Here is a 72,089-nt window from a genome sequence, read left to right on the forward strand (position 1 = left end):
GAAGCAAACACATATTCTTCACATGGTGGCAACAAGGAAAAGTGCAGAGCAAAGCAGAGGGGGAAAAGCACCTTATAAAACCAGCGGATCTCGTGAGAACTCACTCACTATTATGAGAACAGCGTGAGGGTAACCGCCCCCATGAATCAATTATCTCCACCTGGTCCCTCCCACCCATGTGGCAATTATGGGAACTACAATTCAAGATGAGATTTGTGTGGGGACACAGCTGAACCATCTCATGTACTTTCACATTTATTTGTGTGATGATTTGGTTGTCTGTTTTTCCAACTATCTGGTTAATCTCATGATTGATCTTTTATGTCTAACATAGAACTTGGCGACCACAATATTTTATGAGTAAAAACGATGGATGGATAGTTACCCATTTCATACCCAGGAAAGCCTTCATTCAAGACTGACAGTCAAATGAAGATGATTTCAATGAAACAAAAACTGAAACAATTCTCACCAACTCACTAAAGGAACTCTTAAAGGTTGTACTTCAGGTACTAAGGAAAATGAATCCAGATCATGGAAGTTCTAAGAGACAAGATGTTGGCAAATATCTTGGAAAAACTTTTATATTATTTTATATTGAATATATAAAATAATAATTACAAGTGCTATTTTAGGGGTTAAATAGCTAACACATGGGTCAAAACAGAGCATATGTATTCGAAAGAGGGTAACAAAATGATCTAAGAATCTCACACTGTTTAAAAAAAGGATCAAAATACTGATTAGACTTTATTAAGTATAAATGCATGTCTAAAGTAGCCATATAAAAACTAAATATAGAAAATATAGACCAGGCATGGTGGCTCACGCCTGTAATCCCAGCACTTTAGGAGTCTGAGGCAGGCTGATCACTTGAGGCCAGGAGCTCAAAACCAGCCTGGCCAACATGGCGAAACCCTGTCTCTACTAAAAATATAAAAATTAGCCACATGTGTTGGTGAGCACCTGTAATCCCAGCTACTTGGAAGGCTGAGGCGGGAGAATCGCTTGCACCCAGGAGGTGGAGGTTACAATGAGCCGAGTTCAAGCCACTGCATGCCAGCCTGAGTGACAGAGCAAAACTCCATCTTAAAAAAAAAAAAAAAAGAAAAAGAAAAATAGAAAAGAAAAAAGAAAATGTAACTTTTCAAACAAAAAGAGGGAAATGGAGTAAGAAAAAACCAAAAAAGAAAGAGGGAAATGGAGTAAACAAAAACCAATGCAAAAGGTCAAAAAAGGAAAATAAAAATTAAAGGTAAGATAAATAGAAAGCTCAAGATATGACAGTGATTATAATCAATATACTGAACCAAACTCTTGAGTTAAATGACTAAGATTATCAGACTAAACTCCTGGATGTTTAAAAGAAAAACTCAAAACCTAAAGACACAGAGGAGCAGTTGAATAAAAGGGTTGAAAGAAACAAATACAAACCAAAATAAGACTACAGAGGCCATATTAATGCCAAACCCAGATTTTGAGGTGTAAAACATTATCAGGTATAAAGAAGGACGCTATATGATAATAAAAGTTTCCATTCACCCAGAAGATATCAAATGAACAAAATGAGTAAATTGCCATGAATTAACTTGCATCTTCCAGTGACTGGGAAAACACATCCACAGACAGGAAGTAGGTGTGTCCAAACCAGGGAACAAACTTACGTGTTGGTGGAGGATGCGTCAACATGCTAAGAGCATGTGATCATCCTTTACCACCTTCCTCAAGTGGAAAGACCTTCCCAAGCTCAACACGGCTTCGTTTCCCCCAGCTGCTGGCCAGGTAGCCTGACGTCTGGGCTACTGTTTTGCACAGTTTCTCAAGTGCCATCACTTAAGTTTCCAATTGCTTAACAAATACCAGTGGTCTTTTGCTCTTCCAGCCCCAGGTCAGAAATCTAAAGGAACCCAAATGCTCTATGTCCTTCATCCCCAAGCTTTACTATAAGAAGTCATGAATCAGATTCTCAGATTCTTTCTTCATGCTTTCACTCTATCAACACTTTAGCGCACTGCCTAGGTGCTGGGCACTGTCCTAGCTACACAGGAAAAACTTCTTGATAGTTCCCAGTCTGACTGTCAGGAGCTAGCCTGAGACTGCTCCTATTACATCCTGAGAGGTGAGGTGCTGTGATACCAAACTGCCAAACTGCTGAGCAATCCTAAAATAGTGGAAGCTAAAACTTCTCCCAGCTTCAAGCATGAAAGTAGCCCTTAATGAACAAAGATCCTTTCCCAAAGTTTTCAAGAGGGTAATTATAAACATGTCAATCATTATTTTATTTATCCATTCTGATGTTTAAAAACCTTTAATTATTGCAACAAGAAATCATGTTCATCCCAGAAAAATTAGAACAAAAGATTAATAAAATTAAAAACTAATTCTGCAACTTATGGATAATTACTGGGAACACTTTGGTGCACTGCTTTTTTCATACACACATGAATAATTGTACCCATTCATTCCCATTATGAAATAGGCATTCAGTCTGAATCCAAAAAAAGAATAAAGATCCTTGGACACCATCAAAGTCAGGCATTAAGCAGCTCCCATTTTGCAATCTCTGCTGTTCATGAGATTAACTATGTTTTTCTTTAAAATGTTCCATAATCAACAACACACTAAATAGTAAGAGAAATACTTTCAAATGATTCCACCCAAAAGAAACTCTAGCTACTAGTTATCTATTATTGCACAACAAATTGCCTCACCACCCCCAGACATCACAAACCAAATCACTGAAAATGGTATTACCCTCCAAAAGGAGACGTGTTTGCACGCCGGAACACCTCATTAAAATTCTCCTCTCTCTCTCTCTCTGTCTTTCTAGTAATAAGAACACTTAACATGAGATCTATCCCCTTAACAAATTTTTCAGGGTACAATGCAGTATTGTTAACTATGGGCACAGTGTTGTACAGCTGATCTCTAGAACGTACTCGTTTTGCATGACTGAAACTTTACACCCTCTAACAGCTCCCAGGTTTCCTCTCTCACTAGCCCCTGGTAACCACCATTCTGTTTCTATGAGTTTTACTATTTTAGATACCTTATATAAATGGAATCCCATATCACATGTATTTTGTCCTTTTGTGACTGTTTTACTTCGCTTAGCATAATGTCCTGTAGGTTCAGCCCTGTTGTCTCATATGGCAGGATTTCCTTCTTTTTTAAGGCTGAATAATATGCCATTGTATGTAGATACCACTTCTTTAACCATGCATCCAGGGATGGACATTTAGGTTGCCTCTATGCCTGGCTATTATGAATAATACTGTAATGAAACTGAGAGTTCATGTATCTCTTAGAAGTCCTGATTTCAATTCTTGTGGATATAGATCCAGTAGTGGGGTTGCTGGATCATATGGTAATTTTAGGAAGCTAGCCCGCAAAAGTCAAGACTGAGCCACTAGACTCACCTCCCTTCTCTACCCCTGCATTGTGCTGTTTGGACAATGGGCAGACAGCTGGACCAATGAGATCCTCTGGGTCGGGAACACAGTGCTCAATCTGAGAGCTAAGGAGCCACCATGAGGAGCGCAGACCACAGCACAGAATTTTGAATGGCTGCTTCGGTCTACCCGAGGAACCTAGAAAAATACAGATACCCAGGACCCACTCCAAGCATAATGAATTTGAATATCCAAGGGACGGGACTAGAATCTGTACTTCACCAACATCCTCGTCAATTCTGAAGTTCTGTCAAATTTGGAAACCTCAGCAAAGGCGAATTTCTGAGTTCCTGACCAGTGGCACCCTCAGAGCTGCCCTGATTCTCCTTGGATTCCAGGAGACATCTCAACATTCTTCCAGTGACTTTGCGTCTTGTTTACTTGAGTTGGAATGGATTCTGTAATTGCAGTTAAAAGAACCTTAGCTAATATGGTCCAGAACGTTAGGACCCCGAGCACCCGCAGTGTCACAGCCCTCCCTTTGCAATCTGTGCTGTTCTCATGGCTCATTTGTCATGCTGGGGAGCATTTTCCCATGTTTGGACATTATATATGCAAGAAGAGGGGTCCACAAGAACAAGACAACTGGTGTGAGAGTTTCAAATTTTAAATACTGGGGGACACTGCTGTCTGTAAAATGTGTTTCTGACAATTCCATCCACTGTTGACTGCAGGTGCTTGTACTAGGGACAGACAGTGAAAATCATAGTTCCTCTTTTAGGTTCTTAATGAGCATCTAGTGAGTGCAGGTGTGGTTCTAGACCAGTGCTGTCCAGTAGAACTTTCCACAATGATGAAAAATCCTATAGCCATACTATCATTTTGGGTTTGTGGCTATTGAGCCCTTGAAATCTGGCTAGTTCAACTGAGGAACTGAATATTTTATTTTATTTATCATTTTTATTTATTATTTTATTTATTATATTTAATTTATTATTAATTTTATTTATTTATTTAATTTAAATTTAAATAGCCATACACAGCTAATGGCTTCTGTGTTGGACAGTGCAGTTCTAGATACTGTAATTAATTCAGCAAGGCATGAAGCACCAGCCATTTTACAGATGAGGAAACGGGTACCCAGAGAGGGAAAATGACATATCTAAGGTCATCAAGTGAGAGGACGAGGATTCAAACCCAAATCCAATCTATGACGCAATAACCACTATACACAATGTGTGCAATACTTTGATAGGGGACAAAATAAAACCGAACATCCCATCAGCTCTCAGGCATCAACTCTGTTTTAGTTACAAAGCCAAAACAAAAAGGAAAGCCATGGAGCAGGACACACACTATCAATTCTGCCTAACCATGAAGACGGTCCGGCCAGTGGGCTTGGCTTTCTCCTCCAGCCGTCCTGGCTCGACACAGGCCTTGTGGCTGAGCATATTTTATTGCATGCCGAAAACTCCAAGATAGCTCAGCCTCCAAGAACAAAAGTGATTTCAGGGTGAAGAGGGAAGGGGGCCAGGAAGCTGTCCCTCCCATCTCCTCGGGTGGACACCACGTGTGACAAGCTGCATTCAGGCCCTTAAAATACCGCACCATTGAGGAGAGGGCCTCACTGCCCTGGGAAGCGTCCCCAGCTGCCTTCTCTGCTCACTGCGCCCAGGGAAAACTCCATTTCTAACAGTTACGGTCAGCCATTTAAATCATATTACACTGTAAGTGGATATACAAATTGTCAGCCCTAATGAAATTTAGGAGGAAGCAGTGGGAGAGGTGAAAACACTTAGAACTGGTTTTTTGGTTTTCGAGACTTGAATTCAAGTGGTTTAAACTGCTCGTTGAAAACGTGCTTGGAGTGTGGTTTTTCTGCCAGCACATGGAGGCCGCCCTGGGAATTCACAGTCGAGTCTTCACTCCTGGTTCCCCCTGGAATTGCAGCACATATAGACCTTGATCTAGACATTGAGCTCCTCAAGGAGGGAGAAGGTCTTACTTGTTTCTGCACCCAGCAAGAGACCTGGCACACAGAGGCCCTTGGGAAATGTGGAATGAAAGAATAAACCCAGACAGCCCTCGTGCACGGCCTGAATCGTGAAAGTCAAAAGAGGCCCTGGGAAGGGAAATCCACCTCCATGCCAGAATCCCTCCATTAAAGACTGCGAGGGTGAATGGGAAGATGGGGGTGGTGAGAACTGCCCCCTTTCCATCTATTCTCTTAGCAAACACAGGCTCACGAGCCAATGAGCTGAACAGCATATTGTACTAATGAATTACCTTCCACTAGATAATTTATCAGGTTTTTCTCTCCAGGGCAGAAGGGGTCCCAGCAAAAGTGAGAGATTATGGATGAAGATAATAATATAATAGCTACCATTTATTGAGTGGTTACATGTGCCTGTCACTGTACAAACCCATTCCTCTGTAATCCTCACAAAACCCTCACATTGTGAAGAGGCTTTGCCCCTTTTCCAGATGAGGAGATGAGAGCTCAGAAAGGTCAAGAAACTTGCCCAGGATTGTGCAGGTGTTTCTGATTCCAAAGCTCTTAGTTTTCCTGTTCCCCCACCCCGTGCTGGATAGGGCACCTGATAAAGATATGGTGAGTGTGTGAGCGTGTATAGAAGGACATGCCAGAGAGAAGCTGTCCCTACATCATTTGGTATTGCTGGGTCAAAGCAGTGTAGGCCAGATTCCATTTGCATCCATTGTATTCCCATATGGCAGGATTTGACGTCCTATTCTCCACCTCGATAGAACATCAACTTCTTGAGGCATGATGTTGTTTAAGCAGACTCACTCATGTGACCCCATGTAAACCATCGTGCACATGTCCAGGAAAGAGGTCCAGGGAGGAGAAAGGATTTGCCCAAAGCTCCACAGCAAAATGGTGACCAGAGTGGAACCAGAATCCCGATAGTGAAAGTCCCTTTGGGCCAGTCATGGAGTCTGGGTCCAGGATTCTCCCAGGCGTGGTCACATATAGGAGGAAACATCCTTACCTGACACCCACCGGGGCCCTCCAATGACACAAGAGTGAGAAAGTAGAGGAGGAACTCTGAGGTGGCCTCAACTGGAAAAATAGGCCAACTGCCTTGGTTTCGGGAATTCAGTGTTAGGTTTCCAGCATTTCTAACCCTCCATTTTCCTGTTCCCATTACTCCTGAGGCACCATCACCTCGTGGATGAAACCAAGACCTATAAAATCAGAGAGACTTGACTTTGCTTCTTACTAGCTATGTAGTTTGGGGAAAGATACTTAGTCTTCCAGGGCTTCTATTTGCTCATCTGTGGAATAAGGAGACTAACACTTCCTTTTGAGATGCCACGAGATCAAACAAAATAACGTGAATGAAAAAACTTAACAACAAGCCCAGTCAATGTGCCTGGTAAATGAGAGCAGTTGCTAGTAACCCTGTGTTGCAGGTACGTGGGTCTTATTTTTCCGTTTTATAGATGGTGAAAGTGAGGCCCAGGGGAAGCTTAGTGGCTTACCCGAGGGAGCACAGCTTGCCGCCCACAGGAGTGATGTGGGGTGCAAAGGTGGGTCCACCTAAAATTCAGGAGCCCAGGCTGCAGTACTGGCTTTCACCTTCTCAGCGAAAACATCATTTCCCTCTTCTCAGCCTCAGAATCTCACTCTGGAAAGAGAAGGTAAGTCTCCACCCTGCTCGTGTCTCTCCTGAGACATGGGAAAACATGCTGCAGCGTTTCCCATGGATGGGGGAGGGATTGGATTGTCTGATCTGAGGCTAAGCCCATCCTCTGCCTCCCTACCCCCTGTTTCTCCAGCCTGAACCTCATCGAGAACCTTCAGGAGCCCCCTCCCAGTGCCTTGAAGGGAGCACCCTGCAATTTGCTGAGTCAGGGAGGCTCATGAGTCATTGAAGTCGGTGATGGAAATGTGGCTGGCTCTTCCCCAATGCCAGTAATGGCCACCATCCTCATCCCTACTACTGCTGGAATGCGTACTCTGTGTCAGGGCCCTTGACTTTCATGATGAGCAATCCTCACAATCAGCTGGTAGCATTCTCACAGCCTTGTGTTATGCATGAGAATACTGAAGAGAGGTTCAATAACTGGCCACAGGATGTGCAGCTAATACAAGCAAAGCTTGGAGCCAGGTTTTCTTGACTGTAAATTCTTTTTCGTCCATGTGCACCATGCTTATGGTGGGTTTGTAGTGAGAGAAAGATATTCTACTGAAGGTGCTTTTTTTTTTTTTTTTTTTTTTTTTTTTTTTAACATAGAATCTTGCTGTCACCCAGGCTGGAGTGCAGTGTCACAGTCATGGCTCACTGCAGCCTTGACCTCCTGGGCATAAGCAATTCTCCTACCTCAGCCACCCGAGTAGCTGGGACTACAGGCACATGCCACAACACCCAGCTAATTTAAAAAAAAAAATTGTTTTATAGAGACAGGGTCTCACTGTGTTGCCCAGGTTAGTCCTAAACTCCTGAGCTCAAGCAATCCTTCTGCCTTAGCCTCCCAAAGTGCTCGGATTACAGGTGTAAGCCACAGCGCCTGGCCTGAAGTTGCTATTATATAGGAAAGAATAGGTAAAGCACCCTGTATACACAGTGCAATCTCAGCCCAGTGGGGGAGACTTTGCAAAAATGGCTGCAACAAGGTCTCCCATCCTATATAGATGCCCCTCTGCAACATGACTCTGCCAATCCTCTCATTGAGAGATGGAGTCTACTTCTCCACCTCTGTGAATGTGGGCTATCCTTGGGCTTGCCTTGACCAATGGAATGAGGTGGAAGTTATATAGTGTAACTTCCAAGTCCAGGCCTCACCTTCATGAAATGTGGAACCAAAGAGTGAAAGAGCCCAGGCTGGCCACCCAAGAGATGAATATTCACATGAAGAGAAAGACCCAGCCAACAGCCAGAATCAACTCTTGGCTTGTGGGTGAAGCCATCTAGGATCATCCAGCCCCTAGCCTATCTGCCAGGCCCCGAGTGAGGGCAGCAGAAGAAATCCCCTCCCTGCTACCCCTCTCCAGACTGCTGACCCACAGAATCATAAGCAAATACAGTGGCTATGGTTTTAAGCCATTAAATTTTGGTATGGGTATGGTGTGTGATTAGGCGATAGATAACAAATAAAGCAAGTGACTTAAATTCTCCCAGCTTTGGTTTCCTCATCTGTAATATGGGAATCATGTGTGAAGAATAAATGAGATGAAGCCTGCAAATCATGGAGCGCTGAGCCTGGCACAGTGTGAGCATCATCAGTGTTGAGGAGGTCAGTGCTGGTGCAGGCAGCTCTGGTTAGGGACACTGAGACAAAGGTCAGGAGGTGAGCCCTTTGGTGGGTGGGTGGTGGGGGCGTGTTTGTAGAGGGCAGCCCTGGGACAAGACTGTGAGGTAGAACTTCTAGCCAGTCATCCTGGTGGTGCAGGGGTGGGCAAGCATCTGGCTAGAGTTGTCTCAGTTACAGGCACATTAGGCCACTCCAAGTGTGGCAGGAAACTCAGGATGGGTTGGGGGACAGTGGTTGAGCCATGCCAGTGCAACAACAAAATATCCCCAAGATCATGGAGACCTTGAGGTCCCATGGCCAAAATGAGGCTCCAGGAACTAAGGAATTGTGGAGGCAGCATTGTCTCCCCAGGGTCTTTTGTTTGCTCATGTGTTTTTGTTTGTTTGTTTGTTTGTTTTGAGACTGTCTCACTCTGTCTCCCAGGCTGGTGTGCAGTGTCAGTTATGGTTCACTGCAGCCTTGACCTCCCAAGCTCAAGCAATCCTCCCACCTCAGCCTCCTGAGTAGCTGGGACTACAGGCACGTACCACTGCACCCAGCTATTTTTTTTTTTCTTTTTTAGAGACGGTGTCTCACTTTGTAGCCCAGGCGGGTCTCAAACTTCTGTCTTCAAGCAATCCTCCTACCTTAGCCTCCCAAAGTGCTGGGATTATAGGCGTGAGCCACTGCACCTGGCATCCACTGTCTGCTTTAAAGGTTAGTCCTGAACCTGCCCCATGTCTGCTGAATATCTTTCACCCACAGGAGGAAGTCTAGATGCCTTATCAGAGGCCCTACTGACTGCAGTCTGAGTCTCCGTGTGCCCAGCCTCATCTTCCACCACTCCCTCTTCACCCTCTAGTTCCCATGAACCTCCATACTCACAGCTTCTGGGGGAACTGCATTCCCTCCCACCTCTTGGCCTTTGCTCAAGCTGTGTCTTCTTTCTTGAATACTATTACCTACCCTTCCCCTACTTAACCTGGATAACCTTAGCTTGTCTTTAAAATCTCATCTAAAATATCCCTTTCTCCAGAGAGCATCCTTAGTTCTCCAAGTCTGGGTGTGTCTCTCCTCCTTGAGCCCTCATGGAATCCTATTCTTCCATGATCCCCATCACTGCAACTGCTCACTATGGGAAACATGTGCCCTGGAAGGACAGGAACAGAGTTTGCTTTGCTCACCTCTGTAATCTCATCACCTAAATCGGTACCTAGCACACAGTGGGTGTTCATTAAATTCTCCTGTGTTAGACCATTCTCTTGCTGCTATGAAGAAATACCTGAGACGGGGTAATTTCTAAAGGAACGAGGTTTAATTGACTCATGGTTCCGCAGGGCTGGGGAGGCCTCAGGAAACTTACAATCATGGCAGAAGGCAAAGGAGAAGCAGGCACCTTCTTCACAGGGCAGCAGGATGGAGTGATTGCAAGCAGGGGAAACATCAGCTGCTTATAAAACCGTAAGATCTCCTGAGAGTCACTTTAACGAGAACAGCATAGGGGAAACTGCCCCCATGATCCAATTACCTCCACCTGGTCCCACCCTTGACACGTAGGGATTATGGGGATTATAATTCAAGATGAGATTTTTGGTGGGACACAGCAAAACTATATCACCTTCCTAGTGTGCAAATGATGAACTGATAAATGAATTGACTGGGTCCTTAGAGAAAAAAACGACAACAACAAAAAATCAGAGGCTCGGTGAGGGTAACAGACTTACTCATATCACACAGAAGTTATGTCAGAATCAGGAAAAGGGCTGCCTTGATGGAATGAGGCCCACTTTCTCAGATGGCAGGGAGGCATCCCAGCTGATGGAGGGAGGAGCCCTTTTGATACTGAGTGTGGCCAATCAGGAGGTGTCTGAGTTTCCCAGGGGATGGAGTTCTCCAGGTGAAATGGCATGCCTCTCAGGAGCCTGTGAACCCTGGGGTGGGGTGGGATGGCCTGCAAGGGACCTTCCCAATCTATGACTCTGCTGGCTAGGGGTCTCCCATTGAGTTTGGGGACTCAGTGACAACCTTGGAAAGTACCAGGAGAAACAATGTGTTGGGTAGAATTACTAATTGCTGTATCAAACTCCAAAATGGTACTGACTTAACATAAAACAGAAGTTTACAATTTAGTCACTCAACAGTCTAAGGAAGGAGTTTCTGGTCAGATGCTAGCTTTCTTCCATGTGGTGAGCCAAGGATCCAGGTTTCTCCCATGTGTGGCCCAATCAACCCCTAGGACTTCAGAGTCCTCTGCTCCCAGCTGGTGGAGGGAACGATGCAGTGAAAAACTCACTCTGACTTTTCAAAACCCTGGACTTCAAAACTGACACACTTCACTTCTGTTCCCCTTCCATTTGTGGGAACTAGACCTCTAGCCATACCTGGATGCAAGGGAGTCTGGGAAATGCAGTCTTTGTTTAGGCAGGATCAAGGCCACATTGATAAAGGGAGAGCATGCATTTTTGTTGGACAAATGGACTCTTGGGTCAGACTTAAGCTCTCCAATCTTCCATTTCTTCATCTGTAAAATGAGGATAACAATATTATCTCAAAAGTGTCGTGGTAATCTTACTGAAATGGGATAAAAGATAAAATCCTTACCAAGTGCCAGGCACAAAAGAAACGCTTGTCATATATTACCTTCCTAAACCACTGTAATTTTTTTGCTAGTAGAAATGAGATTTTTCTGAAGGTCATGGTCAGAGGACAGCTAAATCTTCTCAGTCCTCATTTGCTTCCTTTGCATTTTATGCCTTTCCCCTCCTTTCCTATCCCCTTTCTGCTTTTTCTTTCTTCCTCTCTCCCACCTTTAGGTTTAGTTATGTCTTAGGAGTCTCCTTGTTACCTCCCAGAGCACATTCTTCCCCATCCCACCACCCAGGCTATAAATAAGTAGATTAACCGCCAGTTGGGACCAGCCCTCCATTAGGAAGAGGAACAGAAATGTCACCAGGTAGCACTCCCTACCTTTGCAGCCATAAATTTCAAGCCAGGGAGCTCTTCACCTCAAGAGAGCATATGCCCACAAAACCTGCCAGAAATGGGTTGCTCCACCCCAGCACTTCCCAACTTGCTGAGAGGATGGTAATATTAACAGGTCTCCCATGAAAGGAAGTCAAAAACTCAAGTCGACAAAACTCCCAGTTAAAGAACAGATCTTTTTCTTGCAGTTCTTTGATTTTAGCATTGCCAGTATGCTAAGGACCATCATACATCTCTCAGCAGGGCAAGGATCCATCAGTCCTCATTTCCCAAACTTGTTCGGCCATGAAACACTTCCTGTTGAGCATCCTTTGGGTCTGTGAGTGATGGAACGCTCTTTGGAAACTGCAACTCAAAAACAAGCATCAAAAACTGGAGCTCGTATTTATTTATTATTTATTTATTTATTTATGAGACGGAGTCTCGCTGTGTCGCCCAGGCTGGAGTGCAGTGGCGCGATCTCCACTCACTGCAAGCTCAGCCTCCCGGGTTCACCCCATTCTCCTGCCTCTGCCTCCCGAGTGGCTGGGACTACAGGCGCCCGCCACCACACCTGGCTAATGTTTTTGTATTTTTAGTAGAGATGGGGTTTCACCGTGTTAGCCAGGATGGTCTCGATCTCCTGACCTCGTGATCCACCCGCTCGGCCTCCCAAAGTACTGGGATTACAGGCCTGAGCCACCGCGCCCGGCCATTATTTTTACTTTCTGAGACGGAGTTTTGCTCTTGTTGCCCAGGCTGGAGTGCAATGGCACGATCGTGGTTCACCACAACCTCCGCCTCCTGGGTTCAAACGATTCTCCTGCCTCAGTCTCCCTAGTAGCTGGGATTACAGGCATGCGCCACCACACCCAGCTAATTTTATATTTTTAGTAAAGAGGGGTTTCTCCATGTTGGTCAGGCTGATCTCAAACTCCAAACCTCAGGTAATCCGCGTGCCTCAGCCTCCCAAAGTGGGAGGATTACAGGTGTGAGCCACTGCGCCCGGCCTGGAGCTCGTGTTTATTTAGCTATGCAGGGCAGGTTGGCTAGAAACATTTACCTGTTAATTCATTATCTTTGTTTTTAAAACGAATTCCACCTCTCATTGAACTGCTCCTATCATTAGGCTTTGGAGGTGGCCTTTTGCAGGTTCTATCATGTAATTTAAATATCAAGCCTAATTGGGCGGTGGCTTTTGTTCTCATGTTCTCCCGGTGGACGCTAAGTTTAGAGAGATTCAAGCATCTGTTCAAGGCCACACTGCAAGTAAGTAGTGAGGCTGAAACCTGGGAATGGTTGTGTTTTTCATCCATTCATTAAATATTTATTGAGTTCCTGTGATAGGCCAGGCATTCTTTACACCAAGAAACTAATCCGTTTTGTTTATTTCTTTGTTTTAGCCTCATTGGCTAGCTTATAAATATGTACAGACGTTTTTTATTTAAACCAGTGGTTTTCACCTGGGATGATTTTGCCCCCCAGAGGACACTCGTCAATGTCTGGAGACATTTTTGGTTGTCACAAATGGGAGGGTGCTACTGGCATCTAGTGCGTAGATGCCAGGGATGCTGTTAAACATACTGTAATGCACAAGACAGCCCTCATGACAAATACTTATCCTGCTCAAAATGTCAATAGCAATGAGGTTGAGAAACTCTCAGAGGGAAAACACTTTAAAAAACAATTACAAATGCAAAAGCCTGCAGGGGCCAGTTAGGTGACATAAATGACTGGCTAATTAGACATGCCTAGCCCTGTCTAAAAGGGAGTAGCAGCTGCTTGGATCCAGATGATTGTTGCTACATGGGACCTGTGACACATGCTCCCAGGTGACCAGCCCTCCCCATTTTTCAAGCCAGAAATCCAAATTTTAATGTGAAAATACTCATCTTTTAAATGTTGGCAACTAACTTTTTAAATACTATGCCAGTCAAACAAAACACATCTGGAGTTGTGGTGTAGACAGCAAGCCATAAGTTTGCAACCTCTCTAAAACACTGGGAAGTGTGCCTTCCCAGCATTGAGCCAATAGTGTTAGGGGTGTTACATAGCACTGAGCCCACATTGCCTTGGTTTAGCCTTCATACTTATTCCAGTGTCCCTTTCCTCAACACCTTTCTCTCTCAGCTAACATTTATTGAGCTGTTACTATGCAGTAGAACATACTGTAAGCACTCCCTAAGTGTTAACTCATTTTTATCTTCACAACAGCCTGAAGAGGTAGATAGCAATGTTCTCTCTCATTTTAAAGACAAAAGCCTCAGAAACAGGGTGAGGTTATGCAACTTTCCCAAGGTGAAAGGGGTACTGGGATTTGAACCCAGGCAATCTGGCTCCAGAGCCTACATTCTTAACTGCTAAGCCAGGCTTCCCTGGAAGAGATGCCACCTCTCCATACTCTACACAGTGAAACTCCCGAGGACTTGTCTCACTCATGAGTCAACCTAGGCAAGCAACAGTCCACCATGGTGGTCAGCCAGTATTTCCCAAGTGCTCAAACCTCAGTCCCTCCAACTAAAGTCATGGTTTTAAACTGGGGGTGATTTTGCTCCCCGGGGCACATTTGGCAATGTCTATAGATGCTTCTGATTGTCACAAATGGAAGGATGTTATTGGCATCTAGTGGGTAGAGGCCAGGGATGCTGCTGAACATCACATAAAATAAATCCCTACAACAAAGAATTATCCAGCTCAAAATGCCAATAGTGCCAAGATCAAGCAACCGGAACAAAATCTAAAGAGCTTACTGCCAACTGTTGCAAGATGAAAAAAGCCACCTGCAGAATATTCCAGGTGGTTCAGTCTGTTCTTCATCTTCAACATTGTTTTATTTCTCTCCTCAAGTCACTCTTTCTTTCCTTGCCCTAGAATTTCATGGTAGTCCCATCTCACTGTGCTAAATGCCTACACTAAAAAAAAAAATCTCACTACAACTCTTAGGGATTAACAGCAGCAGAGCAGATAAGAAATGAAGAAAATCAGCAATAGGCAAAAGAAAAATGAGCACTAACGTACAAAATACAGGCTTGAGCTTCAACCACCATATCATCTACATACCTGAAATGTATGTGTTATTTTCTGGATACCCTAAGCCGTAATCCACGCCCACATCAAACTTCAATGAACACTCTCTCTGCTAAACACACACACATGACTGCACTGGATTTCATAAAATGATTTTAATAGAAAAGTACAAGATATGAACAAAAATAAATAATCTTTATCTCATTTCTAGCCCAGCAAATTGTACACTGCATATAAAAATGGTCTAAGATGCAATTTTCCTCCATTCCTTTTTTGCTTTTAAAATACTGAGACAGCATTTTAATTCAATCTTCTAGGTTCAAACTGATACATTTAAAAAAATCATACCAACCTTTAATCATTCTACATCCATTTTTTAAAGTTAGCTAACAAGATGATGTTTCACTAAAATGAAATATCCAATCATCAGATTAAAGTGTAAAGTTTGTATGAACAGGGAAATTAGATCATTTTTTTAAGTTTTAATTCCTATGTTTCTGAATGCTTCTTGAATTAAAAATTCATTTCATCATCTTACTTTCAAAACAAGGCATCTCTCTTTCACCATTCCACAGAGAGAGAAAGGACTAGAAAATACTTTTAAAAAAATAAATATTTTAAAAGTATAGTTTACAGTGACAATGTAGTATTTTAGACCTGTGCCTTGGTGCCTATTTGCATTAAATATATGCTTCAAGTTATAACTACCTTTTCTATCTCTCTATATATTGTGGGCCACTCAGTCTTTGTGGACTGATGTTGCTAATGATCTTTTGGAGTTAGCTAGTATCGGTCTCTTATTTACAGTACTTATTCTGCTATAGTATCATATTTGATCATTCTAGTGGCTTGAGTAATGTTTTGTAAAAACAAATTGAAACTTGGTATTAGCAAAATCGTATGAGAAAAGAGCTAAGGTAGGCAACTAAAACTTACACAGTGCCAGTCTCAGGAGGTCAGTAGCTCACAGAACCGAACAGATAAAACTGGATTAAAACTTAAAAGTCTTCTTTTTACTTGAGCCCATAATGACTATTTTGAACACGGCTCTTTTGCTGCTGCCTATATATAAATTTTTTGTTAATTTTCTTGTATTGGGAAGATCTTGAATGCACTCCAGGATGAGAAGAAAAAATATGCTGACACTGCTAAATCGGGTATATGTTTTTGCAATAAAGAACACTGGTCAATATACAACTGAGGAAAAACTGAAACAGATGTGAGTCCTAGAACCACAAGAGTTTGAATTTGCCCAGAAATGCTATTTTAAACACTCTATATGTTGGTCTACTGTTTTTTTTTGTGGAATAATGCATTCTTGGCATCCTTAAAAGGTTTCAATATGTTACAAGGTTATCCGGAAAGAGAAAAAGCAAAGACTAATGTATCAATCTGTCCAGCACTGTCCAGATTTCCCTGTACATTTTTGAAAAGCACAAGAACTTGTATTAATTGCACTTAACACAACAAACCTTTAGTTTCCAACCAGTTTTCATTCTCTGCAGACCGGGGCTTTCTTTTTATAAAAACTGCTTTCAAAGGGCATAGAGACACCACACATGGTCCACAGTAAATTCAAATAGAGAGGTGCAATAATTGCAGTGGTAAACACACACAAATAAAATACATTTTTTTTTTTTTTGGACTAAAAATCTGGTCATGGATAAAAGCATGTGCCTTTTGGTTCTTCTCTGGGATGTTACAACAGCAACACGCTCTAAAACAATTAAGTTACATGCATAATGCTAAAAGAATGTGAGCAATCCTATAACCAGCTTTAAGCCATCTGCTTGATTTTTTTTTTTTTTTTTTTTTGAGGAACATATATAGGAAAAGAGAATTCCCCTTTTGTTCCATTACATATAGAAACCTTTTGAAGCTTCCAAATAGTTTGGTTGTGGTAAAATTCACCACTCTTCTATTATTTTGACATGTAGTCATCCTAAACTATCCGTCATGGTTTCTCCAAAAATCTCCACATGAATTATCTGAAGGACAATTGAAACCACTTACCAATATACAAGTAACGTTTTATTTTATATTCTATCTTCCATTTGGCATAAGCCTTTCGATGTTTGTTTTTTAAACCAGTGAAATATACAAATCACGCAAGACAGAAATATGTACATTAAAAGTACAGAATAAAGGCTAGAAGATATACATAATATCTGAATGACATGTAGAATATTTTACATTAAATAGTTTCTTTTAAAAGCTAGGATTGTTAAACTCAACTCTCTTCATAAACATGAATCACTAAAAAGGAACAATCTGATTTAGCAAATAAAAAAAGTACTTCATGGTTTTTGTATAATAAAAACCAAAAAAGTGACATTTTAAACTAATTAGTGCTTTTTGCTTTCAAGATCTTTTGCTCACAATTCACTGCAACTGAGGGGATGTGAATATCATTATGCAATAAATTAAGAGCCACAGTTGGCTGAGGTGATATGAAAGCCATCCTGCCTAAGAGGGGTATGAAAGATGTATATCTTACCAAACTTTTAAAACAATGTAAGTCTGAGATAAGAACATATTTGATGGCACTGTTTGGAAAGAGGTGTCCTTATTAAAAAAAAAAAAAAAAAATTAGCTATCAATGTAGTGGGCTGAATTTTCCTTAGGGACTCAATTAATAAGTACTGCCATTTCTAATAGGCATGGGTTTCCATTCTGCAGAATGAACTAAGAAAAGAGAAACACTGCTGATGCTTCTGAGTTTTGAATATCTCTTAATGTCCATGTCTATAACAATAAGTAATGCCCTCTCCACAAAGTGAACAGAAATGGAGGTTGGAGACAAAGGGATGAGGCAGGAAAGAAAAAAGATATCTTCAAGCCAACATGCATTTCAGTGAGTCAGAACTCAAGCTTCCTCAGAAATAAGGTTGCTTCGTCGTGCTCAAGATATGATCACGGAAGGGCCACAGCCCAAGCTCAAGACTCAAAAAGCTTTTGGAATAATCCCAACTGGACTGCAGTGAAGGACAACAATGCTCTAGACAGAGAAATAACCCCAGAGTAAACTGTAAATCTAAATCACTGGCTGCAATGAGATATATTTATATTTATATTTATATATATGTATATATATATATGTTATGTACAAAAGACTTTGAGATATCAGGCACCATTAAACCACATTTCCCCCCTTATAAATGCAACTGTTCAAGTACACTGGGAACAGTTTTAGGGTACACCTGCAGTACAATAGGAGAAGCTTGAGTGGATAATCTAAACACAGGATCATAACAGTGAAACGCTGCAACACCTCTGTGAATTCCATTAGCCAAGTTACGCCATTAAAACATAGAAAACTACTGCTCCTCAAAATAAAAGTTTTAGGAAACAAAAATCTCTAAGTAGTGAACTGTTTTCCAAGCAGAGCTCCTAAAGTTTCATTTCCTGTCCTACCACCAAAGGGGACCCAGTGGAGCTGGCATTTGGAAATGTGGCCAGCATCACATCACAACATGGAGGAATCAGAGAGGGCTCAGTGTGAAGAGGAAGGTGGATTTCACTGTTTTTCCTCAAACAGGTTGTCTGCTCTGGTGCAGTGCTGAATGGCACGCAATTACCTTGTTGCTTGGGCTAAGAACCTGTGAATGGGATTCATGTATTATTTTTATCATTATAATTTACTAACCAAGTATCCCTAAGAAAATATCAGGATATTTTCATTTATATTCAAGCCAACCTCCCCAAACAAAAAAATCTAGTGTCCAGAATCATTTGGGGATCTTTTTACAATCTGGAATCCTAATTCCCATAACAGCGTCAAATCAACATCTTGATGTGAGAGTTTTAAATTTTTTAATTTCTGGGGACTTTCCTCCCTGCTGCCTAAATTTCATGAGCTATTAGAATATGACCATCTGCAAACGGAATATTTGAGGAGAATGAAACATGTGATATACCTTTTTTCCTTGAGAATATGAGATTCTTGTCCTTACATTTTAAATTATCATTTTGAAAATGCAAAAAGCAAGCTAGCAGCCCCCCTGGGGAAGGGAAGTTTGTTTTGGGGTTTTTTCCCCCAAACCTTTTATCTTGCACCAGAGAATTTACAACTCATTTTGGTCATAGAAGCTGAATTGTGAATAGATTTCTACCTCCCTCTTTGAGCTGGATCCTACCCATCCCATATGATCACATATTTGAGAAAAAGAAAACGTATTTCTTTACCTTCTGGATGTGTACCATGTCCACACAGCTAAGTTAGGGTATGTGTTATTTCCCCTTCATTCTATACTATCCAAAGAAGTCTTGTATTACCTTTTCAAAGATCCACAAAATAAATATTTTTCTTGGTTCCCACCCCCATTATTGCCAAATAATAATTATAATATTAATAATAAACCACAGAGTTCTTAGATGGTAACAGGAAAAAAAATGGTTCCGGTTGCAATTCTTGGGGAAAAATAAAAAATATTTTTAAAAACCAAAAACCAGAATCACTGTACTTTCTATAAATAAGCGGGTCCTGGGAGCGGGGCTGAGTGCTGGGCGGCGCCCACTACTTGCACACAAACTGGTCCACGATCTCCGTGCACTTCTTGCACTTGACGTAGCAGCACCAGTGGAACTTGCAGTGGCAGCGCTCCGTCTGCACGGTCTTGAACTGGTCGTAGCCGCGGCCGCAGCACATGAGCTCGCAGCCATCCATGCCCTCTGACGTCTTGTTGCACAGGCGGCCCTGCGTGCCCAGCGAGCCGGTGCTCTCGTTGCGCACGCAGTAGTCAGGGCTGGGGTCGATGTAGACCAGGTCTTGTGTAGTGGGTGCGTTGAAGCGGCTGTTGACCTGCACCAACTTGCCCCGGCTGTTGAGCCGCATGGCCGCCGCACTGTCGTACTTCTCCTTCAGGGCATCACCCACCTTGCGGAAGTCCGCCAGCTGCAGCCAGCATGTCTTCAGGCTACATGAGCCAGACACCCCATGGCACTTGCAGGCCACATCAGCCAGGTTGTACACCGTCTGCAGGGAAATGGGGACAATCAGTACACACATTCATGGAGGAGCCAGATGCAGGCTGTGGGAACAAAGTTCTCCACCTTCTCCATGGAGCTATGTTCCCCAGCTGAATTAAGGGCTGTATGATAGTTCCTTCACCAGAAGTCTTGTATTGCCTTCTTTAAAAAGTCTTCCAAATAAATATGTTCTTAGCCGCTCATTATTATATCATCATTATCAACAACCGTGGTTTTTTTAATAGGAACAGGAAAAAAAAATTGTTCCAGCTGCTTTTTTTCAGAGAAACAGCAACAGCACATGTGGACACTCATCCCAGAGGTTGTTCACAATGCATTACCTGAATTCATCCCCAGTACCAGCTAGGTGAGAAGTGCTAGTATCATTCCATTTCACGGAGAAGGAAAGTGAAACCCAGAAAGATGAGCTACTCAACCAACTCCTGGGAGTAAGGGTGCCAGGATTTGAACCCAGGCAGCTGGACTCCAAGCCCATGCTTAGTGACTTGCCCATGGATATCCAGCCAGTAAGTGCAGAATTGGGAGGAGTCCAGCCCCAGTGGGATCAACCTTCAAATCTTAACCCACTACTACTATTATTGCTGTGCACCAGGCACTGTAAGTGTCCTTACACTCATGATCTCATTTAACCATCCCAGCAACATTATGACATGGGCTGGATTGGATGACGGCACAGTGATGCTGAGTAGTCTGCACAGGTCACACAGCTAAAGTGTGGGGGGACTGGGTCTGGAACTCAGGTATCCTCACTCCTGTTTCCCACACAGTCCCTACCCCATCCACCACCCCCCTAGGCCAAGAGCACCCACCCTGGAGCCAAGCGACGTGGATTGTGTTCCTGACTCTACCCTTGAATTCAGACAACAGGCTGCACCTTTTTGGGCCTCTGTTTTCTATCTGTGAAGGCGGCAGTGATGGCACCAACCTCCAAGCACTGTTATAAGGATAAAATCAGAGGAGATGTGGAAAGTGCTTGGCACTTAGGACACAGTAAATCTGGTCTTTCTTTAGGGTGACAAGGGACACAATAAATCTGGTCTTTCTCCAGAGTGATGAGGACATGGCATCTGGGCCCTTGCCCAGTCACCTCGGGCCTCCCAGTAGCAGTGCCCATGGGTCTGGCCCCACAACACTGCCCAGCAGTCTGGAAGGTGGTGGTTGCCTATTTATAGACCCTGCTGCCCACAGTTCCTTGTGCCAGTGACCCTCCAGAGTCCACGTAGTGTGAGTGTGCTGGAGAAGACCTGTCAGGAACCTGGAGGCTGGGGGTGTGTCAGAAGGCCTCTTCCACAGACAACAGCCACCTTCTTCCTCCAGGGATTCACAGGGGCTCTTTTAAAGGGGGCCAAAGTGTACTCTCTTGGCATAAGGAGTTTCAGGCACTCAGCTAGTCTGAGGAAGGGTTTTGCAAATGTATTTAACCTTTACTCCACATTGAGGAAAATTTAAAAGCTAATGCCCTGTGGAAATTCTAAGATGATTTCCTGGCATGGTGCCCAAATTTCCATCCCCTAGCCCCACCATCCTGGAGAAAAAAACTATCTTCTTCGTAAAGTCACTCACCAAAATCCAAACTCAGCTCACTACTCCAATGATCAAATTTACCCCCAAAAAACTCTCTACTAAAAAAATGCAGAAGTGTAACATTATAGGTGCTTTTCAAACTTCCCCAAATCCTCTCTTGCCACTTGGAAATCCCTTGACCCTCTCTTCTTGGTTGCCAAGTCTGATGATTTCTGGACATGACAGAAGGCTAAGAAAGTCCCAAAGATGTATGAGAGTACCAAATATGGGCATACCCCTGGATAGGGGCCTTTAAGAGTCAGACATAGCTCTCTTCTGGAGGCATTTCTGATCTGAGGCACTGGGCATGTCATATATAGAGATCCCAGTGATGCATCCCTGAAGAGGGTGAAAGCAAGGTTTTATGGGCTTCCAGAGAAAACGGGGCTGATCCCAACTCACCCCCCCCCCCAAATTTTCATATGGCCCTGGGTCCACCACAGAGGAGGCAACCGACACTGCAGACACCATGGCAATGAGAGGCCTGAGAAAGGAGAGGCCACACTCTGTCTGTAGCAATTATTCGACCCCTCAGGGCAGCACAGGCAAAATTCTGTAGAGTTTAGTCCTTCCCCAATACACCCAAATGTTTAACATCAAATTTGAGAAGATACGCTAGCTGGAATTATCTACACGATCTTTGACTTCTCTATGTCCTTTGCTTATAATGTTTAGTAGTTATCATCTATCAAGCACTTACTACTGGCCGACACTAAACTAAGACCTTTAATTAAACCAACTGAAACTGTTATTTTGGAGGTCAAAAAGAGTCAAGTGTTGGCAATTTCACATGGTTCAACCTACTAGATGATCTCTCTCCTCACAATAACCTCATGTGATTGTTTGCCATGGCCATTTAACAGATGTGGAAATGGGAAAACAGACGCTCAGAAAAAGCAAAGAACAGACAATGCTGCATTTTAACCCAGATTTCTCTAATTCCCACACTGCTAGCTCTTCACCACTTAGCTGTGATGCATGAATTCAATAAAAATGTACCTAGGCTTATATTTCCATTTTTGAATTTTCTCCCATGGTCATGAAGTGGTTTTCTGGGCCTCAGTTTCCCAATCTACAGTTTACTCTGTGATTATCTTCCTTCTCCCTCACCCCAAAATACAGAAGAGTGAAATCTCTGACCAGAAAGTTCCTGGCACCTACCTTGGGTTCTGTGAAAAAATAATGGCCCTGGTTTTCGATGCTGCCAAAGTTAAGAAAAGTTTTCACCCCTTCATTTTAAAACAGCCATAAAGTGCCATGTGTTTAACCGCAGGAAAAAAAGGGTCTTTTTAACTATTGAGAAGTAGCTTTTCATATCCCCACCAGGCGAAGGAAAGAAGGGGAACCAGGAGACTTGTGAGTACTGCAAAGATGGTCCTCCCTGAGCACTTCTGCTGCTCTCTTCTCTCCAGAGCTACTTTGTGATTGGCCTGATGGTCAGACCTATAAAATCCCACACTGTTAAAAATGCTGTCCTTTTCCTAGAAAAGCCCTTTTTAAAAAAAACCCTGCATCCATCAGGCCTGCTACCTAATGACATAAAGAGAGGCAGGGAGAAAGAAAGGAGGGAAAGAGCCTGAAAGCTGGGGTGAGGGCTTTCCCATCTGGGGACCTAGGAAGACAAAAAATCCCTGTCCCAAACTGAAAGCCAACCACAGACATCGTCCAGGCAGGAGGCAGACAGTTATTCCCATTCTTATTTCTGTGCTCCACTAGCCGAGGGTACCGGGGACTAACTAAAAAGGCAAGGAAAGGTATTTTTCAGACAACTGCTGGATCACCTTTGCTGGGGGCGCAAAGGAAGATTATCTCCCCAGGAGGCCCTTCTGGGATGTGGGGGGGCAACTATGGAGAGAGATGGAGGAAAGAGAGAGAGACAAAGGGGGAGAAGAGAGAGACAGGGAAGGAGGAAAGGAAGGGAAGAGGGAGAAAGAAAGTGAGACGGGAACAGGACGAGGAGCAAAGAGACAGGAAAGACAGAGAAAGTTAAGGAGAGACAGAAAGAGGCGGAGAGAGAGAGACAGGACCATATAGCGAAGGAGTGGCAGAGGAGGGGAAGGAGCGACAGGGAGGCTGGAGGGCAAGGCAAGGGGACAGAGATGCGTGGGCGGGGGCACTCACCCTGCGGCCCGCCTCGTTGTTATGCAGGTTCATGAGGATGCGAGCGCTCTCGTAGGAGCCTTTGGCGTGGATGCGCTCCCGCTCGCGGGCGTCCACGAACTCCTTGGCAAAGCGGTAGCCATAGTCGATGTTGTCGCCGCAGCCGCCCCAGAGCCAGTCCCGCGGCAGGTCCTTGGGGCGCGCGGCGCGGCTGCAGCCGCAGGTGGACAGCTCGCCCTCGCGGCACGCCCGGCTCATGGCGTTCACCACCCCCGCTGCGCTCACCGCGTAGGTGAAGGCCGTCTCGCGGCTGCCTGCGGGTAAGAACAAGGGGTCACTGGCCGCCTGCCCCACACGCTGGGTCGGGTTGCTGCCGGGGGCGGGGGTGGGGGCAAGGTAGGGAATGCAGGGGAGGTAGGAGGAGGGGGACAAGGTAGAGATGGAGGGGAGGTAGGAGGTGGGGTGGGGGCGAGGAAGGGAGTGGGGGAGGTAGAAGGTAGGGGAGGCTGGAGGTTGGGGGGAAGTAGGAGGTGGGGAAGCAAGAGTAGAGGGGAGGTAGAAGGGCAGGTGGGGGTTGGGGGAGGTGGGGGTAGAGGGTAGGGAGTAGGGGTTGGTGGGGGTAGGGAGTAGGGGATCAACAAGGTAAAAGCTCGGGCTGCCCCATCCTTAACACGCACCAGGCCCTGGGCCCAGCTTGAGGGGAAGCCGAGCAAGATCCCCCAAACCACATAGAAGCAACAATTAGCAAAGGAGTAGCAGATCCCCGGTGTCTCTGCTCAGCCGTTTCAGAGCTGAAGGCCGGATTCTAAGCAGTGCTGGATTGATTTTCTCTGTAACTCTTTTGAAAATAGTCAAAACTTGGTATTTCCAAAAATGCAGGTGAAAGAAGTCATTGAAGGAACACTCAGAATACGGGTAGACTGCCTTACACTTATTTTAATGTTTAGTATTATTTTCATTTTAGTTACATATAGGGCAGGATTACAGAATTTGCTAGGCCTTGAGTCTAAGGCAGACACTGCCAGCGGCCACACTAGTTTCTGCCACACTCGTTTTGGCCTTGTGTCCCCTCCTCCTCTGGCAGTTGTAACCTCTCCTCCCTCTTTCTTCACGCAGCAGAAAGTATTTCTCAGGACAAGGCTCTTTACTTTCCCAGAGGACAATTCTAAATCAGCTCACAGAGAGTTATAAATGAAGCTTGCTCTTCTTAAATCCCAGGCTGATTGGCCTGATACTTCTTGTTCAAGAATGAGTGTCTGCTTTTAAAACAGCCTGTTGTTCTTTAATGCCACTTCTGCAAACACCCCCTGCTCACTCCTCCACTGCCTTTGCCTCAAAGTATTAGAATGACAGCAAGAAGGAAAAAAGCACAACCTATGGGGAAAAGAGGGAGGGAGGTTATCTTCTTCCTCAAAACTTGTAAGGAATATCTCTGCATATAATAGTTACAGGGACCCTATTTGTAAGGAAAAAACTGGAGGCTATCATAGACTACCCTAAACTTCACTTGTACATAGAGACATTTCCACATGTAACAAGAGCCAGTTAATAAAAATACTGTAATCTGGGAGAGAAAGAGTTATCTATCATCCAGCCAGCTGAAGCATGGGGTAGGGGTGGGACTGTGGGGCAGGCTCACTTTCCTCAATTGCAAAATAAGGGTACTTAAATAGATGCAAGGAAAGGGACCTCTTCTGGTGCTGAAATTCATGTACCCCAATCAGTTTCTCCTATACTTACTTTGAGAGCTTGCTAACAATCTTTTTTCTGAGGGGGAAGTGGGGAACACAAGAAAAGTTGACAACAGGACTCAGTCTCAACGAGAAAGGTTATTCTGCAGGAGGACAGTGATGCCAGTTCAGGCATCCAGCAGGCCACCTCATTCTTGGTCTTTGGCTCCATGCCAGTCACAGCCATTTGTGAATGGTGATGGTTCTGATTTACCATATATCCTCCCCCTCCCATATTTTCAAAATGAATGACTTGAAGGTATGTGCTGGTGGTTGGCAGGAAGATCTAGAAAGTTCCTGTGATGCGTTACATCTATCTAGTAGGATTAGAGAGGCAGGGCACATCAGGGGAATGGAAAGGAATGAGGACAATATATAGCTTCTAAGGAGTAATTTGATAGTACAGAAAATGCCGTGGCCCTGGATGGGGGATTTATAGAACAAAGAGGTAGTAGCTAGAGGAAGAGGAGATGAAATGATCCTCTGGGGATAGAGGAAAAGAAGACACTGTCCTTTGAGTATACAGAGCATAAGAAGGCTTTATACAAAACACAAACAATGCTGCTTTTTTCATAAGTCTATTTTGAGCATTTCCTTTTATGCCCCAGAATACAAACCTGGGAGATCCCTCTAAGCTAATTGGCGACTGCAGGGCAAGCATCAGTTTGAAAAGTATTCTTTGGCTAATTGCCGGAGGACACAGTCATCCTGGTTGGAATACTGCTGATTCAGTTAGGTTTCCCTTCCTGTGAAACCCACATCTACACCCCTTACAAGTGGTGCCTTCCTTACATATCTTTTCACAGCATGGAAACAAAGAAGAGACAGATGGGGACAAAAGCTGGAAGGAAAGGGTAGCATGATGAAAAATGAGAAAGTTTCCAAAATGAAGAGTGGGCCCTTCATGAAGTAATTGTGCATGGTGCCTCCAAGGCAACTGGCATCTCAGAAAAATGAGTTGAAGAGGGGGTCAGAGGTGGCGGCCTGAGTTTCTCAGACACTGGCCCCATCACAAGGTCAGATTCTCACAAAGAAGAATTACTCTCAATATCCTTGGTATACTGAGGGCTTTGGGGTGGGCGCACACACACACACACACCCCCCTACACACACACACACACACACACACACCTTTTGGCATCAAAGGTATTTTAAATTTTCCCTCAGCTCATTCTCTTCAAATATACTCTTAAGTGGAAAAGTGAAAGCGAAGAAATTTTCCAACTGTTGGAACTGGGTCCATGTTCCCCTTTCATAAAAATCTATTGTTTTCTCTTCTCTCCTCTCTCTTTTTTAATTAAGTAAAAAACAGAAGGCCCCATCGGTGTCCTACCACAAGCCACCCAGCAGCAGCTTTCTGCTCTGAGACGCTAGGCACCTGGGAGACCTTTGGCAGGGGAGGATGCCATATGCACTCTCATCTTCCCAGGACATCAGCTGACTTGATAGTACCTAGGAGGGCTGTCTCGGAGGCTGTGGGGAGGTACCACTCCCATCCACTTCCCATGGACCCAGACAGTAGTGCCGTGCAGCTGAAGACCAGAGAGCATACTTTTCAGGGACAATTAAATATAGGCTTTTGTACCAAGGGTTCTGCTTGTTCCCTGAGGAAGCAGGCTCTTTGAATCTTGGACCGCATTTAAAATAAATCTCTAGCAGAACTCAAATTCACTTAGCAAATGATAGCTTATTCTGAACATTTTGGCCCAAAACAGGCTACGTATGAAAGCGAGAGGAGGATCTTAAATCAAAGCTGTGTTCAAGTGACTACACAGATAAACAGTTCCGATTGCTGTTTTCCTTCTTGGTTACCATCAGAGGTGTATGATTTTTGCTAACTCATATACATGTGAAAAAGTCGTCCCATAGTTTGAGAGGAAGGCAGTTTAGGAGGAACATATAAGAAGGGGGAAAAGTTGACAACTTACCATCCTCACAGAATTTTTCAAAAGTATTTAAGTTCACTTATGATATCAGCACACGGGAGAATAAATCTACCACACTCCCAGTTAACTACATAAGACAGCCCACAGGCAGGGGAAACTCCTGTGTTCCTGAAGCTTAGCCCTTAGATTCAGATCCCAGTATATACATTAGCACATTTTAATCATTAACAGAAAGGACAAAGCCCCATGAAACTTTGCAGGCTGAGGCTACAGGCCATTCTCCCATTCAATCAGGGCAACAGCTTCCAGTCTTGTATTATTTTAGTTTATAAAACTGCTTGGCTCAAACATCACCTGACAACTCTTTTTTGTTCTCAATGAATGTAATTTTCAGGGTTTTTTTTTGTTTTTTTAATAAAAAAAGCATTTTATCCATCTGTGATGGATATTAAGCCAACTTTTTCTCTTCAGTCAGTATAAACAGTTAATTGCCTTGATAAATTGCTTCTTACTTTGGGAGTCACTGCAGTCATATTAATTATAAGGGCTTTTTTGCATAAAAGTAGAGAAACCTAAAATAGTCACACTAGAAAACACACATTGTACCACATCTGTCAAATAGTATCCTATACTATTTACACAAAAGCAGAGGCAAACAAACAGATTTTTGAAAATCTTTGCCTTTAGCCCATTTGAAATGCTGTCTCTTTGAATGGGGAAGTAAGATGTTCAACAATGTATTTAAAATTAAGACTCGGACCGTGAGCAATACTCTTAATTTTTTTTTTAAAGTTCCTAGGTTGACATCTCAAGCATGTGCTTTTATTATATCAGTTGCTGAAATCACAAACATAAATTGGATCACTTTTAATTAAAATTCTTTCTGGGACTAAAATTAAAGCTTTTAACGTCTATATCTTTGTAGCCTCAGGAAATAGTTCTATTAGGAAAATTAAAACTTTGTTCACTTTCAATATATCCAGGATTCTAAAAGATGGCAATTTTTAGTTTGATGCTCGGGCCGTTTGACTTGTGGCTTAAAAAACTAACAGGCAAGAGAGTTTCGACGTTTAAAAGCGTATAAATGACTTGCTTTCCCCCACCTACTTTTAAGAAACCAAAATAAGTGTTCTGCTTCTATTTTAAACAAAATGCTTTATAGAAAAATTAAGTGTTTGTAAAAATGAAGGTGTCTGTGACACTTGCCTCCTGATTTAATTAAAATCCAAAACTTATCATCAGGTGTAGAGACAGAAATTAACATCATTTGCTATAATGACAAAAATGCCCAAGCCACAACCCAAGCTGGAAGGCATCCTTCTTCATGCTTTCTATCAAGCATGAAGTAAACGCTAAGGATTTCTTCTAGGAAAAAAAAAGTTAATGTTTAAAAAAAATATTTTAAATGTTTTCCTACCTATCTGCATCACCCTGCCAAAAACAGAGGTGTTATCCACAGTGCTGCAGTTCCACCTTCGATGTCGGAATTGATACTGGCATTCTTTGATGCCTGTCTTCGCGCCTTCTCCGATGTACTGCATGTGGTCCTGATACAAGTGGCACAGTTTCTTCTGTCCTTGAGAAAGTCCTTCCAGTTGGCTGCAGAGAGGCTGTGCTCCTATGATATATACTTCTGACATCTGAACAGGGTTATTCATACCTAGCGACCTGCAAGGGGGGGAGATGTGCATTGAAGATTTACGTGAAATCTCGAGGTGGGCCCCCTGAAAGCATGTCAGCAATACATAGTTTTAAGCACACAGATGCTTTTTTCTCTCCTGCTTGTCCTCATGACAAAGTATGAGAAGGGCTTCATAAAACTCCTCTGTTTAAACTGCACTCAGAAAACGGAGGTATTGTGCAGTCCCCATCCTGCCATCTGGCTCCTCAGTTAGTATTTTCACTCCCTTCCTAGCCCCTGTCACCATATACCTGAACCAGTATTTCCAAAATCCACTCAGAAAAGGGGGAAACAGCAGTTTGAGGGACAGGCCTCTGACATTAGAGAAAGTGACCCACTTTGCCCCACAAATTGGACCAATCTGCCTTAAAAACTTATGAATGCTGAAAGTAGACACAATTAGATACGGGTAGGAGATAGTAGTTCCTTTTGACTGATGGAAGAACAGAGGGACAAGTATACAGACTGGAGAAAATTCACCACGTTTCTGGACATTTTAAAAGGGCTCCTTATGTGATTGTGAGGGACCCAAGGCAGGGTACCCAGTGAACAGAAGTCATGTTTGACAGTCAGAAAAATGCTGTTCATTTATAGGGAAAAAAAATATCCAGAACACCGTCAAAAACAATGCTCTGGATATATTACAGTCTATCTACAAGGTCCCTACCCAGTAAGAAACCCCCACTTGGGGACATTTGACTACTTCAAGTTAACCTCCTTTTGATCACATTACAGCCCCAATATTTCTGCACTTGGAGTTTAGCTGTCCTCCTAGAACTCTGCCTACTTCAAACTCTGTAGGTTAATAATAATCTCAAGTGACAGAAAATAAAAGTTGAAACCTCACTTTTACTACCTAGAGGTGGCAAAAAGTAAATTTTATAGATAGGCTTAAAATTATTAGCAAAGTGAATTTCTGTTCTTTTTTATTGCATGATGTACTACAAGCACACATCTGAACAAGGGCTTCATAGAAAAAGGCCTAGATTTATAGTTTCCCATTCCCTAGGAGCTGAAGATAAGCTTTACAATATTAACAAGTTAAAAGAAAATTCTGATTTAAAACTACATATAAGTAAAATATATACATATGTCTTGGATAAATACACCCACACTCACTATCCAGCTTTAAATATCCCCGCATCATACAAACAAATCTTTAAAAAAAGAAAAAAAAAAGAAAAGAAAAAGAAGAGGAAGAACACGCACATAGAATGAACTTACCACCAAGAATTGGCTTCTATTACAACCTGGGCGAAGGAGAAAAATATGGCCAAAGCCATTAGGAAGAACTTGGAAGACACTGCACTTCCAGCCATCCCCAAAGCAACTCCTGGGCTTAATATTCCAATGGACTTCTGGAGAGGGAAGAAAGGAGCAGATGTTTATTGCCTCTCAGATAATTTTCAAGCATACAAGTTTAAACAACGGAAGTATCCGGGGTCTCTTAAGTTTACTGTTGATTGACTGCGCTTCTCCTCCGTGAGTTTTTTGATGGCAAGATATAGGCAGTTTCTTTTTCCAAATTAATCCACCCACGCAACCTCACCAGGAAATCTGATTTCACTGGGATCCTGTGTGCGGGGCACGCCAGCGATTACAAACATGTCTCAATTCTGTTGAGTCAAAGCCCTGGTGCCAGGCGCTGCCTCCTTCCTGCTCGCTCGAGTCCCGCACCCCCTGGCTCCCCTCTAGTTGGTGCTGTACTCAGTCCCTCCCGGGTAATTCACTCGGAAACCCGCCGCGGCCACCCTCCGTCCTCTCCCCAACCTGGGCCGAGCAACAAGTGGAGCCAGAATTAATTCCATGGGCGAGAGGAGCACGGAGGCGAGTGGAGCGCACTGCCGCCAGCGGCTGCGGAGGAGGCGGGGTGGCCAGCGCAGGCGGTGGGGGGGGGGGGGTGTGGAGGATGGGGGCAGGACGCGGGAGGGAAGGGCAGGGGGTGGGGGGCGAGGCCCCGGGGACCAGCGCGCGAGAGTGCCCAGCTGGGAAATGCAACTCCGAATTAACATCGTATGTTTCATAATCAGTTTACGAGCCGATTTGGGGAAAGCCACTTCCAGATGGGGAAGAGCAACCCGGATTTCCTTCAGCACGCTCTTCAGCCAGATTGGGGAGGAGAGAAGGAGATGGGGGCCCTAGGGGATAATGGAGAGAGAGGTCTGGTCTCCCAACCAAGGAAACCGGAAAGGAGTGCCACCCTCACCCGCGTCGCCTGTGGCATCTTCCACGGACTGAGAGAAGGGATGGAACCCTAGAGGAAAGAAGGGACTCTGGGTCTCGCTGCCCGGAGAGAAGATTCCTTCCCTGCCCTCCCCACAGCTTTCTCCCAAATTCTGATTTTTCACTCTCCCTTCCACCCCACACCTGGTAGCTACCAGGGAGGGAGGAGATGGGGAGGTCCAGAGGGACTCCAGTTTCCCTTGGTCCTGATCTGGGGTTGTGGATCACTTTGCCATCGCGGCACTGCGAGCCTGGCGTTGGAACTCTGCCACCCTGCCTCCAGTCTAGCCTCTCCAGCCCAACTCAGACTTGGTTCGGTCAGTCCCGAAAGGCGGGGGTGCGGGGCAAGGCCAGAGCCCTTGCGGATGAGTCCAGACGGGGCCAGAGGCGCTGGCTCCCGAGCCGCAGCTGGACGCATCGATTCCAGGGCAAAGAAGCCCCCAGCGGCGAAGGTTCCCTTCCTGAAGAATTTCAGGGGTAGGAGTTGGCCTTGGAAGCTTCCGCTGCCGTTCCTCCCCACTGGTGACTTCTCCACCTGTAGGCGGCGGCGGAGCAAGTCGGTGGCCGGTGCCGGTGGGAGGAGCGGGTTTTAAAAATCTCCTTTCACATCTCTGATAAGTGTAACCCTGCCGCGCTGCATCGCCCATAGCCCCTTAAGGAGCCCCTTCCACGGAAAAGAAAAGAAAAATGAGCCTCTTTAAGGCGGTGGAAGAGCCTGGCTTGGAACCTGTGCCGTAAAAGGGACAGACGGTACTAGGCAGCCCTGGTAAAGCTATGGGGCTCAGGAGCGTGCCAAGGCTTTTCTCCATGAGCCGCCCCATTGGCCCGGGCGCTTCGGGGCTTCTCAGAGAGGAAATGCTTATGTGGTCCCCAGCGCCTGCTAAGCAGAGCTCCGCACCCAAGGCCCAGTTGTCCCCAAAATGCTGCAAAGCTGGGGTGGGGGGGCGCATCCCGGAGAATGGAAATCTGGGATTTCCCCAGCTAGGAGAGAGAAAGCTCTGGCTATCTCCCCACCCCCCGCCCTAAGTGTCAAGTTTCCTCCAGGGGAGGGGGTGGGCTGCAAAGTCTGATTCACGCGCAGCCCAGGCTGCAAAGTCAACTCTCCCCAAGGGCAGCCGATGCCGCGCGCGCACACATTCATACAAACTCACACTCGGGCACATTTACACACTCACACGCGTGCACAGACACACACGCTGCGCCATGTTTCCAAGTCAGCGGCCCAGACTGCTGCTGGCCACTTGCACTTTCTGAGCTTCGCGGCGGGCGGGGCGCGTGGGGCGGGGCTCAAGCAGCGGAGAAATTGATAACAGATTCGGCGGATTACAGCGGATCTCTTTGTTATAGCCGAAGCCACACAAACCGAACCCACTCCCAGCCCGACGCCCCCAGGGAGAGTCCACCAGTTCCCAGAGCCCAGGCCAACTGTGAGCGGGCCCATCCGGTCTCCACGACTTGGGTCTCCCTGGCTCCAGGGTAGAGGTAGGCAGAGGGTGTCCCAAAGGGGGATCGGAAAGGAGAGCCTCACGAGTCGCGTCTCCACTTAACCCCGCCGCTTGCCCGGAAACACCTTGGCCCTCTTCCCGCTTCAATCCCGGTGCAACCCAGAAAAGGCCCCACAAGTTTGAGATACTCAAGGAACTCACAGCGAACTCACACATACATCGGCTCTGTAGGGTAAAACATCCCCGCCTGTTTACCAAGAGATCTGATCCGAAAAGACAGTATGAAATGAGACCTCTGGGGAGACTGTCAACCCCAGGGGTAAAACAAAAATTCTGATCAGAAGCTGAGTTTCCCAAAGAAGGGGCTAAATGTTTTCCAACACTTTCGGGGCCCAGGGAAGATGACTGTAAGGACAATGAGAATCTTCCTCGCGTGCCACGGGGAGGAGGACTGGGGGCGTTTGAGGGGCTCAGCGCACCAGAGGAGTGAGGTGGAGGAAGGCGTTCCCGCGCCCTCGTCTTCAATCCAGAGCAGTTCAACGACGTGGCTCCCTTTCTATTTATCCCTGAAAGCCTTCGCGTTGGATTAAAGGTGTTCCTGATCCTTCTTTACCAACCGCGGTGCGGGCCAGGGCTGATGAGGGATGAGGGAGAGGAAACCTCAGTAGCAAAATTGTTCAGAGGACGCTCGAAGGGCGCGGGGAGCAGCCGAATGCACACCTAAAGTCTCGCAACACCCAAGTCCTCCGCATGCAGCCCCTTAAGGGAAAAGATTAAAAGGCCAGGCAAAGATCCTCTCCCTTCGGCCCCGGGGCGCTGCCACATTCAATCTAGGCATCCCCTTCTGCTAGACTCTCTACGTTTAGGGCCCAAGTTTCTGGGAGTGCAAACGATGAGGAACGCCAACTAGGCGGAATAAGCCCGTTTGACACAGGCTCAAGGCATCGAAGGGGAGGATAGGAAACTCCAAAAAGAATCTCCACTCTTGGTGGAAAAAGAAAGCTACTTTGCCCACTCCGATCTCTCCCTAAAGCAAGGAGAGAGATGGAGAAACTAGCAGGAAAGCACTCAGTTGCAGCCAAAAACTTGGGATGTCCTGCCCTGGAGAATGCGGAGAGCGGCGCGAGGAGCTGAAGAATGGGCCGGCCCAGGCGGGTAGGAGGTCCGCTTTAGGGGAGCAGACAAAGGAGCCACTACTGCCCATGCCTCGCCCCATGCCTGAGCGCAAGGGTTGTGTCCACAGCAATATGTGTGTTGGCGCGCGCGCGGAGCGGGGTGGGGGAGGAGGGGATTGCCAGATAGAGAAGGCGGAGGTTACACCTTGAGCCAGAATCAGTGTGACAAAAGAGAGCCACCCAGACCTCAGCACTGAAGGCAGGTTCCAGGTTCGGGTACAGTGAGTCCCCAGGGGAAGAACAATCTGGCCTGGTTCTCCTGTTTCCTGCGCCCTCGTCCATCCCTTAGACTGGGCTTTCCAACCCCAGGATACACACACACACCACTCACACCTTCTCACACAGGATGTCTAACCCTCTCAGCAGAGGATTAACTTTGTCCAGAGGTGGAGCAGAGTCCTTGGACACAGAAAGAAAGTGAAATGATAGTCAAACTCCTACTCTTTAAAGGTAGTTTCGCTCCCAATTTTTAATAGACGATGGAAGTGGGGTGAAAAGGGGGAAAGCAACACTTGTTCTCGACCACAGAGAGTTGGGAGGGAGCTGAGGCCAGACCCGAGGCCTCCTAGGGCGACACTCTCCTTCCCAGGCCCAGAAGAAGAGGTACCAACCCTGTGTCCAGTTGGCCGAGTCCCATTTGCTGGGCCGGACCTGTGGCCCCTTCCGTATTGCAGCGACTGGCGGCGCAGTGAAACTGGTCCTCTGGGGGCCTCCGAGGGCCCCTGCTGGGAGAGTGGGGTCTGGTGATCGCGAGGGATGAAGGGAGCAGGGGTGGGAAGTAGAGGGGAGCAGCTGCCCGCCCGCCCCAAGGAACCGAGGCTCGGAGGAGTCCTACCTCAAGGTGGCCAACAGGGGGCAGCCGGCACCGCACCGCGGGGAAGAAAAGACCGCGGGGATGGCTCCGAGTTCTGCGCGCATAGTGCTAACCCCTTGAGCACCGGAGCGCACTGGGGAGGGGAGGAGAAGACAGGGGATTCTTGGGCCGGGCCTCCTGGGGAGGGTCTTCCGCTGAGAGGGTCAGGGGGTGGAGGAGACGAAGGCTAGTACGTCCTGGACCCGAGAACAACTGATCCTTTACTCCCCATACACACACACACACACACACACACACACGCACACACACGCGCGCGCGCACACACACACACACACACATTTGTTGGCCTGCGGTTTGCTGCGCACTCTCCGCATTGCCCCCTCGAAACTCCACTGGCAGACTGTCTAGAAACTAAATCTGACTGGTTCGGCAGTGAATGTGCAAATGTTGGCTAGGGGGAGGGCAGGGGCTGAGGAGGTGCGACCTCACGGACAGGCCCAAGTTACTTCCTAACAGCGAATTGCCTATTTAAAGAAAGAAGAGAGAAAAGACAGGCGAGAGAGAAGAGGCCTCGATACCAGCCAGGGATTAGAAAGTAAAACAGGGCTGTGGGGTCTCCAGAATTTTTTTTTTTTTTTTTTTTTTTTTTTTTTTTTTTTTTTTTTTTACTTTTTTGGGGGAAGAGGGGTTGTTTTCTTCTAGGAAACATCTTAATTTCAATTCTAACCTTATTTTCTAAGAAACTGAAAATGGGAAAGACCAGAAAAATTGAAATAGGAATCGAAGCTTGGAGGGCAGATAAGAAAAATTGTTTAGAAAATAACAACTTATGTTGCAGGAAGAAACGTTAACTTTTCGTAAAAGTGAACTCTCAGTGACCCTCTGAGTGTGTGACTCGGCTTTAACATACAACTGACAATTAAAACAAACAAGAGTTCACAAACTGGCCCCCGCCTGCTCTCCCAACGCGGAGGCCCAAGTGTTTTCTAAAGGACAAGGCGGACTCCGCTCAGGGGGCCGGGGAGCGCTCTCCCGAGTACGGGATTACAGCCACACCACCACAACTCCCCGCCCCCACCACTGCTGCAAAGTGCCTGAGCTCACCCAGTGGCGGCTAATAATGCTAATAACGCGACCCCTCTCCCCGCGCCGGGGTGCGCGCTGGCCCCCCGCCAGGCACTCTTAAAGGCAAAGGGGCCTGAAGCGCTCGAGTTACCCGGCCAAGGCAAGCCTACAATCTGGCCTCCGTCGGTGCGGGGGTGTGTGGGGAAGGTGTACGCCGCTCTGGGGTAGTTGGCCCCTGGTTCCTCTGCGGGTTCTCTCAACCAAGGAGTCCCTTTCCCCATCCCGAGCCCCGGCCACACACCCTCCCGGTGCCCGCGCAGTGGGCGCTTGGTAAATATTTGTTGAATTGAATCATTATCCTGTTACTGAAATATACATAGTAAATTACACTCGATGTTCTCAGAGCAAAAGGAAAGTCGTCAGTGAACCGCACTCAGTTTTTCTACTGTCGCTCTTCCCCAGTTTTTCTCCAAAGACGAAAAGCTTTGCAGAACGGGTGGTGCGACGAGAAGTGATCTCCTGGGGCACTGAGGCAGTGCGCCCGGCGTGGGGGACGAAGGGGTAGGGGTTCCGGCCAGCGACGCTGGAGTTCCAGCTTCTCCAGGCGGTTGGGGAAATGGAGGGATAGGAAGAGGCGAAGAGAACTCAGTTAACTTCCAACAGCGGGTTGGGGGAAGTAAAGAAAAAAAAGTGGCGAGAGTCGGCGGCGCACTGAACACCTACCTTCATGGCGAGGGGGAGGGGGCGCGGGGAGGAAGTCGCCACCCCAGCGAGTGCAGCCGAGGAATCCGAGCGCAGCGACCGGGTTAAGCCTGGGGGGACGGTCAGGAGCAGGGCTGCGGAGTCCTACGGGGCGCGTCGGGCGGGCGCAGTGAACCCGAGCTGAAGCGGGCACTGGCGCCCGGGCCTGGACTCCCGAGTTGGGGCAGAGCTGGGATGCGCCCAGGAACGGAGGGCGCGCGGACGCGCGCGAGCCGGCAGCAAGGGCAGGGCCTGGTCGGGGCGCAACTAGGGAGCCGCGGGTCTGGCGAGGGCGCGCAGGCAACTGTTCCACGGAGAGGCGCTCCGTTTCCAACGTCCATCAGCGACGGCGGTAATTAGGGCTTTCCAACCCCAAATGTGGGCGTGATTGTGCAAAAGACCTTACGACAAATAATAATAAAAAGAAATTCTTCACAAGAGGGTGAAAAAAAATGTCCCACTACTCAACTTTGGCCCGGGGCGGGGGAAGGGGGGGGCGATCTGTGCGCCCAGGTGCCCCCAGTTCATTCACACCACGGATTCTGCAAACTCTTGGCGGCTCACGCCTCCTGATCTCCAGCTCCTCCTCTCCGGGTCTGTAGCCGAAACGTCTGCTTCCAGACGCTGATCCTGCAGCCGCGAGTTAGTGTGGACGTCTCTGTACATACACAGACACACACCCCAACACACACACACCCGCTGCAGCTTTGGGGCCACAGAACAATCAGGCGCGCATGGCTTTTTCTCCGGGAGATGCCGCTGAAAACGCACAGGTCGCCATCAGAGCTGCAAGAGTCAGCGCCAAATTGTGTCCTTTCATTTTAGGGTTCGGCAAAAACGGGGCGCAAAATAGGTGAAAGTTGCCCCGAAACTTATTGCTGTGCGGTGAGCTGGGGCGGGTGGTGCGATGGGCGACTAACCCAGGGGAGACGCGGGCTCCCCCCACCCGTATCCCGTTCTTTCTCTCTTCGGGTTAATCTCTCTTTTCCCCGTTTTTCCAGGGCGAAGGGCGAAGAGGAGCTAGTGCACCGCGGGCGCGAGGCTGGGGAGGAGCGAGAGCTCGCAGCTCCGCGGCGGCGACTCAGCTCCGGCGGTCCATGGCCGGCGAGGCTGCCCACCTCCTCGTTTGGCGCCCGGGTCCGAGGGGCGGGAGAGCGGGCCGGCGGGAGGCGGGCGGTCCCGGGCACAACGGCGGCGGCGGAAGGGCTCCCTGGGCAGCTGCCGCACGGACCCCGGCTCTAGGCGACGAAGGCGGCTCCGTGGAGCTCGCAGCAGATTTCCACGCGATCCTGTGCCCCGCAGACAGACTGACCGACCTCGGGGACGCGTCCCCCCCTCCCACCCCCCGGCCCTTCTGGCCAACTGCCTTACTCTCTCCCTCCCTCTCTCCAGACTCCTCTTTCCCCTGGTGTTCTCAGAAGGAAGAAAAAAAAAAGGAAAGAAAGAAAGAAAGAAAAAAAGTTCTTCAAAGTTTCAGAACTAGGGGCGGCTGGAAAGAGAGAAGGAAGGGGGGGACGAAAGAAAAAAACTCAACTTCTCCTATGCGCATGCGTGGTGAGGCCGGCCTATGACAAACTCTGCAGGATTTTAAAGCCGTACTACGGGCTGGGGTGCCGGGAGGCGGGGTACACCCCCCTTGTCTCCCCGTCTCTAGGTTCCCCATCCCCCGCGGCATCTGCTGAAAGAGAGAGGTCCACTCTGCAGCCGCTGCCTGCCTGCCGCCTGGTTGTCTGCGCTCCTTCCAGAGCCACCGACCGGCGGGAGGCTGAACCCCAACTTCCCCGGCTGGACCCCTTGGCTCGCTCGCGTATCCCAGACCGCTCCCACTGGGGCTCCACGGAGACTGCTACCTTGACATGGAACCTCATGGGGGACCTCCTTATTCTTACCTCTGGGAGAGGATACTTAAGCCCTGGGGCTGACGGATAGGGTTAGGCGCCCACCTCCTGCAAAGTCCCCAGAGTAGTAGGGACTTGGGTACTGGGATGCATGATTGCTCATATGGCTCTGGCCCAGAGCATCCAGGCGCGATGCGTGGCCCTGCCACGGAGATCTTGGCCGGTGCCCTCAGGTGAGGAGATTGTGAAGTTTGGCAAAACCGGATTCCAGGCACCGGAATTTCTAGACGCTTCCAGATGCCCGTGGTTTTGGGGACTCCGGAGGGGCAGGGTTGGTTGGACGCTACCTCCAGCACGACGCGGGCCCCACCCCACAAACAGTGCCTCACACTGGAGCGTAATAGTTATTTTCCGCCGTCCGCATCCTCCAGTTGTCAAAGGTGAAGACACACACATACGATTCTATTTTCTCCGCTCATTGGCATGCACTTGACCTTAAGGCGAAAAATCCGTGGCCTAAGTGTTTTGGGGTGGTGGCTGTTTTGTTTTGTTCTTCCAGTCCCTCCACCCCCACACCCCAGGGCTCGCCGGCCCAGGCTCCAGCGATGCTGTTCCACCCTCCATAGCCCCTTCCCATTCCTTAATTGTCCTAGCCGACTGAACACTTCCCCAGCCCTGGCCTCCTTCCTGGCGCGCAAAGATGGCAGTGTGAACTTCTCACCAAGTGCCAGAGACAGATGCTCCTGCTTAGCACCCTCCCCCGCCACCCACTTGCTTTCTTTCCCCCAAGGCGTGTGCGGCCTTAAGGAGGGGGAATCCAAGGTTCTCAAAGCTCCCCTTGGGACACCTCCCTTTACCTCCTGAGTCTCCATTCCTCTAACCTCCTCTGTAAGCCTTGACCACTTCCCGACCCGTGGGCATTTTACAGTCTTCGAATCTAACCTGAGATCTGCCCACAGGAGGAAGGTGTCTGAAAAAGAGGGTCTCCGCCCGGCAAATCGCCCCTGGGCTGCGTCCCTCCGCCCTTCCCCCTCTCCCCTTCTGTTCTGCCCAGTAGCGGCAGACTGAGATTCCCTGGCTGCGGGAGAGCACGTGCCTCCTGGGCAGACACCCCAGCCCCTCCCCGCGGGCATGGATCTCCGGGACCCACCTTACGTGCAGCAGCTCTGAGAAGGGGCAGGATATGAGCTGACTATGAAAGGGGCTGCCAAATGGCGCTCGTGAAGAACGGAGAAACTAGCGTCCCAGTGTCCCAGAGTCCAAGGCAGTTCATGTAGAGGATCCTATTCCATGAAGAACAGGGCCGTTAACCTGGGAATTTCCTCCACACACACAGCCAGTGTAGAAACATTGGCTACCCAACCACAAACCCTTTTTTTTTTTTTTTTTAAATGGCTATTTTCTGAGTTATCTGGATAATCACCTGCTTCTCTCCAATTGCCTTTGCTTGTATAGACACAGCCCAAACAGTGCTATTTCCTGTTCTGCAGTCTTTCCTCCAGTGGAAGTCGGTATTGGTTAGTGGTTAAGAGTGCCGGCTGTGGAATCTAGAGTTCCAGTCCCTGCCCTGCCACTTCCCAGCTGTCACACCTTGTCTAGCCTCTCAGCCAGCACTTCAGAACCCTCTTACACACAACAGCAGCAGCAAACAGAAATTTCATGATCTACCTTGTAGAAATGCATTGAGAATGAAATGAGATGAGCTTGAAAATCAGGGGAGTGGTGAGAATGAAACATGATGTCTAGGAATGCTCCTAGCATGGGTCAGGCACTTACCTGGCACTCAACGCCCACTCTTCTAGAAAAAAAGCAGCTCTGAAAACAGAGGTTTTCAGACTCCTGTGGTGGCAAAACCGGACCTCACATGACAAGACATAGTCTTGATTTATTCCACTTGCTAGGAATAGTCTTCACTGAATAAATATGAATGCATTTGATGACTGGGTATTTCCCCAGACCTCACTGGGCTGCTTGCAAATTAATATCAATGTGCAATTTTATTTTCCCAAAGTTTCCAACAAAACCATCTAGTCCCAAGGACTTCAGATAAAGAGTTGTGAGTTTTATCTGCTAATATTAATAATGAGTGTGCTGAGATTATACCCCAGAAGCAACAAGCTTCATGTCAGCAGGACCTCATCTGCGTTTTCCATGGCTGGAACCCCAGTCCTCAGAACAGTGCCTGACACTTAGTAGGTGCTTCGTAGTAACAACCAAATGAATGGGCGAATGGATGAAAGAATTATTTCAGAGGACGGTGTTAAGGAGAACCAACTTGAAATCCCTTTTGACCCTTCAATAGTGGGTAGGGGTGGGGACTGCCTTCGAAAGCCAGGCTCAGTTGTAAGCACCAGTCCCATTATGGTACTGATTGGTTTGGCTGGGAAATGAGCAGACAGTTGGAAGGAGAGATATCAATGCCTTTCCATCTGTGAAGGTTCGTGTTTGACAGACCTCCAGTTTGTGGAACTTCATGTTTCCCCTTGCAAACCGTGTGTGCATTTGGGTGTGTGCCTCAGATTGAGTCATCCGAAGACATACTGGCAAGGCATCACCACGCTCTACTCATTAAAAATGCTTTTGAATCTGTGGAACAAATAAATCAATATTTTTGGCTGCTCTCCCAAGCGGATTATTCACAAAGCGGAGTGCAAGATAAGGAATTTATGAACGACTGCATCCCTGTGCCGCCTTTCCCAGCAGGAGAAAGCAGGACCTGGGTTGTCATTCTGGGAAAATCTACCCCCCTTTTATGCCCAGCAAATAATATTTTATGGCCCTGGGTTTATGGTGGTGTTTTAATGATCTGCTGTAGAAAGCGGTTTTCTCTCCAGTCACTAGAATTTGTCAAGAAAGGCTGGAGGCCATAAAAGAGGGATGGGCCCCAGGGGCAAACAGGCTCCATCTTCTGAAATAAACTAATAAAGAGCCCCAAGATGTTTACTCCTTCGCCTCAGAGTCAAGACCAGCAGGGCTGTGTGAGCAGGGCCACAGATGGAGCCCTAAAGAAGACAAAGAGGCCGGAAAGGGGTCAGGGGCTTCCTCACCACCACATGGCCACAGTCAAAGTAATACTATCACTTTGTGCTGCCACTGGCCTGTGGGGGGAAAAGGCTCGCTTGAAATTATAGGACATTTTTGGATTCTGGGTTGACTCCAGGAGGCTCTTTGAGACTCTCAAGTTCTCCTTGCACTGAGCCTGATTACTCACTATGCCCTCCTAACTTACTTATGTGTTATATGCCAATTATCCCAGTACCGTTTGTTGAATAGGGTGTCCTTCCCTCATATAACACTTATGTGTTATGTGTTATATGTTATGTTGACTATGACCATTTCATAGTCAGTGGTGCCTTGGGGGGCACTAAATGGATGCTTTAATTTTGTTTCATGTTAGGGAACATGAGGGTCAGATGGATGTGAGTCTGAATCCCAGCTCTGCCTCTTGCTGACTGAGTGACCCTGTAGTGGTCACTTACCCTTTTGAGCCTCAATTTTCTCACCTCTACAGTGGACATAGGAAACAAACATATTAGGATTGTTCTCATAATTGAGATAATGTATAAAAGACCTTGGTCCAGCTCTGCCCATGGAGATAGCTTGATGAATGGCAGCTACTGTGATGATTTCTGCACTGTAAATGTCTCTCCCTGGGTCCCCAGGTGAAATCTGGAGAAAAACTAGGAGCCTGAGGAGAGTAGGGGTAAGGGCTGGGAAGAGGAGAGAAATGTGGCAATTACAGGATCACCGGCTATGCCTATATGATGGAATTCAACAAAGATGAGGCAGGTATGTGCTGAGATAATAATCAGTAATAAACAATCACAATGATTGCTGGCAACACTTACTGAGCTCTATGTGCCAGATGCCAGCCCTGTCTAAACTCTTTACATTCATTGCCTTGTTTCATCCTCACTACTTTGTGAGATAGATCCTATTATTATCTGCGTTGTGGAGAAAAGGGAAAGTTCAAAGAGGTCCTGATTTTGATAAAGCCAAGCTGTTTTAGGAGTTGCAAATCCTGACAGCTTCTGATTTCACTCCACTGAACACCAGACGTGCACATAACTAGATTCAGCCACACCAGGAATGCCTGATTCAAGCCCAGCTCAATGGAGCTGTCAAAGATTTGTTCTTATTTCATTAACTGGCTGGCTTTGACATCTCTGCCCTTGCCCCACCGCCCTCAAGAAAGACAGCATCCATACTCAGCAATTCACCTTGAATTCTTACCTTGTATTGGGCAATGCCCTGAGAATTCCCTTCTCTCTGGAAAGAGCTTGTTGTCCCTGAAGGAGTGAATGAGGGCATGAGGGCTGTCTCTCCCTGATGCTGCTCAGGTCACGTCACATCTCTGCTGAAAGCCCTTCAGAGGCTCCCCAGAGTTTATCAGATAAAATCGAAACAAGTTAACCTGGACTTCAGGACAGCGTCATCCACATGCATCCTTTGTGCTTGTTCTTCCCTCTGCCTGCAACGCTGTCCCTTCTGACCAGTCACCCTCACTCCCTTTAAGTCACCTCCTCGTCGTACACATCAATCTCAAAGAAGCTGCTGTCCTTCCCCCATGATTCTCTACTCCCTTACTTTGTCTGATTGTCTTCTTTCATCTTGATCTAAAATTATCTTATTTACAAGTGTATTTGTTTACTTGTCTGTCTTGTTTTCTCTCAATAGAATGTAAGCTCCAGGAGGGCAAGGACCTGGTTGGCCTTGTTCATAGTTGTGACACAACCCCCTACTGACTCACACAAAGAATGTGTTATAAATAAGTGAATAAGTGAATGTGGCCACGCCACTGCTAAGCAAAGTTTGAACCGTGGTAATCCGACTTTAAATACAAGGGACTTAATCACCACACTTTACCTATAAATAAAGACAAAACTATTTTTTAGAAGCTGTCTCTCTGGTTTCCCATATGTGCCCCCACTTTTTCACTTGGCCTCACCTGTATAAGGCTTGGCTTAGTGGAAAGAGTCTAATAAGATAAATAGTTTTCATCTGAAGAAAGACGGGATTCCATTTACTCTCCCCTTTTGTCATAGTGTTTCTTCTGAAAAGTTGTTTGCTCCTAACTGGCATGTTTTATGAATGGTAGCTGGTATGTTCAGTCCTGTGTTTTCCATTTCATATTCTATTTGGCCCACTGATCATCTACATGCTGGGTTTAGAAGAATATAGATTAACCGGTTCTGGGGAATACAAATCCCTTAACTTACATGGAAGAAGCAGACTTTTTTTTATCAGAGAGATAGGAGAAAATGCTGGGATTGTATTTTGGTTGTTTTTTTTTTTTTTTTTTTTTTTTTTTTGCAATTGTCAATATTATATGTCTAAATCTGTGGCTTTGAGCTTTGGAAACCTGATTTGACTGTTCTCAATAATTACTTTTGGTCTCAAACAACTCAAACAACTCAAACATGGCCATACTCCTGGGTATGTATTAATAATAGCAGGTTTTTAAACTGCTCGGCTAAGTCCATTCTCCGGAACGGAAATCTAGGAAAGTGGAGTGTTTTCAAAGTTTTCAAATTCAGCATGCTGTGAAAACAGATGGCAGAAGTATAAGAGCTCATTAGAAAGCAGCCAGCTAATGCTCAGGTTTGGTCCAAACTGGATTCAAACATATTAGGTTGGTACAAAAGTAATTGCGGTTTTTGCCATTACTTTTTTTTTCTTTCTTTTTTTTTTTTTTTTTTTGACAGAGTCTCGCTCTTGTCTCCCAGGCTGGAGTGCAGTGGTGTGATCTTGGCTTACTGCAACCTCCGTCTCCCGGGTTCAAGCGATTCTCCTGCCTCAGCCTCCCGAGTAGCTGGGATCAAAGGTGCCTGCCACCACGCCTGGCTAATTTTTGTGTTTTTAGTAGAGACAGGGTTTCACCATCTCGGCCAGGCTGGTCTTGAACTCCTGACCTCATGATCCACCCACCTCAGCCTCCCAAAGTGCTGGGATTACAGGCTTGAGCCACCACGCCAGGCTGCCATTACTTTTAATGGCAAAATTAAATAGATCAAACTTATCCCTTCCAGAGAAGAAGCAACAAACAGTCCTCCTTTCATGGCCACCTGGAAAGCCTACCTGGGGACACATTTGGACAAGTGTTAGACTTTGGCCAAAGAATAAAAGTGCATCCTCAAATCTCAAGACTACCACATAACATAATTTTTAAAAATTTTTCTATAAATAAAATTGATTTAGTTTTAATTGACAAAAATTGTACATACATCTGGTGTACAACATGATGTTTTGAAACATGTATACTTGGTGAAAAGGCTAAATCAAGCTAATTATTATATCCATTACTTCACATACTTAACATTCTTTTATGATGAGCACAGTGAAAATTTGTAGTCTTAGCAATTTTCACGTACACAATACCTTGTTATTAACTATAGTTGCCATATTACAATAGATCTCTTGAACTTATTTCTCCTATCTAACCAAAAGTTTGCATCATTTGACCAACATCTCCTTAGACCTCGTCCCTCTCCCTACCTTGGCAACCACCATTCTACTCTTGAATTCTGTAAGTTCAACTTTTTTAGATTTCGTATGTAAGTGGGATCATGCAGTATTTGCCTTTCTGTGCCTGGCTTATTTTACTTAGCATAATCTCCTCTAGGTTCATTCATGCTGTCTCAAATGATAAGATTTTCTTCTTTTGTCAGACTGAATAGTATTCCATTGTGTATATATGCCACATTTGTCTTATCAATTCACCCACTGATGAACACTTGATTCCATGTCTCCATATTTATTGTAATAAATAATGCTGTAATGAACATGGGAGTGCAGGTATCTTTTTAATATGCTGATCTCTTTTCCTTATATACTTAGAAGTGGAATTGCTGGATCATATGGTAGTTTTTCATTTTTAGCTTTCTAAGGAACCTCAATGCTGTTTTTCATAATGGCTGCATTAATTTACATTCCCACTGATAAATGTTACACAATTTTTAATATTAAACCAATGGAGAGAAAAATGGTAAGAGAACTACACAATACTTCAACATTTCTAAGTGAAAAGGACAGAGTTTAGTCATTCAGTAAGTTACTTGGTATTCCTGACATCAAGCTGTACACAAAACATCTAGGAAGCTGACTGACTGTATTTTTTTTTAATTTTCAAGAATGTTCTGAAAAGTTAGAACATAAAAATTTTACAGGTTTTTGAATTTTAACATGAGTTACCCTAATACTTTTTTTCATTGTAAATATCCCCAACCTCCTTAAAAGATACCTGATGTAATTCTAAACAGCAGAATTAAATCCCAAGTCCTTTTAATTTTGTGTACTTTGCTGCTATAATCATCAATGGTGAAAAAAATGACTCTGCTATGACTTCCCCAAAATCTCTCAATGAATCAGTGAATTTTGGATAAAAGCTTCTTTTCTCCACTCAGTTTAATCTTCAGTTCAGTGATCTATATGTGTCCATTAAGGTCAAATGACAATTCATTGGCTTTGAAAAACATCAGAAATATTCCCAGGGCAAAAGATCCCCATGTCATTGAATGTATTTAAGGTAAGTGGTTTTGACTTAAGCAAAGATTTCTCCTTAACCCAGGAGAAAAGCAGTCACTCTTTGGAAATACCACAGAATTCAGGAAGGTGAAGTGAATAATAGCAAAGGATTAAATTTACCTATTCCGGCAGGTACATATATCTACTGAGTATATACAGGAACATGATGGCTCCACTCACGTGTCATTTGCGGACAACCCTCTTCTGCTCAACCCAGGAGCATGATCCTCCCCCTGTGGCCCTCAGTCCTTAGTCATGCAGCTATGTCATAACAGAGATTAGTGGGAACATAAGCGCCTTCCCTCTCTTGTCCTGCATGCATGCTCCATTCAAGGAGGTTTGAAAATCTCTCTTTGCTGTTTGAAAATGGGATTCCATCCAGAGGATAGCAACATCTATTTCAAAATTTGCCAACAGAAAATAAAAGCAAATCATAAATTTAAAGACTTTATTGGGACTGAATTATGGCTACAAAAAATAAATCAAAGAGTAGCTTGAAGCTTATGGAAAGTAAGGGCCGTAGATATGACCGATACACTGTGCATTCATTCATTCATCCCATTGTTTGCTCTTTCAACAAATATTTACGGGTCACCTACTGTGGATCATCAACCATTCATTTAACAAGCATTTGCGGCCCACCCATTCATTCATTCGTCAAATTAGTATTGTACGTGCCAGATCACACTGGTTTGTCCATTTTAGTCAACAGATAATTACTGAGCACTTGCTGAGTGCCAGACTTGAACAGGCTCTGAAAGACAGTCTCAAATGCATAGGTGAGGTGGGAGCCCCCCAAATATGTTTGTAAACATATCCTGGATGTTACTGCTACGTGGGCAGTCATTAAGCCTGTGGCCTCTTAGCTCAGTAGTCCTGGAACAGGGCTAAAGGGCTGAAAGCCCAAGTTCAACATTAGGGATTCCTCCTTGTGCTGGCTGGCTAACCTTAGAAATCTGTCCAAAGGGGATCCAGCAAGCAAGTGAGTCACTCACTATTAGGAGACAAACACTCGGCAGTGGCCATTTCATTGGCAGGGCTTCCAAGCACTGTCATCCAACAGATTAGGCACTTTGGACTCTGTTAGAGAAGGCTGGTTTGAGAGAGGGAGAACTTAGAACTAAAGCAGTCTCTTGTTTACAATCCCTACTACCCCACAGCAAATAGAATTTTCTCCTATTTCTCTTCAAATTTGCACTCCCTGTAGTCTGTGCTGAGCATTTTACATATGTAATATCATTGAGCCTGACTGGAATACTAGTAATGCATATTAATATTCCAATGTTACAGATGAGGAGAGTAAGCTCCAAAAGATGAAGCAACTTGCCCAAGGTCACATAGGCAGAATTTAAATGAGCCCTGTAAATCAAGAGCTGTGATTCCTGCTAAGGGCAAAAGCAGACAGGAGCAGAAGAAAAATAGGAGAGATGAAGAGAGATAGAAGGGAAGAGCCAAGAGAGGTGGGAAGGATGGAAGAAAAGGATGGAGAAGGGAATTAGGAAGAAAGAAAGATGCCAAGACAATTCTCCCAGAAGAGCAGTGAGAAAGAATTACATTTGTCCTCTACTTGTCATCTACAGAGGTTAAAATGAAATCCTGGCAGGATTTCAAATTATTGTATTCATGTTTAAATCAAAATTGTAATCATTTGCCCGTTGCCATACACCTCATGAAGTGTCCACAAGGCCAAAATTAGGTGGCTTCTTTCTATTTGTTTTGTTTTGAACCCAGCAGTGCAGACTCATAATGGCACATTCTTCAGTTTGCTTCCAGGTGTCTTCCTTATGTGACAACTGTCGCTGTTTATGATGGAGTTTTCACTTGAGCCTTAAGACCATGTTCATACCTTTGAACAGTGTCACCCCAGTTAGGGACTTGATTTCCAGGGGGATCATCAATTGCTTCCTTTTTGGAAAACTCACCAGATTATCTACTATGTATGTGCCAGGAATTATGCTAATCAGTGAGGATGGTGAACTAAACGAGCCACGGCTCCTGCTCTCAAGGACTCACAATAAAGCAGAGTATCCAGGCCTGCACAATAAGGATGATGAGAGTAACGCTGATTAATGCTACACAATGAGGTACGTGGGAGACACGAGGCATAGAGGAAAAGTAGATGCACTACTGAAGAAAGAAGACAAAGGATTATGTCAGCTATAGAGACAGAGCACCTAGTCTGAACACCTGTCCAGCATCAATTCTTTCTTCTTCTGTTAAGAGCACCTTTGACTCTCCTCTGAGGACTCACCTATACTCTCCTTCCGGGACAGATGATTTGGTGAGTCTAGCTCCAACCCCTGACTTAAGGTAGGGGCATGTGACTAAGGTTGGGCCCATCAGAAAAGAGTCATGTGACATAGACTAGACTAACAGGGATAGTCTCAGGATTTTTTTTTTTTTTTTCAATAGAGACAGAGGGGAGCCACCTTTCCTTTGAAATTTTTAACCTCTTTGGCTGTAAATGTGGAGTTTCTGGGTAAGGGTTGGGAGGCATCATATAACAAAAGCAACATTGAAGATGAAGGCAGGCTAGAAGTAAAGCCCAGCAATGCCAAGAAAAATGGGACACTGGTCTTCTGACCTCATTAGAGCCCTCACATCCAGTTGTGCCTAAGGCCATTATGCTCCTCGGAAATCAAGGTTTATCCCTTGCAGTTGAAAGAGCTCTGACAATACAAAAATGTTTGGTCGTTTTAGAAAAATTAATGTTTAAGTAAAAAAGACAAAGTCAGGTTTAGAGTTAAATGGAAGATCCCTGTTCCCTGCTGGGATGTGGACAGCCTCACAGGGGCTACAGGAGGTTTGGTCTTCTCTTGAGGCAGAATATCTTGTCCGGCCAGGAAGAAACCATGGGAAGTGAATGCTGGTGAATTAATGGTGCAGAGTGGGAGGAGACTCCATATGTGAGTTAAGCAAGTGGCTTGGGAGTACTTTGAGGACAAGCTCATGAATGCAAAGCAGGAAAACAGTAGGTGAGGAGTTTCTCTTAGAGACAGACCACTCTGAGGCTGACTGACAGAAGATGCAGCCTGTGACCTACACCTACATCTACAGGACATCTGGCTTTGACATATTTGGGACTATCAGTGGGAAAGTCACAAACTGTCTTTGAAAAGTTCTCTTGATTGCTGTGCTTTTTCTGATACTATTTCATTTTGGAAACACAATTTAAATGGTTTAAGTAAACTAAATCCATTAGCGGTTGACTTTAAGTGTTAAAGTCTATATTTTCACAGGAGAGAAGAAAAGACTTTAGATGCCCTATGCCCATTAGAAATAAAATTTAAGGCCGGGCACGGTGGCTCATGCCTGTAATCCCAGCACTTTGGGAGGCCAAGGCAGGCAGATCACTTGAGGTCAGGAGTTCGAGACCAGCCTGGCTAACATGGTGAAACCCCATCTCTATTAAAAATACAAACATTAGCCAGGCTTGATGGCGCGTGCCTGTAGTCCCAGCTACTTGGGAGGCTGAGACAGGAGAATCAACTGAACCCAGGAGGCAGAGGCTGCAGTGAGTCGAGATAGCGCCACTGCACTCCAGCATGGGCAACAGAACAAGACTCCGTCTCAAAAAAAATTTTTTTTTAATTAAATTAACTAGATTTTCCCTATGGATTCAGCAATTTATCCCACAGTAAACACTTACTGTAAGCCTCCTATGTACCAGGCAGGGCCACAGAGTTGGGCAAAAATTAGATAAATTTCTGCCCTTCTGGAAATGAGAAAACAGGATTCACAGTGTTTATCATGTAGTTTTTTCTTAGTAAATGTCAGCTCTTCATAGCTACCCTGCAGGATTGCACCTGGAAAATCAAGAGCTTGGGCTAAATCAGTATGGACAGAAAAATATACTATGGGAATTTGCATAAATCCCTGACACAATTTCCTTTTGATTTACTATTTTCCTAAATCTAAAGTGCTCACAGAATGAGAATATTGTTAATAGATGGCCATGAATACCCAAGTTAAGCACAAACTCTGATGAGTTAAGTTTTGGTTCACTAAGAACTAGCACTCATTATACTTCTTCATGACACTAGAAAATGCATACAGTTACTATTACACATATTATTAATGTGGACAATACTTCCTGACAGCTTGTCATGTGTTGGACATTCTGCTAAGCATAAAGGTAGCACAGGAACATTGAGTGATTTGCTTGGGGCCACTCAGCCAGGAAGTGGCAGAGACAGGTCTCAAACCTGTCTGTTTAACCCCAAAAGTCTATGAATTACTGAAGTAGAAATATTCTGAGTTATTCCCTGTGGCCATGAAATCATAGTTACTTCCTCAGAGCTTCATGTACTATTTAGATAGAGGAGAAAGCCTGGTTTACCACAGGAGTCCCAGCACCAACAAAGAGAATCAGAGATTTCATAGTGATGAAAAAAGTTCTGCTTTCAATAGAGGTCTTTCCTTAGTTATAAAGAAGGAAAGAACATGACTCTGTAATAATGACTTCATTAAATGCAGCCCTACCCATCCATGGCCCTAAAACATTACCAACCAGAATAAAAAAAGAGGTAGAACGTTTTTTCTTGAGAATTTTCCAAGACTTTACAAACATGACCCCATTAATCCACTCAATACCCGGATGAGATAGGTAGTTGGAAGTTATTATTATTATCACTTTCAAGATAGAATATCTGAAGTCAAGAGAGATTAAGCAATTAGTTTGAGGTCAAATGGCGAGCCAGAGACAGGCCTGGGAATGAAACAATTATCTTCTGAAATTCCAATCAAATGCAAAAACTGATTGGCTGGCTACCACCATGTGCTAATATCCAGTTATATGCCCTCCTCCTTAAATGACTGGCCTTAAATGAGATTTCTGCAGCTGCATCGAACTGGATTGGTTCAACAGCAATGTCCAAACTGACATCAGATTTTTCTAAAGTATTGGCTAAAAAATAAAAAATACAACTCCTTGCTCCAAATGTGGTATTCATTTTACCTAGTTCTTATATTTAATCAGACCTGTGTGCACAGTTTTAGAGGATAAAGGGAGAATTGTTCTACAAAGAAGTGCTGGTTGTGTGTTCTTTTCTTTAGAGAATCTGTAGAACATAAAAAGGTTTAGGGAGCATCTTGCAATTTCTCTGATGTTGAGACTAAGAAAAGATGAACATAAATGATCTTTGAATTGTACAAAATCTGGAATCCAATTACTTACCTTTGAGTTCATGTTCACTCTTCAGTCAAATACCCTTTACTCTTTTCAGCTGTATACTTTCAACAGTAGGTAAAGTTGTATAATCCAAAGTCATAGGTTAGGAAAAGAGAAGACTTCCAGGTGGGCCAAGAGAAATCTATTCTTTGAGCTAATAATTCCAAAGGCATATGTAAAGAAAATCAGTCTGTTGGAGAAAATGCTATTAATGACCCCTCTGGTCCAATTTTGCAAAAGGCCCTGCCCCTCCAAATTCCTGAAGCAAATTTTTATTCCTTTCTGTCCACTTGAGTCTTTGGTGATTTAAAATAAATTACTCTATCAATTTTGACTGGTTTGGGGCAAGGTGAGGTTTTGGTGAAATTGTTATTACCAAAAGGAAAATAAGGCCCCATTTAGTTAGATTGGTGGGAGGGCAACAACCCCTTTACAACTAGCCACACGTCATGCTATGAGCTTGTTCTTTAAGAATTCAGTGGCCACTTTTGGATTTGTTGGATTTCAGTTTATTTGAGCAGCCAAATCAGACTCTTGGAGAAATTCTTCTCCCATGACTTCATAATTTCTGGAAGTACAGGAGATTTGGGACTGGTCACCTCAAGAAATTCCAATTCTGTCTCTCATCACTGCTCAATCTGTTCAATCTTTTTTCAACCCCTTTGGTCCTGTGCTGATGGGGTCAGCTCCTTTCAGAAACACCAACTGTGAGACATGCCTACTGCAGGGATGCTAGCTTGCTAATGCACAGACATTGTGAGGGAAACAATTGTAAAGCTTTTCTATTTTCTTTTTTTCAAAAATTGAACACTTTTGTGGGATTGAAAGTCAAGACAGTTCCTTTGCTGCAATCCAGTTCCACCTCATTTCTCTGAAGCTAAAAACATAATGTTCAGAAACCAGAATATCATCAGCTAGAGTTTGGGACCCAAATCTGACACCTTGCAAAGATCTATCTTAAGCACTTCCAAATGGCCTTATAATGTTTTAATATTTCCAAAAGTCCTAGTAGGTTTCAGACATGGGATATTTTCATAGAACCCATTCAGCTACTTTGTTTGAAGAATGTTGAACAACATGGCAAACAATCGTGCTGTAAAATCAACTAAGACAGGCAACTGTATTACAAAAGAACATTGAAAACCAAGGCTACGGATTTTGGACATAGGCAAAGGTACTGATTCCTAACCAACCCATGGCTAATCCTAAAGCCTTAATTCTTACAGATGTGTAAATATGCAGCATTTGTGTGGGAAAGAGGAAATGGTCCTATTCAAACTGAAGGCTTATGGTGCATATGCCATGCTGGCATTAGGCCTTTTTCTGTTTTTCTAACCAGGCCCACATTTCTTATCACACAAGTTGGGCAGGTCTTTCCTGAATTTTTAAAACCTGGTGTTTTATTGTCCAAAACTCTTGCTCTCAACTTGAGTTCTTGTGTCTTGTGGAAGTACAAGTGGTAATTATACAAGTCTTTCCTTCCCTGTCATTGGCAACAGTAACCAGGGAAATTTACAGCCCCCAATATCCAGATCTGGAAACTGGTTATTAAACGTGGTCGAGGAAAACCCTGACGTGGCAAATGGGATCTGAGCAAGGACCAGCTCAGCAGTGGTTCTTGTGAGAGAATGACTGGGAGTCAGCAATCTTACTTGATTGAACATTTTTATTATTTGTGATTTTATTACTGGTAATAATAGCTATCACTTCCATTTGTTCAGGATCTATTATGTGGCTTGCATTGTGTTAAATAACCATTTGATCCTTGTTAAAAAACAAAAACCAAACCTTCTGGGGCTGTATTACAATTTTAGGATGAGGAAACAAACACAGAGAGACTGAATAACTGGTCGAGGGTTACTTATTTGGCATGCTGTGGAGTCAGGATTTTAAGAGACTGTAAACTCAGATGCACTCAGGGGTCAGGCAGGTTATACGCAAGGGTGAAGTTGGCCAGGTGTAACATTTTAGAGAGAATTGAGGACAAGAGAAATGGCAAGTATACCCAACACTTCCACAGGCTTGCAGAGCTCCAAGCCTACCACTACTGCACCATCAAAGAATTTTAGCCAGGTGCAGTGGCTCATGCCTATAATCCCAGCACTTTGGGATGCTGAGGTAGGATAGCTTGAGACCAGGAGTTCAAGACTGGCTTGGGCAATATAGTGAGACCCCAACTCTCTAAAATAAAAAAATTAGCTGGGCATGGTAGTGCATACCTATAGTCCCAGCTACTCAGAAGGCTGACGCAGGAGGATTGCTTGGACCCAGGAGTTGCAGGCTGCAGTGAGCTATGATTGCACTACTGCACTCCAGGTGTGGCAGCAGAGCAAGACTCTGACCCAAACAAACAAACCAACAAAAAACAGCAACTAGAGAAGAAATTTTGGGGCACGGTGGCTCACACCTGTAATTTCAGAACTTTGGGAGGCCAAGACAGGTGGATCATTTGAGGTCAGGAGTTCAAGACAAGCCTGACCAATATGGAGAGACCCTGTCTCCACTAAAAATACAAAAATTAACCAGGTGTGGTGGCACAAGCCTGTAATCTCAGCTACTCGGGTGGCTGAGGCAGGATTGTTTGAGCCTGGGAGGCGGAGGTTGCAGCAAGCCAAGATCATGCCACTGTACTACAGCCTGAGCGACAGGGTGAGACTCTACTAAAAAAAAAAAAAAAAAAAAAGAAAGAAAGAAAGAAAGAAAGAAAAGAAAAAAAAAAGAAAAGAAAAAAGAAAAGAAAAGAAAAGAAAATTTTGAGACATTATGCCTGCCCCCAAAAAGCAAAAACAGAAACCCTGAAGCCTACATTTATTCCATAGGCCTTAGTTTTCCAACCTCTGTGATGTGAAACTGGATTAACGCTTAATGGCATTAAAATTTTTTAGGGTAAACTTTTTTTTTTTTGAGAAAAAAAAAAATTGTTGACCAAGCTGGAGCACAATGGCACAATCTCGGCTCACCACAACCTCTGCCTCCCGGGTTCAAGTGATTCTCCTGCCTCACCCTCCCAAGTAGCTGAGATTACAGGCGTGTACCACCAGGCCCGGCTAATTTTGAATTTTTAGTAGAGATAGGGTTTCTCCATGTTGGTCAGGCTGGTCTCGACCTCCCGACCTCAGGTGATCTGCCTGCCTCAGCCTCTCAAATTGCTGGGATTACAGGCGTGAGCCACCATGCCCAGCCTAGGCTAAACCTTTTAAATGAGATAAAACAGAGAGGTAGAAAAGTACACAAATTGTAAGTATATCACTTAATGAATTTTCACAAACTGAACATGATTATGTAATAAATTTCCAGGTCAAGAATCCTAACTCCTAACCCTATATATTAATTTTGTCTTTTTCTGAGCTTTACATAGATAGAATCACATAGTATGTCCTCTTTCGTACATCTGCTTTCACCCAGTATGCTGTAAGATTTTTTTCCTGTAGCAGCAGGAAGCAATAGTTCCTTCTGAAGAGCTTTTATTCTCAAATCTGGTGCTTGATTTATTCCCCCGATGTATTAGTTCATTCTAATGCTGCTCTAAAGAACTGCCTGAGACTGGGTAATTTATAAAGGAAAGAGGTTTAATTAACTCACAGTTCAGCATGGCAGAGGAGGCCTCAGGAAACTTACAATTATGGTGGTAGGCAAAGGGGAAGCAAGGCACTTTCTTCACAAGGTGGCAGCAGGGAGAAGTGCAAGCAGGGGAAATGCCAGAGGCTTATAAAATCACCAGATCTCGTGAGAACTCACTCACTATCATGAGAACAGCATGGGGGAACCTCCCCCATGATCCAGTCACCTCCCACCGGATCCCTCCCACGATATGTGGGGATTATGGGAACTACGATTCAAGATGACATTTGGGTGGGAACACAGCCAAGCCATTATCACCTGAGTATCTTATACCTGTGCAAGGAAGGAGGAAGACTTCCTTCTCTGAATGTAGATTTTAAAAATGAAAACAAGCTGCTCTAGGACTTTGTTAGAGTTGTGGAAAAGTTTTGTTATTAAAATGTATTTTCTCATGAATTGCCTTGTTCTGTCCACTCACATCCCTTATCAGGTAGTTGGGAGCCATGTTATTCCCATTGATTATATTCAGAAACAGAGGTCACATGCAGTTACATGATTGTATGCTTTTCCCAAGCACAAGTGTGGCAAAATAGACAACTGAGATTTTAGCTGAGGTGTATTGATTACCAATCTGATGCTATTTCCACCTGAACACACACCCCTTAGCGTGGTACAAAAGGCCCTCTCCCACCTCAGGGTTGGGGGGATCTCTTCAGTCCTCTGTCACTCGGTGCTCCATCTGCAACCCCAAGGATGTTCAGGGATGCCTGCGAGGTGAGCTGGGCTGGTGCCCAGAGACTGAGGGCTTGGAAGAAATCCAAGAGGCCCGAGGGTAGCAAGGTTAAATACAGTGCACTAAGCTTTGTCTAGGCTCTCCTTTTCCTTGTGTCTTGATTTCCCGTGGGAGCCACAGCCTTCCTGTGTGGTAGTCCACTCTCTTGTACTATTGGATAACTATGGAACTCAGTGATGAAGCCACCAGCCCCTTCAGGCCCTGTGTGCCATGTGGCCACGTGAGAGACCAAATGCATCCCAGAAACACTGAGTGGGATCTGAACCTCAGCCCCTAATGTCTCACTGGTCTGACCTGTGAGACACCTCAATACCTCCCCTAAGCAGAAGAGCCTGCTGGGCACTGGGTTCAAAGCCTGGCTCCACCACTTACTATCTGGGGGACCCTAGGTGAGGCATGTAAACTCTATAGGCCTTCTTTTCCTTGTCTGTAAAGTGAGGTTAATTATAGTCCCTGCCTCAAGGGATTCCTATGAGGATAAGAGTTCATGTAAGCAAAGCCTTTAGCACAACACTGCCATCAAATATACACTCTAGAATTGCATGCTGTTACTGGTCATCTCTGCGGGTCTCCATTTCCTTCACTGTAAAATGTGGGTCATGACAATATCTACCTCGTGGGACTGTTGTCAGGAATAAACAGTCGATCCATGTAAGTCCTTAGCATCGTGGCCAAGTTCCTAGCAAATGCTCAATAATGTTCAGTTATTTATTATTAGTATGATTTTTATTACAGGTCAGTACTTCTACGAATTAGAATGCCTCTCCAATCTTTTGTAATGGCGGTCCACAGATATCAGATGCAGTCAAACCTCCAGAGTACCAACTTAAGTCTATGTGCTTCCGTGGAAGTAAAGGTACAGATGAACCTGCAGTTGGAGTCCAGCAGTGTGTCGGCCTGGTACCCTTCTTACCAAAAAGACCAACTTGCGAGTAAAGAAGCAGAGGTTCCATGTGGCCAGATGGGTTTATCTAGCCTGGCCTGAATGCCAGCTGCTGCTTCAGGAAATTCTAGGAGGCAAGGAATTCTTGTCCTACGAGAAGTTCTCTTTCTATAAAAAGGCAACAGAATGGAAAAGGCAAACAACTTTCAGGTTCCCCCAAATGTACCCAACGTTGAGGGAAGGTCACATGTGGTGGCTTTGAACCCAGAAATGTTTCTTTGAGTACAGAAACAAAATGATATTTCCCCCTATGTTGTCAAGGGTCCACTGGAGGGAGGTTTTGTTCCTTCCTCTCCTTCTCAAAGAGCCTCAGGGATACATATTCCTGTTTCAGGAGCTCTGGCGACAGTCTTGGATTGCCATGAACTTACCATGTATGTGTGGATCAGTCACTTCTGACTTGGCCTCAGTTTCTCCATCTGGTAAAATGAAGATGTTGGATTACATGACATCTAACATACTTTCTAGCTCTGACAATCAATTACTCATTGATTTCTGTCATGGTAAGAATGGAAATTCATTCCCTGGCATATAAATCAAACCATTAAAGGAACCGGGGGCTGGTTCTGCAGGCTAAAAAAGGACAGCTAGCACTGAGGTTCTTCACTGATCCACAGACAGGCTGTGAAGGCTGGCAAGGCCTTGCATGGACAATTGTGTGTGTATCCAAGTGGTGGCTAGCTAGTATTTTTGCCTGCCCAGCTCTCTTGTCCCTCTCTTCTAGAATAGAATCCATTTTTCCCTGTTGGAAATTGCTCCCCCCACCCCACCAGTGAGGCTGTCAATCACATGGCCTTGAAAAAGGTAATTGTGCACATAATCCAAAAAAGAACCACCAAGTGTCCCTTTAGGGGACAGATGTAGATGTAGCTCAGAGAGAGAAAGTCTCTCCTCTAAAAATCAAAACTACTCAAAGCTGTTGGAAGTCATCTTTACAACCAAGTGGAGAGAGCTTACCAGAGTCCAAAGCCAACCCAATAGAAAGTGCAGAGGGAAACAGGGAGAGAAGAAGCAGGGGAAAGGGAGAAGAAGGGGAGAGGGAGGGAGAGACAAGAAAAGGGAGAAAAAGGGAAGATACAAAAGATGGGAAGGAAGAAGAGAGGGAGGGATCAGGAGAGATAGAGGAAGAGATTGAGAGAGGGAGGAAGAGAAAGGTAAAAAGAGAAAGGAAAGAAGAAAGGAAGGAAGAAGAGAGACAATGCCAGTAACTTAAATTTCCTAATTTGAACTTCTGATTTTCTAATTTGAACCTCTAGATTCATATGTACATAAAGCAACACTTATGTCTTCACCTTTCCAGTTAAATGAGCCAATAACTTCCCTTTTTACTTAAGTCCATAGGGTTCTTCAAATGGGGATCCATGACCCTCAATATATTAGAAACTGCACAATTGGAGCATTTATTAGAGATAGAATGAACTCACTTCAGAAAGAAACGAGGTTTATTTGATGAATATAAATAAGGCGATCAGCACAAAGTACTTCTCATACACATGATAACAAATTTATGAACTGTACATACCTTGTACAATGTTCTACTAGACACGAGGTTACAATGACTGGCTAATACATGCCCACTGGTAGTTTCCAGGGTTCCTTAGTTTTATTTATTTATTTTTCATATCGATGTCCATAATCACATGGTCAATATCACAACCCACATGCCACTCACTTGAAGAAATATTACAAGAAGCACTATCAAACGAGGGTCTCGGGGAATTAGATACACTGACCCTCGGCAGCATTCAATCGCCACTCTACACAAAAACATTGCAGATAGAGCTTATGTCAACACATTTGAGGTCTCGTCATAAACACTGTTTAAAAAGTAAATTGAAACCCACTTTCAAATGAAAGTTGACACGCTGCTAACGTGCATACTGGATACACAAAAATCATTAAATACAAAATTGAGACTGTACATCGAAATCAAATGGGGTATCAAGTACAAGCCTGCTTTTGCACAAAGACCAGCTTCTCCTAAATGTTAGCCCAAACGTCTTTTTTCAACTATGTTATGATTAGAAGGAAACCTGCTGAAGTTCGCGCAAAGGAAATAGCTTCCCAACATCACAGTGTTTGTTGTAAACCCAGAGACTATTCTTAATATGTGAAAAAGGGATATTTTTGGTAACCCCCCAAACATCAGAGAATATTACATGAAATGGGAAAGGTTGTTATGTTAGAGAGAATTTAAATTTTAAGGGACTAAATGATGTGCCCCCATAAAGGTAAGATCAATATTACTTTTAACCAACGAAAGTTGGGCAGAAAATGATCCCTCCAAACAAGAGCTGTGACAAAATTGGCACATACATAGAAATAGCTAGCTATACATGGGTTGGTTGTTTTTTTTTCTGTTCCAAGGACCCATTTTCCCTACTGGATTTCCTACTTCCTACTTCAAGTATTCAGTTGCAGAGTTCAGGTCAAGACCTGGTCATAGGAGGCAGTGAGGACCACTTTTTGAGGACATTCAAACTGTTCACTGGGACGCATTTGTGGCCTGGGTTTTCAGTGCAACATTGTGTCAAAATGTGCTAAATAAGCTTGCAAAGAACTCTGCTTACATCTCTAACCAAGACCTAGATCCCTCTGATAGTTACTAAGGACAAACTTTTAAAACATGAATGCATTTGGATTGTTTATGCAACACGTAAGCATTACATAGTTGGTTATACTTACTGATGACAGGAACAAAGCCTGAAGCAAGAAACCTGCTTGAGTATCTTAACCGCGAATGCACCAAGAAAGAATGGTGCAACTCAGGGACAGTTTCATCTTCCCCGACAAATAAGGTGTTTGTCTTTTAAATATCTCTATGGCTCACAAGAGAGGTCCAGAGTTAATTGCACCAACATTTAAAAAAGTAATAATAATGACTAAATTCAATGCAAGACTTCAGGGACATCTGTTTAGAATCCTTTCCACAGCAGCAAAGAAAGACAACTATATTTATTAAGGCCACTCATGCTTAAATTCACTGTTTGTCCTTTAAAAATGCAGGTTTTCATCTCCCACTTGCATACACGTGGAAGGGTTTCTTCCATTGACAAGAAAATGGAGCAATACAAGAGTTGCACATGTTTGCCAGACTCAGTCATGAGTTTTATGAAGTTATAACAATTTTAATTGTTTCTTAATATTCAGAGGAAGCAGTAGGAGTTTAATTCTCCTTAGTACCATATCACTGTATGTAAAAGACCTCAAAATTTGGTCTTTTTCCCTGGCATGTGCTTTAAATAATGACTGTATCCACATACATGTTGTGTAGAGCTATATACAGAGACACAGCTTTTGTGATTGTTCCTCATTCATCAATGTTTTCATGTTTGATGCTGAAATGCTTTGGAATCCATGTTGCAGACACATTTTCTTTAAAAGGAAAAAAAAAAAGAGAAATGACCCTTCATTTACAGAAAATCTAAGCTTACACTGTTTGCACAGCATTTGGATCTTGAAATGTGAATGAGTCCCAGCTTCTTCATGGAGACCTGCACGTACCGGGATGGAAAGAGTCTGAGGCTTGGTGGCGTCCCCGCCGTGGGGATGTGCAGAACACAGGGACTAGAGAGATGCAGGTGCCTCAGGCTTTTGCCACTCTCCAGTACATGACGGGGTACTGGATAAAATTATGAATGATCAATTTAGATGTGCCATGCATTGTCAGAGACACACACCATGTTCTCATAAGGCGATTTCTTGGCAAGTATTAGTGGTTTAAAAAATTGATTTCATTTCCAACCTGGCCCAGAGGTAACTACTGGTTACACCCTCAAAATGCGGTTCTTCAAACAACAGATTAAAGAAATAGAGGAGGGTAAAGGCTCGCAATTTTTGGTGTTTTTTGTTTCTTTGTCAAACACTCCATGCATCATGGTATACAAGCACTGCCAACACCACTCACTCACAGCGAATTTACACTTTTTGATAATCTAATGCATTAGGAATGCCCAATTAGACTGAACCAGCAGGATACTGGAGATGAGGCTAGTTGTCCAACAGAAGCTGAATCCACAGTTAAAATCCCATGGAGTTCAAATTTATCCAATGATGTTTAAGTAACATAAACAAAATGTTATCAAATAATGACATTCAGCAAAGATGATCACATTCAAAATGCCCGCATCCCAACAAAAATGGAGGAGCTGTCACTTTTCTCCTCTGCATTCTTCCTTTCCATCATATCCAAATCCATGAGAAATGACATGAGGTGATGAAGGAAATATCAAGTAGAACAGAATCACGCTCAATAATGTAAGTGAAAACTCCCCTTCAGTTCTGATGAGCCGCTCCAGGTGGTGGTGGACAGTGATGTGAGCCTCACTGCAATAGATTATCAGAATATTGCTGCAGAGCTGCATGTTCCCTTTATTCAGCCCTTCTGATAGCTGCAACAAGAAGGCACATAATTTAGCAGGAGAAGAAACTGGCAACAATATCTGAGATAATCCTGGCAGAAAGTTTCCCACTCTTCACCCCTGCACGCCTCTCCACCACTCTCAATGGCTGGGATTGGGTGGGAGTGGGGAGGGGGTAAGGGGAAGAAACACAGAGGAAGGACAAAGTAAACAGAAAGATAAACTATGTCCTGCAAGTACATCTGAGAAGAGGCCTCTTTCAAAATATGTCACATATATGTACAAATGTCTCTTGATACACAAAAAAGGAAATTGAAGGGAAATATGCCAAAATGTTCCAGTGATTATTTCCACATAATCAGACTATATGTCAACTTTCATTCTCTCTACACTTTTCTACAATGACGACGTTTTTAAATTATTTTTTAATTTGATTTCATAGACATTAAAGAATTAAAGATGGTTAAGATATCAGAGAACTTAGCATTCACTTAAAAACCAACCAAACATAAATGCGACAGTCATCCATTTGTCTATTTACTGCCCTGGGAAACAGGTATCCAGGAGCACCCCAAGGTTTCTCACTGTCCCAGTGAGGAGCCCTGAGTGTGGATACAACTGCATCCTGGGAAGCAATAGTGCAATGGGTGAGAAGAGGGGTCCATCCCACACTACTGCTTCAGATGAGGACTTCCTTCCCTGCTGATGCTCAACTTTGTGTGCCTGTGCCATTATCATTCACATATGGCCTGTGAGTGCTTCAGGGTTTCCAGCCACATGAGCTCAGCTATCTGGGAAATACGGCAGGGAGAGAAAAGATCAAACATACACACACACCCTTGTGTACACACAAGTCACTTGTACACATATCCTGAGCTGTCTCATTTGGTGGTTGATAGGCAGCATGTTTCAAGTCACGCCGACTAACAAGAATGCCAAAGATCCCAGTGTCTGCACAGGTAGGCAGCTATTTCAAGCCATCATTAAGTAGTGCAAATGAAATATGTGGCTTGGATGAACTCTGCTAATTCATACTCTGAGGAGTTTGGTGTAACCCTTCTGGTTAAGAAACTTGAATCGGGGTAAAAAAAATGACTTTTGCAGAGCCAGAAAGTTAGGGAGTTCCTAGAGCAGATCATATTACTCATTCTGGCACATAAACTCTCTGCAAACTTTGTATGAAAATTGTAAGTCAGAGCACGCTTTCTGTTTCATGAGCTGTGCATAGCTCTAATTCTTTTGTGCATTAAGCATTTCTTAATCATCCTTTTAAAGGGCTGACCAATTTATTAAAAGGCCACATGATTAAAAGGTAAAGAGAAACCCTAAGTAGTATTCAAATGCACCAGTCCTTTTTTTTTTTTTTTTTTACAGATGGGGAAACGAGTGAAAAACAATTACAGTGAATGTCCGATGTCCTTGATGTTTTTCCAAGATAAAGTAGCAAAGAACAATCATTTATTCAGTTGTGAGAAAGATTTCCAGCTGGGCAACAGGTCACAAGGCAGAATACAATGCACCACAATTGCAGCACACTGCTTTTGGGTAAGGTTTATGCTGGAGAGAAGAGAATTCTCTAAAAGTGTAGTCATTCTTTCAATCAAACAATCCATTCACCAGGAGGCTTAACTGGCTTTAAGGAAAAAAAGAAAAACAACAAGGTAACCTCAGGTGACACCGCCAGCATTTGGAAATGCAGATGATCCCTTGTGGAGGGGGCAAAGAAGCATATGCTTTAAAAAATAATAATAAAAAATGAACTGGCTTCCAGCAATGAGCCAATCTAGGCTGCCACCCACTGTGAGATGATCCCTGGCCAGTCCTCCCTCACCTGGACAGTCACAGCAGCCCTTACCCTTCTCCAGCTTCCTCTTACAGCACCGCACTTTCAACGCAGCAGCCGACAGCAGCGCCATTTCAATGGTGACATCCACTCCATAGTGCATTCCCTTTTACAGTTTACAACCCCTGTTTACAGTCCTGTTTTTAATCCCATTGCCCTTAGGATGCAGGACTGATGGACTCCAGGCCATACTGGCGAGGCCCCATCTGGCCTCTCTGCAGTCCTGTACTTACCCCTGACATTCCACTCTTGTGTTCCACCGAAGAAGAATGTTCCACTGAAGCTGAGCTTGCTTCTGCAGCCCTAAAAATTTATTTTCTCCCCATCTCACAAGCGTATCTTTCTATCTAACATGCATTTACACCAGCTCTTTATCTGATCGATCCCTGTTTATTCTTCAGTTTCAGCTTGGATGTCATGTCTTCCCAAGAAGCCTTTCTTGACCCTCTTTGGTGTGATATAGAGTGGGAAGTCTCACATATACTGCAGGGTCCCCTTCTGATGAATTTTCTAGACTTGTACATCCGATAGAGTGTATGTGTGTATGTGTATATACATATATATCTTTCATTTTGAGGCAGGGTCTTGCTCTGTCACCCAGGCTGGAGTGCAGTGGTGTGATCATGGCTCACAGCAGCCTCGGCCTCCTGAAATCAAGCAATCCTCCTAGCTCAACCCCCCAAGGAGCTAGGACTACAGGCACGTGCCACCAGGTCTGGCTAATTTTTGTATTTTTTTATAGAGATGAGTTCTCACTATGTTGCCCAGGCTCGTCTCAAACTCCTGGGCTCAAGTGATCCACCTGCCTCAGTCTCCCAAAGTGCTGGGATTACAGGAATGAGCCACTAAGCCCAGCCTACCAGTTTAGAGAGCACCTCAGGTAGGCAAAATCCTTAAATCTACTCCCTACCCAAGATTCCCTATCCTAATCCCTGGCACAGGGAGCGAGAAGGTATCAGACCACGTTTACTATAAAGTTACCTTACGATGTAGTTACTAATCAGTTGACTTCAAATTAGTCTAAAGGGGGATTATCAGCTGGGAGAGGTGGCACATGCCTGTAATCCCAGCGCTTTGTGAGGCTGAGGTGGGCGGATCTTCTGAGCCCAGAAATTGGAGAACAGCCTGGGCAACATGGCAAAACCCCATCTCCACAAAAAAAGTTAAAAATTAGCTGGGTGTGGTGGATGTGCCTGTGGTCCAAGCTACTCGAGAGGCTGAGGTGGGGATCAACTGAGCTGGGGAGGTCAAGGCTGCAGTAAGCCGTGATTGTGCCACTTTAGCCTGGGTGACAGAATGAGACCTTGTCTAAAATAAAAAATAAAAAATTTTTTAAAAGGGTGATTATCTGAGTGGACCTAATTTAATGACAGAAGCCCTTTAATAGCAGAGATGTTTATTTGCTGTAGCAGAAGAGAAAGTTAGGGAAATTTGAAACCAGAGGGATTGGCTGTGCTGTGATGGAGTGAGACGGGGCAAGGACCTGAGAGCTTCCTATACGATGTGAGAATGGCACCCAGGTGACTGTCAGCAAGGGAACAGGGACCACAGACCTACAACCACGAGGAAATGAATTCTGCCAACAAACCGAAGGAGCTTGAAGGTGGATGCTTCCTGGAGCCTTCAGATTGAAGTCCAGCTAAGTCCACCTTGACTTTGGCTTTACAAGAGCCTAAGCAGAGAACCCAGTTGAGCCCATCTGGGCTTCTGACCTATGTACAAAACTGTGAGCTAATAAATGGGTGCTATTTTCACCACCATATTTACGGTAATTTGTTATGGAGCAATAGACTAATACAGCACCTCTCTGGGTCAGGCAACGTGCTTGGTGCCAGGAATGTAATAGTGAGAAAAGCAGACAAGGTCCATGCCTTCATGGAGCCTGTATTCTTGGGGAGGAAGACAGAAACAAATAGACACACAGATCAACAAATGAATGAGAATTTAAACATTCGCACCATGAAGAAAAGGAACGGGGAACTGTGATAGGGATGCTTAAGATTTATTAAGTGACTGATGACAATTATGACGTCAATCTTTATTTTCTTTTGATGGGAAAAGATGTCTATCCACAACTTTTCAGTGGAAAAAGCAGATTACCATTTTATATGCATAGCTCCATCTCATTTTTGCATCAACATATACATAAACATTTGCAAGTGTATACATCAGAATATTATTAATATTTATCTCTGGGTGATGTTTTTAAATTTTTCCCCTTTATTTAATTTTTATTATTTTTTTGAGATGGAGTCTCTCTCTGTTGCCCAGGCTGGAGCACAGTGGCACAATCTCAGCTCACTGCAACCTCTGTCTCCCTGGTTCAAGCGATTCTCCTGCCTCAGCCTCCCAAGTAGCTGGGACTACAGGCGTGAGCTACGGCGTCCAGCCATTAAAATTTTCTCCTTCAGACTTTTTTTTGGTGTGCTTTTTGGATTTTTTTAAACCTAAGAATATATAAATAGTATCATACTAAAATATAAAGCTATTTTATTTGTGGGGAGAAACCAGGATTGGGTAGGACTGCTGCTCTTGACTTGGTTCTAGGTGTGGGGGTGTGAGGGGCGGGGTGGGTGACCGAGCACAGCAGTAAGATTCCACTCCAGGACAAACGCCCCAGGGAGAGCAGGCTATAAACGTGTGGTGTCTCACAAATATTCCTTCAGACTGTTTTTCTTTGGAATAAAGACACCTGCCCGATTATGGCTTTCTTCTCCTGCCCTTTCAGTAGTGATTTGCAGAAACAGGCTGGGAGAAAGGGGTCTTTGGTAAACACGGAGGGGTTAAAGGGGAAACTGTTTAATAACAGTAGTAAAACGCAGGCTATTTTTGACATCTGGGTTAATGTCCATTATGTTCCATGTGCTTTCCAAATGTGTGCAGTGTGCCCCCAGGTACAAAAACAGACACCCATTCACGACGGCTTCAGATGCCCCTAACACGCTGCACGTGGTGCCCACAGAAAAGGCAAGCCCCTGATAGACTAATTAACAACGGTTGGAGGAGAAGAGCTGCTCCTTCTGGGGGCAGCGGGCATCCTGCAGAACAGCTCCATGAAGCCACTCTGCTCATAGCAAAACCCAATAGAGTCGTTTCTGCTAAAAAAAAAAAAAAAAAAAAAAACTATAACTACATCTGTGTTATTACTTAACATCTTTAAACACGGAGTGGAATGGGTTTCCCGTTTTCCTCATGAAGATTTATTTATTATTGTTGTGATCAAAGTGGCAACAAATTATGTTAAATCATTTAATTTTCTTGATAGAAGCAACCACCTTGAAACCATAATTCAAAAATATGAGTGGAGAGCAACATTTTACCTTGAGAGTGGACTCCTACAGCTCCACAGGGCAATAAAATGTAACACTTCAGAACCCAAAGGGCTGGGGGCTGGGATGGGGGTGGGCAGGACCAGCCCTGTGCTCAGAATTGCAAACTGCTGTTAGCGATGAGGAAGTTTGCTGGGAGGAGGCAGCGGAGGGACTTAGTATTTCATCTTTGGTTTCTGTGCACGGGGTATAACTCACCCATAATGTTTTAAATGAAGGGATTCAAATGAATATAGGCTGTGTACATCAAAATGGCAGCACAGACTGCTATGTCTCCATAGGATTTATTTTTGTCGTTATTATTGTGATCAGAATTATTACCAATAATTCTACCATTTGGTGCATACTATCTGCCACCACCCTCTGTGTTTTGCGTTAATTATCTAAAACCAGCTTGATAGCACTGAGGTACTGATGCAGTTGGTTAATGGCCCTTCATGCAGATGAGGAAACGAAATCTTAGAAGAACTGGATGCTTTTGGTAACATTCCCCAGCTGCCTGGGGCCTCATTTGAATCCATGTCTTTTGGACTCCAGCGACCATTCTCTCCAGAGACCACAGACTCCTTGAGGCAAGGATTTCCTAAATCTGTCTTTTGTGTTCTATTTTCCCATTTCTGTAACCTCTCCACAATACTTGTGATATGTAACTAATATATTTTTTTAATTATCTAAAAACTGGCCGGGTGCAGTGGCTCACGCCTGTAATCCCAGCACTTTGGGAGGTGAGGCGGGCGGATCACTTGAGGCCAGGAGTTCAAGACCAGCCTAGCCAACATGGCGAAACCCCGTCTCCACTAAAAATACAAAAATTAGCCAGGCGTAGTGGCGGCCACCTGTAATCCCAGCTACTGGGGAAGCTGAGGCAGGAGAATCGCTTGAACCAGGGAGGTGGAGGTAGAGGTTGCAGTGAGCCAAGATTGTGCCACTACACTCCAGCCTGGGTGACAGAGTAAGACTCTGTCTCAAAAAAAAAACCAACCAACCAAACAAACAAACAAAAAATTATCAAAAACTTAAATGTTTCCTTTTAAAAGAAATATTTATTTTGCTACCATAATAGAACCATTATCTGTCTAATATGCACTATGCTAATTGCATGGCTATTAAAGTAAAAGTCGTTGTTCACAGTACACCTAAAACTATCTCCTGGATATGCTCTTCCTGCCTTCAATCAGCCTTGCCTGGGAGACCGTTCCCAGTGCCCAGCCATGGCCTTCTCTCCACGGGCAGAACCAGGCACGAGTCAGCTGGTCTTGCATATACTCTGGCCACCAGCCAGCCCCAGCACCACCCTAGTCTACATTTTGGGCTTTTGTCTTCTCAAGGGCAGAAAGCAGTGAAATAAAAAATCAGATATCTGCCATTCAACACAAGCATTAGGTATTCTAGGTACTTTTTAAAGCACTGGTTGAATAGAAATGTATTTGGTTGTTTTTCCTCAAAAGAATACCTCCTTTAACTGGAGAGACTGCCCATGGCTAAAGGTCTTTGTCACTCTGCTCCAAGGTTTCTCCATCTCGGCACTGTGGCCATGTGGGGCTGGATAATTCTTTGCTGTGGGGGCTGCCCTGTGCATGGTAGGATGTTTAGCAGCATCCCAAGCTACTGCCCACTAGAAGCCAGTAGCACTGCCCCTCTCCCAGTCATGCAATCAAAAATGTCTCGGGACATAGTTCCATATCCCTGGGGGATAAAATTGCCCTAGTTGACAACCATTGGCCTATATGTTTTACACAATTGGTTGACTGTGCTGTTTTAAACAGTGATATATTGGTAGATACGTACAGTATATGCATACATGCATCTACCAACCTATGTAAGATATGAACACTTTTGGAGAAATAAAGATCAATTTCTAAGCTGCTTTCATACTGTTTCAGAAACAGCTGCATAGATTTAAAAGTCCTGTGGAAATAGGTACAACCTCAGTAATAAAAATAATGAAAATGTGCAACTTATCTGACATAAAAATAGAAATGCTACAATCCTGAGATAGCAAGACACCTAAGACACTTGCTGAGTTCAGTGAAAAGGTGAAATCTAGTTTAAATGTATGGCATTCCTTCAGTGGCCCTCTAGGAGTCTGGCATTTTGCCAGGGTTCCTTGTTAAAAATTTGTTAAACGTGTTTGGCATTAATGCAAACACAAAGTGGTCATTTGTTACAAATTCTATTGGAATGCATTCATTTAAGGCAATGAAGTAGTTACTAGAAAAGAAAAAAAAAGTTCATTAAGTACATTTTAAAAATACAATGATGTATGCAGTGTGTAACTGTGGCGCCCTGGTGGCTATATAAATCGCTGACAGAATAACCACACATTGTGTTTAGTTTGAAATTGGAATCTTTTAAACATAACTGATAGAACAAAAACTGGTTTTGTTTGTTGTCAAAACTAATGATAGTCTTTCTTTTCTGAACTAGTTAAAATAACCAAAGGTTTGGAATACAATTTCTAACATCTGAAATCAGTGAAACAGACAGGTTTAAAGAAGTCTTTGGGAATCTTTGCGGGTGCCACTACTGACATCAGAGATGGGGGCTGGTCCAACAAACAGAACACCTGCACTCTGGAAAGAGGGGGATGTCCGAGCTATCCTGGAGAACCCCACTTGGGTAGCGCCAGGACCTCTGCTCTCTGAGCTGCCTGAGGTTATTAGGTTACCTGCAGAGGGAAAACCGTGGCTTTCATCACAGAGACAATGGAATCCTATGAGCAAATATCCTAAGCCTGTGTCTAGAACTCCCACCCCCTGTCCTGCCCTAAACTGTTCACACAAAGGAATTATTGCTGAGTAATAGTGACTCCTTAGCTTGCTGAAGAAACAGTTATGAAGTTCAGCTCCCTGAAAAAGGGGATACTTGACATCATCTGACATGTGGCCCTGCGGCATGCCTCGCTGTGGGTGTTAATGTGGAATACCTCATCTCAGGGCCCATTGATGCTAGCTAAAAATCAGTGTTAAAGGTGAATGAAAAACTCACCATTTCCAAGAAATATTCAGAAATTATTTACTACTTTCTTCCTCCCTTTCTCTTTCACACACTGACATATTTAATACTTACTACCATGAAAGTGTCCCGATAATAGAATCCCAGTGGTCCTGAGACCCTAGGACCAGCTCAAATTCCCACGGCTCCCAAACTTCCTTAGGTTGATCTCTTCTGCCATCTGGGTTTGATATTATCTAGGCTGCCCTTGAAGCAGATGGATCCAAGATCTCTTGGTCCCAATCTCTGGAAACATTCTCCTAGTTAAGAGTAAATTTAGGTTGGGCATCGTGGCTCACGCCTGTAATCCCAGAGCTTTGGGAGGCTGAGGAGGGTGGATCGCTGCCCAGAAGTTTGAGACCAGCCTGGGAAACATGACAAAACCTCCTCTTTACAAGAAATACAAAAAATTACCCGGGTGTCGTGGCAGGTGCCTGTAGTCCCAGCTACTTGGGAGGCTGAGGTAGGAGGACTGATTGAGCCCAGGAGGTCAAGGCTGCAGTAAGCCATGATTGTGCCACTGCACCCCAGCCTGGGTGATAGAGTGAGACCCAGTCTCAAAAAAAAAAAAAAAAAAGAAGGAAGGAAGGAAAGAAGGAAGGAAGGAAGGGAAGGAAAGGAAGGAAAGGAAGGAAAGGAAGGAAGGAAGGAAGGAAGGAAGGAAGGAAGGAAGAAAGAAAAGAAAAGAAAAGAAAAAAAGAAAAGAAAAGAAAAGAAAAGAAAAGAAAAGAAAAGAAAAGAAAAGAAAAGAAAAGAAAATTAGACAAAACCTTGCACCCTGTATGTGGCCTGGAAAAGTTTACCCTACCCTTCACAAATGCCAAAACAGGCTCAAGAAACAAAAAGTCAGCCAGACATGGTGGCTCACACCTGTAATCCTAGCACTTTTGGAGGGCAAGGCGGACAGATTGCCTAAGCTCAGGAGTTCGAGACCAGCCTGGCCAACACGGTGAAACCCTGTCTCTACTAAAAATTAAAAAATTAGCCGGGCGTGGTGGCGGGCGCCTGTAATCCCAGGTACTCAGGAGGGTGAGGCATGAGAATTGTTTGAACCAGGGAGACGGAGGTTGCAGTGAGCCGAGATCGCGCCACTGCACTTCAGCCTGGGAGACAGTGAGACTCTGTCTCAAAAAAAAAAAAAGAAAGAAAGAAAAAAGAAAAAAAAGAAACAAAATTTCTAAGAACAGAGAGAAAAGACTTATCTGCAGAAGCAACAAGAAGAGATGATGGGAAAGGGTAGAAACACACCTTGAATACTGTGGAACACATCTTGGTTTTGTGTGGCCTAAAGTTCATACCATTTTGGAGGCCTTTTTGAAGAAAAAGAATATATAAATAATTGAGTATTTCCAGCTTGATAAAAATATATGGCCTTGTGAACACTTCATTGGGGGCACCTCCCAGGGCCTTGGAAAAGTCAGCGTACCTGAGGTGCTCCAAACATAAGCTCCATTATCTTCATGATCATGAGCCCTGTTATCTTATTTTTGAGATGGCATTTTCAAATTCCAATGAAAATAAAGTAAAACATTGTTAAAAAGCCCCTTACTGAAAAGAATTTGGTTTTAAGATGAGCCTGCCATAGCATAAACAAGTCACAGGAAGACATCTCCTAAACTGGATGCTAAGAAAGCTGTCATGTTTGGGAAGGAGATGCCCCCTCCTAGAAAAGGAGCCAAAGAGGCATTCTGTAGAATTTGAAACATGAAGGAACAATTTGATATCTCAAGTTTACTGACCAGAAGTGGCTCCAATGACAAGTGTTTACAACAGGATCTTCATAGAGCCAATAATGGCAATTAGTCTCCAGGATTTGAAGGCGCCCTTCCCGCCTCACTGAGGTGGAATGCCATTTACTCTTGGGCTGGTGACTAATTAGGGGTCTCGTTTGAAGATCAAGGTTTTGCGATCCCTGCTTCTTAATAACATGGTTTGCCTGTCGGCCACCTGGGTCCAGGCGAGACCTCCCTTTCCTCCTCCCCAAACAGCAAGCACTGCCTTAGGCCAGAGCAAGTGTGGGCAGGAAACCACAGATCCAGCCTTTTGAGCGATTTAACCTCTTCACCGCCAGGATCCTACAACCCAGTGCTTGATTCAGCTGTGCAAAAATGGAGGCATTTGACCTTGTTTCTCAGTCAGGGCTGAGGGCTTGCCTGTGGTGCAAAGAAACCACCTTGGAGGTGAAATGCTATTCAGCATACTTTCTTGGAGAAGAAGAGAGAGAGGAAGACTCCACTTTTCCAGGTGGGTAGCTCATCAAGAGGCTCTCTGCATTTCTTCAGACTGGGCCGTTTCCAGAATGCCTAATAGAAGTGACTGGCTAAAGAAGGGGGGAGGCAGAGCCCTCATGTAACTGCTCATGAGACCCAAGAAGCTGAGGTGCCTGCGTCTTCAGACATCTTGCCAGGACCCCGTGGCCTTGCTATGTGAGGCTGGGCTGGGGCTACACTTTCTAAGACATGGTGGGGGAGAGGCCAAAACAGCAGGAAAAGTAAGCTGCAAAGAATTAAGCTTGTAACAACTTGGGCAAAGCACAAACAGTGACTGAGGTTGGTCCTCTGGCTGTTGACACACGCTGGCCTGGGTCGGTTGTGGTCACTAAACCCATTAGCGTTCCAATGTGGCAACAGCTAATGCAGCAAGTTCAATGTGTTTTTGTTTAATTTCTAAATGCTGGGTGCATGCCTGCAAGGATGGCCTGCTGAAGAGAGACAACCCCACTGCCATAAACACAGTCATCATTGTCAGTGATCTGAAATTCATTTTTTAAACTATTTATTTCTTGGCAGATTGGGGCTAAATGGAGTTTTGCTTTTCATGAACTGTTTTTTAATTTCAACTTGCTACACACTTCTTTGTGTTTTCTAAGCAATCACCAAGTCAGAGTTTCCCCGCAACAAAAGGAAATAGCCTTCTCTTGGGGGAGGGGACCATCTTTGGTAGGGGGGAAGGGAAAAGGGAAACATAAACATAAGCCAGCAACCAGCTGGGTGAAGTCAGGCCTTTTAAAGATATTCTGCCTCTCTGGGCCCTAATCCTCACCTGCAAACAAAGGAACAGGAAGAATGCTACCTCATTTTGGTCTGCAGAGTTGAAAGGGAAGTGGGTTCTTTTTTTGTTTTTTTTTTTTTTTGAGACGGAGTCTGGCTCTGTCGCCCAGGCTAGAGTGCAGTGGCCGGATCTCAGCTCACTGCAAGCTCCGCCTCCCAGGTTTACGCCATTCTCCTGCCTCAGCCTCCTGAGTAGCTGGGACTACAGGCGCCTGCCACCTCGCCCGGCTAGTTTTTTGTATTTTTTAGTAGAGACGGGGTTTCACCGTGTTAGCCAGGATGGTCTCGATCTCCTGACCTAGTGATCCGCCCGTCTCGGCCTCCCAAAGTGCTGGGATTACAGGCTTGAGCCACCGCGCCAGGCAAAGTGGGTTCTTAAATGAGATACAAAAGCAAATTCAGTCTGGATTTTATATTGTCTTCAAGCTATGTTTTTTATGAAAACTATAGGAATACTTCCTTCCTTTCTCCTTTCCTTCCCACCATTCCTCCATCTGTTCCTCTCTTCCACAACTTTTTTTTAGCATTTACCAGGAACCATGCTAAGTACTAAGGCCATGTGGCTGAACAAGACAGCCACTAGCTCTGACTTCATGGAATGCACCTCTCATAAGCATGCCAGACATTATATTCAA

The 72,089-nt window shown here is 44.7% G+C and overlaps 2 protein-coding genes across 13 annotated transcripts in view; both read right to left on the minus strand.

The window, feature by feature from the left end:
- Positions 1-14,772: 14,772 nt before the first annotated feature.
- On the minus strand, positions 14,773-37,173 carry WNT5A (Wnt family member 5A). 2 transcript variants are annotated; one of them, XM_050778486.1, is made up of 5 exons: positions 36,031-37,173; positions 29,810-29,943; positions 28,322-28,572; positions 23,310-23,602; positions 14,773-19,611 (listed from the first exon to the last, which is right to left on the minus strand). In XM_050778486.1, exons 1-5 carry the CDS (start codon positions 36,034-36,036, stop codon positions 19,153-19,155), a joined length of 1,143 nt encoding a protein of 380 aa, XP_050634443.1. In that variant the 5' UTR covers positions 36,037-37,173; the 3' UTR covers positions 14,773-19,152. The 2 variants fall into 2 exon arrangements, with proteins under 2 accessions (XP_050634443.1, XP_050634444.1); XM_050778487.1 differs by lacking the exon at positions 36,031-37,173 and adding an exon at positions 30,356-30,430.
- A 20,128-nt stretch (positions 37,174-57,301) lies between these two features.
- The window catches only part of ERC2 (ELKS/RAB6-interacting/CAST family member 2), a 981,570-nt gene continuing 966,782 nt past the window's right edge, over positions 57,302-72,089 (minus strand). For 10 of the 11 annotated variants that reach the window (XM_050778490.1, XM_050778492.1, XM_050778488.1 and 7 more), the window contains one exon: positions 57,302-60,268. In XM_050778490.1, coding sequence (XP_050634447.1) covers positions 60,029-60,268 — 240 coding nt within the window. In that variant the 3' untranslated portion in view covers positions 57,302-60,028. The remainder of the gene's footprint in view (positions 60,269-72,089) is intronic. The other variant, XM_050778499.1, reaches the window with a different exon arrangement.

Source organism: Macaca thibetana, chromosome 2, assembly GCF_024542745.1.
Source record: "Macaca thibetana thibetana isolate TM-01 chromosome 2, ASM2454274v1, whole genome shotgun sequence".
Classification (NCBI taxonomy): Eukaryota; Metazoa; Chordata; class Mammalia; order Primates; family Cercopithecidae; genus Macaca; species Macaca thibetana.

Coding starts and splice junctions, on each gene's coding strand:
- WNT5A (XM_050778486.1), bottom strand. Junction 28,573..29,809: donor ATAGAAGCCAATTCTTGGTG/GTAAGTTCATTC, acceptor CCCCCCTTGCAG/GTCGCTAGGTATGAATAACC. Junction 23,603..28,321: donor TGGCAGGGTGATGCAGATAG/GTAGGAAAACAT, acceptor TCTTACCCGCAG/GCAGCCGCGAGACGGCCTTC.